We start from the raw sequence: 72089 nt of genomic DNA on the forward strand, positions 1-72089 counted from the left end.
TACATAAAGTTGCAAACTTTACGTGCATGCAATGTGCTAATGACTTAAATCAAGCTAAGGAAAAGATTCTAGACAACAGAATTACACTAGCATGCTAAAGACGGAGACTTTATGATTGTAACGGCCAAGATGAGCCTCGATCTGAAGTTGTAACTTCAGATCTTGGTTCATCACTTGAAATGAAATACCATTATGCCGAAATGGTCCCAAAACTCAAATATAGAAAGATCTAGCTAGAAGGAGATCAAGGTAATGACTTGATACCTTCAAATGATGTTGAACTGGGGTAGACTTCAGATCCATACACGTTCCTTGCCTCAAACTTCTTGATCTTCAAGTTCCTCTTACCAAGATCCACCTTCCAAAGCTTAAAACACACAAGTATGGAGAGGAAATGGCGGTTTAGGGTTTCTGGACTCACAATGGGATGTAAGGTAGATGTTAGGTCACTTGCAGTTAGGATTGGATAATCTCATAGTAGATGATTTGATCCTGTTTTGTAGCTCTCGTTTGAGTCTAACCGTTGCAGGGATAAGTCTCCTACTCGAAGAATTATCTGAGCCTTTGTCGAGTATAAGTGCCCTGCAGGGATAATCGGTTTGTGGCTATGTTTTCTAATGGGAATCTCAGGTATCAGAAGTCTAGTAGTGGGTTAGGAAAAATTAAGTGGATAGATTCAGCAATGGTTCGACATGAGTTGTTTGACAGGGTGTTAGACCATCTCGAGACTCTAGGTTCCAGGTTGAGTAGTTGTGGTTAATTCGCAAGGGATTATTGTCGAATGGTGAAAAGGATTCGTTTATTTACGTGTTGGAGATCCATGAGAGGGTTCGTTTTAGTTGCCTTGGGAAGGCTGTGTTATGCTTAGGGTGGTGTCCATGTTGCTCAGTTTGTTTAGCTTGTCGGGATTGTCAAGGAATGATTTCGAGGACGAAATCTAATTTAAGTGGGAGAGAACTAGAACATCCTTTTTGGATCTTTTTTGATTTAAGGCTCATAGGCCGTAATTTGGGTATAAGAAGGTTTTTAATTTTTAAAGAAAAAATCTTAGAACATTTTGGATTCGGGCAAGGTATGTAGTGTGATAAAAGAGTTCGACTTGTGCTTTAGAGCCCAAGGGCATCGGTATAGGCGTTGGCTCGGTCCTTTATGAATTTTGGGTTTTGTCTGGGAAGACTTAAGGCTATGTTATGTTATTAGGAGTGTAGGGCTTCTCGCCACCTTTCCGTGGATATAAGGTTCGTTGGAAACGGACCTAAGATGAGGAAGTTATGGTAGTTTGAAATAATGGCAGAAATGGTCATAAGTTGAAAAGATTGGCATATTGGTCTCGTGCATGCTAGGAGGGAAGGCGCGAGTTTGGCCGAGTACGCCCAACATAATTGGAAGAGATCCAATTAATATTTTTTAGGGTTTGGTGTCACAACTAGCAAATTTAGGGTCGAGATTATGATTCATGTACAAACAATCCCTCTATGTAACCTTGTTGCGTGAGATTATTTAAATTCAAAATGACAATACTATATGAAGTTATATACATGCATATACATAATAAACATTTAGAAGACTAAAATTAGATCAAATGCATCATACATAAATCGAAAATGAAGCCTGACCTTAAGATTTCGGCCCAAACAACCCTTGACCGAAAACCCTCCTTATTGGGCCATCTTAGAAACGAGAACCCACATCTTCAAGACAAAAAAACCCTAAAGAAAGATGTTTTCGGCCACCGTAAAACCGTAAAACCCCTCCCTTGAATTAAAGAAATCGGTTTTAATTAAAACAATCCAAGGTTTGATCTTACTCACGCCACCTCAATGCTTAACTTCCCTTTAACCACCAAATAACCATACAATGTACACTTTTGTACACCATACCTCCATGAATGGCACTTTACATTTCATTATCCTACTTGCATCCACACTAAACACCCTTAAACCCTCTATAAAACCATGAATCAACTTTCTTTTCCTCCATAAATATCATGGCCGGGAGGCCATTGTGCTACATTCAAAGGCACAAAATTCTTCCATTTCTCTATCTCTCTCTCGAAAAAAAGTCAAAGGCTCCACGGATTCTTCATCATCATCAAATTTTCGAGCTTTAGGTAAGTTATCTCATGAACTTCAAGTTTTTCTATGTAATTTTATGTATATTTCACCTTGTTTACACACATTTTTCGTGTGAATAATCCCTAGAACACCAACCATTCCAAGAAGCTCTTCAAAGTTCATCCACTTCATCCTAAGCTTGACATTTTTTCCATCTACCTTCCTACAACTCACAAAAACAACCAAGGTGAGCTTCACAACCCAAGTTTTCGTGTTTTCCATGCTTTTAGGGGCGGGGGGGGGGGGGGGGGGAGGGATACAAGTCAAATTTCGTTTACCCAATGGATATTTGTATGCATCAACTTGTTAATCCAACTATATGTGCATAAAATGTTGAAATCACCATATATTTATACCATAAAACCGTACTTTATAAGGTGTTACATGACCAAGTTGTGTTTGTCCCTTAGACACAAACATGCTCCGTGTTTGTTGTTGAATAAGGAGGAAATTTCTTGTATAGAAAGTAAATAATACTAGCTTAGTACATAAAAATCGTGATGTTTGCGGTTATCAGCATTTTTATGGGGCCTATGGGTCGATATACACAATTGTAACAAAAACATATGTTCATTTTAGTCCAAAATATGTTTGGCTCTTGGACACTTGCATGTCTCCCTTTTGTCAGATCGAAAATTGCACAAATATTTTTTAAGGATATCATTTGATTTTGTTATAAAAATCATGATCCTTTGTATTTGAATGGTAAAGAATTTACATACATAAACCATTTTGCGTAATGAATTTCCAACTGGTAAAATATAAAAAGTGCAAAATACAATTTTTTGGAGGTTTTTACTAAAAATAGATTTTCTAGTAAAAATATTCATATTTTAGTCATCGCCATTATGGTGGGATAAACTCAAGAATATTGTGTTTTAACAACCTTAGTTATATAACAAATTATATAAACTGTTTACACGAAAACATAAAAAAAAGAGAAAACTATTATTGGCATAGTTTATATGTCATAAAACATGTGTTGTAAAACGTATGTCAAGAGATTTACAAAACACGTTTCATAAAACACATGTCATGAAACGCATAAAACACATGTATAAAACATACGTGTCATAAATTTTCAATAGTGTAACTATTTCATGATACAAGAAAAAGGGAGTTATAGTTCACGTAAATCCGTTAATGCTCTAGTGAGACATTCTCTTCACCGTATCCACCTAGCGTACACTTTAAGTCATGCATTATAACCAGAGTCTCTTGGAGGGAGAGCGATATAGTTGTGTATAGATCTATACGGGGATTGACAACCCCACATCCGAGCTGTTCGCTATAGCTAGATGGGCCAGTCTAGGATGACAAATATCTTACCTATTCTGACACCTAAAGAACGTCGTACGGACATAACAATCATATCGAACATGGTTATTATAACTCACATATGGATTAACAATACTATCTTAGTTTACGGGGAGCTTACACTCCACCGGTTTTATTTAAAATTTAAAACCTGCTTACTACCTTTCAATACACTATGGTTTACATTCTGGTCTTAAGGTTTAAGGCTACCGTTTTCATACATCATAAAATATTGGATTTTCTGGGAACTTACATTTTCAATTACAAGGAAAAAGAAACAAAGTGCGTGCATACATACATTTTTTTTATCATTGGTGTAAGACTTATAAACTAACTTCTATAGAAAATATCGGATTTTCTTAATATATACAAACCATTTTTTTAACAAAGCAGATATAAATCTTTTCATACAAAATATGCTTATGAACTCACCAACATTCAATGTTGACGCTTTTCAAATTCACTTGTATTCTCAGGGAACCAGTAACAGGTAATTAACTTATTCGAGAATAAGTGATACTGCAATATGGAATTTTACTTTTTGACACTTCTGTGTAACTAATAAATACCATATGTAAACTATGTAAGTTTGTATTCTTAATGTATGATGTTTGGTTGCTATGTTTCATTTATATTCAACTGTTATGATATTATACGATGACATCATCCACCCCCGAACGTTTCCGTCGTCCTGGTTCGGGGGTGTGACATTTAGATACTATATAAATGCATTTATGGCTCTTTTAATCTTCATATCCCAGCCTACACTAACCGTGAGACCCATTTTCGAAACCTTAACCCTCCCAAGAGTGTTGTGAGCTTATTTTGTACCTTTGGTGTATTTTTGGTGCATGTTCTTGAAGAAGGTGTTTGGTGCAAGTTTGGAGTTCAAAGGAAGGCTTGTAGATCCAGACTCACTGCTCCATTTCTAGCTCATTTGAGGTATAAAGTTCTTAACTTGCTCTTTAGAAGTCTAGCTATGGTTATGTAAGATTTGTGTTCTTTTTTGATCTCATGGATGAGATCTAGTGGTTGTTACCACTTCAAGAGCTTTGAGTTGCCACTCTTAGAATTTATGAGGTTCTAGACCCTTAAAGTCAGCACCTTTAGGGTTAAGGGTTATCCAAGCATGTGTTAAGGTGCTTAATATGAGTCTCAATGGTTATTTTTGGAAGTTGGGTCCCATTAAGGCATGCAAACTCATAAAGTTGCTAACTTTATTAGTTAAGGGCTTGTAATGAAGTTTCCCTAAGAGCTGGATGCATTAAGCTTAAGTGATTAAGACAATATTCAAGTTTTGGACCTGAGCAGTTACGCCCTGCATAATGCTTAAATACATCCTACATACTAATTAAGTCTCGCATCCCGAATCACGAGTACGCTGAACGTACCAAGAGGGTACGCCACGTGTAAGCTCGCTGTGAGCTTTTAGGCTCATTTTTTATTTTGGACCTTAAGGCTTTGGGGTATTGGTCTTGGGCTTTTGTGTTGGGATTTTAGACAGAGAAATATTACAGTTTTGGACCCTTTTTGTTGGGTTTGCCCTTTTGGTCCTAGGTTTGGGTTTAAGCCTTGGTAAGCCCATTTGGTATTGGGCCTTAGTAGGCCCAATGGGCTTGGGCCATTTGTGGGAAGGATTAGTGGGCCATCTTTAGACTTAATGTTTGGACTTAGTCTTAGATCCTAATCGAGTTTAGTTGTGGGTTTGGCTCAGTGTTTGGGCCAGTGTGCAGCAGCAACATATGTAGGATCTGTTTATCATCCGAAGTGAGTCTTCTCACTATACTTACATGTATGGTAATTTATGTGTGATAAAAGGGTCTTATTCGTGTTATTGACTGGAGGATCTTATTTGTAGTATTGAACCTGAGGGTCTTATTTGTAGTACATGACCGGAGGGTCTTATTTGCTTATACTGAGATATGTGTTATTATGCATTATGTCTTTGTGACTTATGCTATGATATTATTATGTGTATATATATTGAGTTATAACCGTAGGGTCCATACCGAGACGTGAGGCCCGAGGGCCTTCATTGGGACACATGACCAGAGGGTCCTTATCGAGATATAGCCATGAGAGGCTAACTATTTGTGTATATGGTATCTTGGAAACTCATTAATCTTCGTGCTTACAATGTTGATTTAAATGTGTTTCAGGTACTTTTGTAGATTTCGAGATGGCAAATGCATGATTGTACACATTTGCCAGGTTATGATGTCTTGTGGATTTTGAGATACTCTGATATTATTTTGATAATGATTTATAATTCTGTAATGACTTGGATTTATGAATAATGTTTGGTGAAATAAAAATGAAAATTTTGTTTTGAAAATCGAGATGTTACACTCACCCTCCTGACGTGGCTTTCAAGGTTATATTTTTATATTGACTTCAATGTATACCTACTTGGTCTATTTCTTTCTCTTTACATGTTCCCCCCCCCCCCCCCCCCCCCCTTTTTTTTTTTCTCATTAAGTAGATTTTTTCCAAGTAAGTTATATATTCTATTACTTTCATAAGATATATACAATTATCTAAAAGAATGACTATCCAATGATTTTTTTTACATTAAAGTATAATAGAAGGCCAACATATAGGAAAAATGGTGACAATCATGTAAAATAATTTATGTACACATTAATTTGTTACCTTAATCCACAAAGATAAATTATGAATTAATCCCATTTTCTATGTTTGGGAAAATTTATCCAGGTATGTTGTATTATTATGTCGTCTTAACGTTTAGAAGAATTATGTTATTATCATCTTCAATTCAAATTCCTTTACTGAAATATGTCTTTCTACGAAGTGCAAACGGAAGATATAAAGGAGCTTTCTTAAAATATGATGATGAATTACTAATATTTTTTTATTAACATATGTCCCCAAATGACGGTCTACTTTGAATATTGAATGAACTTAAACAAGTGTGCACTCCGTACCTTTCTTACTTGTTTAATATTCATCAAGATTGATTTTTGGTCAACAAGTCATTCCATTGCACTTAAATACACATTGATGATATAAAATCACCAACAAATAAGGCTTGCAAATTCAGAGAACATATAATGAACAATATATCAGATACTTTACAGGTAAATGAATTTATATCTTCAGGTATTTATTAACAAATAATAAGTCAAAAGATAAAACTTGTGCGTTTTATATTTATTTAACATGACACAATGAACCACCTTTTGTTAAAATATATTCAATGCATGAATGGTGGAGAGACATTAGCATGGATAAAGTATTAACCAGAAAAACGATGTATGTGTGGATGAGTAATGTTTCTTTTATGGACCATATGAACCGTTTGAACCATTTTATCTTTGTGAATGCTAACATGTCTATGTAGTTTTACAGATTAATTTTACTAGTTAAACGGTTAAAGGAATACATGTTCTGAAATACTAGTGAATGATATTCTAAGTTGATATTGTAATATTTTCAAACGAGATTATTGGCTTATTGGTTGTAATGTGTAGCCAAATAAGAGGGAAAACTTTGGCAATGATATAAATCAGTAATCACAAACCACCTCCATCCACATAGGAAGCATGAGCAATTTTTTTTCCTGTAAAAAATAATTGCTAATCGATAAACATAACTATTAAAAGGATTGGGCCTAAATTAGCTAAACCCAAATTGAATCCATACTCTTTAATCATAAAATTAGGCCCAAGTACAAGCCCAATATGAAGCACAAAAACACATAACTCCTCCATTTGTATAATTGTATGTAACCCTCACCTTTGGCCGCCGTTCTGCCTCCAGAAGCTCCGATTTCCATTCTTCTTACTGTCACACACAGTTGCTTTTTCGATCTCTACAATCTTCAACTTCAATGGCAAGCAACGATCCAGAGCACAAGGAGGAAGAAACCGTCGCAGCCGAAGACGAAGACACCGGAGCACAGGTCGCCCCGATTGTCAAACTTGAAGAAGTCGCTGTCACCACTGGGGAAGAAGACGAAGACGCTATTCTCGATCTGTAATATTTTCTTCTCGATCTGATCTTACTTTGTTTTGCTGTTTATGCTACTAGTTTTGAAATTTAACTTTTATTATTTTCAATTTTTAGTAAAGCCAAGTTATATCGGTTTGATAAGGATGGAAACCAGTGGAAAGAACGAGGTGCTGGTTCAGTTAAGTTCTTAAAGCACAAACAAACTGGAAAAGTCCGTCTCGTTATGCGTCAATCTAAAACCTTAAAGATCTGCGCCAATCATCTAGGTATGGATAAATAAAAACCTGAATCTGTTAGATCGTATTATCGATTTGATTATACCAAATCCTGGATACCTTGCTGATTCACATCTGTTATGTTATGTAGTTATCCCTACCATGACTGTTCAAGAACACGCTGGAAACGAAAAGTCATGTGTGTGGCATGCTGCTGATTTTTCTGACGGCGAACTCAAGGATGAGCTTTTCTGCATTAGATTCGGATCAATTGACAGTAAGTTTACTTCTGTTCGATTATATTTTCTCGTTTATTTCTAGTGAAATTTGAGTTTAAATTCCAATCTATGATATGTCTTGAAATCTGGGATTGATATGATGTCTCAAGTAAAAGGTCTGAGCATGATATGGTAGTGAAAGTGAAGGTAGACGTTGGTAATCTCCAGAAGAGGGCCCCTGTCCTTGTTTAAGTTATAACATTGCGACATTCGCAACCTCTTCAACATCATACAAAACACCATTTGCATATTCTTTAGTATATGCTTTTGGTCAAGGGTTGTAACAAAAGGCGTGGGTTGCATTCTAGTATTGAATGCCAACTTAGACTTCTCCCTACATTCTTGTCTCCCATCCTTCCACTCCATTTCATGCACATGATCACAACTTTCATACTGATCTTTCCTTCTTCCCACTTTCCATTCCAGTTGCTATTAAACAAAATTTTGGGTTTGTTTTGTTAATTTCATCTTGTAATGTGTATGATAGATTGCAAGAAGTTTATGGAAACATTTCAAGAAGTGGCAGAGTCCCAACAAGGAAAAGAAGAGAACAAAGATGCTTCAAATGCTGCTGGATTGCTTGAGAAGTTGAGTGTTGGAGATGAAAAGAAAGAGGAAGTGAAGGAGAAAGAGGAAGTGAAGGAGACTGAAAAAGCAACTGAATCAGAAGAGAAGAAAGAAGTTGAAGCAGCTTCATCTACATAAATCATCATCATGTATCTCACATATATACCAGGTATTGTAACATCACCTAATGAGAGGTCTTGTTGAGTCAGCATCTGTAAGAGATGATGTTGCAGGAATGGAGTCATTTTGGGTCAGTTGGGTCAGTCGGGTTTGGGTCTTGAATTTGTGTGATGGGTCAGTTTGGTGGGTCAATTGAGTCTGGTTGAGTTTATTATGAGTATAGATATAAATTAATAGGGTTGGGTGGGTGAGGGGAATGGATTTTTATGTTACAGATGTTATGGTACGTTTGTTGGGTTAATGCATATGCATACGTCTGTTATTTGTTTCTACAAAACTCTGGTTTGAGTCATTTTGGATTTTATTTTATATCATTTTCTTATTTAATGCCTTCTCATTTCTTTTATTTAATGTTTTTCACAAGAAAATTGAATCCAAGAACTTGTTTTTTAAATAGCACTACGTAATTGTTGTACAAGTTTGGACGAGTAATAATCTGAGTCAATGATGGTCAAAATGGTCAAATGTGAAATTTATGGTTTTCCTTCGTTTAGATAAAATTACACAATTGGTCCCTATGGTTTGGTAGAACTTACATGATGATTGCAAATACCAGAAAGTAGGCATACATATCTTTCTATCAATGTTTGACAAACAATATTTGGCTTTAGATTTTTTGTGAGGATTTTTTTTGGTGATGTTGACTTTTTAATTCTGTGAAAATTTGCAATTACTTTCCTTAAGTTTTGGTTATTGTGGTCGTAATCATGGTATTAAGCATCTAGCATTCTTTAGCGATTCTTAGACCCAATTCTCACATATAAGAATTATTCTTGCTAATTATTCATAGCAATTTCACTTGATTCATTTCTTTGTTTATGACACTTCATATAGCTACCAAGTAATAACTCAAGTTCAAAGTGGAAATATGGTGTAGTTGAAATGAATCATATAGTTCTAGTCTTTTCTATATACATACACATACACCTAATCATTGGCATTCTTCACCTTACATCTCTTTTGTATCACATTTTAAGCATTTAGCAAGACAATTCCGTGATAATGAGAAAAAAAGTTTTAAGTTTGGCCGAAAATGTTGGATTTACCCTCTCTTGAATATTTTGTTTGTTCATACATCAAAGTTTGTCATTGTTTTGTCAATTTTGCCCTTTATACTTGTAATAGTAGGTTACCATGAAATATATTTGCCAAAAAAATCCTAAAGTTACAAATGCTTTGCAATGAAACCCTTAAAGATTATAAATCTTAATAATGGTTTGGAATATGTTAGTAAGGATTTTCTAAGTGACTTCACTTCCTATAAAAACCAAATAGAATAAAATCTTTCTTAGGGTTTGTTTGATTTGATGTTGATCGGGTTACATCATACGTTTAGAGTGTTTACCTGATTACCTCTTACTCAGTCCACAAAATTACCGAACTCAATTTGGTAGAAATATAATGCCATCATTTTCCCCTGATTTGCCCTCTCCTTCCCACGCGTTCTTTTTTCCCACCTCCTACGTCGGTACTACCACTAGATGACCACCTCCATCTGTCACTACCTCCATTTGGGTCCTCCTCTCTCTTTTGACTGACACTATCGTCCATGTGTGTGCTAGGGTTAAACAAAAAAAGGTGCCACCATCTTCCTCATTCCCCTCCATCTGCGTCGCTCCAATTGCTAAATCGAGATATCGAGAACAATTTTGATCATGTTGTATGCTCTAATATTCAAATCTTGTTATTTTTATTGACAACTTGTAAAAGTCATTAGGATCAAATTTAACTGTTTACATATTTTCCCTCGTAAATGTTGCCCCTGTTCATCGATGTGGATGTTGATCATTGGTGATATATATATATATATATATAATGGTGGAGTTAAATTCGAAGCCTTGTCCATGTTTCATATGTTGATATTTTTAATTTTGGAATTGATTTCCAATGGTTGGAATTCGAGTGATTCTACTTCAAACTCTATACACTTTTGACTACAATCTAGTTCATGGAACCCCATTCAATCAAATTATCATTTCTTCCTCATGAGGCATTTGGATCTATGTTGATTTGAGAGGAACTTTCAATTCAATCTTACGAGACTAAGATTGAAATACTTGAACTGTGATTGTAAAATATATTTACGATTTGTATCTGTCAATCTCTCTTTAACCAATAATGTTAAGCAGATAAAGTTGGTTTTAAGCCATGAACCCTCATATGTTCAAGCACTTGAATTGCATCTTGGGTCATCTTTGAATTTGCGTAGAAGATTACTATCCAACTCAAAACATGTGAATTCACATTTTGGTCACAGGCAATGGACAACACATTCACAATCGTGGGTGAAGATAAACAAATCTCTTTCAGAACAATTTTGTCTTGTAGTTGGAGTGAACTTTTAAAGTGTATATTTTTTTTAAATGTGAATCATGGTCTAAGAAAGAACATCTTCACATTGGTATTTTTGGTCAGTTTTTGTTATTAATTTTCTATTGGTTATTGTTGATGACACGATGCCGATGGGTTTTAATTGTATGTTGTACTTTGAAGTTTGTATTTTATAATATTTTATATGAAAATTCTATTTATTGTCTTTAAAAGGGTATTGTAGTATGTAAATTTTAATGAACTTATGAGTGTATACGTGTGTATGCGAAAAATATGTGTATATTTGTGTAAAAAAAGAAAACATAAATGGAGAAGAATGATTTAAAAACATAAAAAATGTTGTTTAAGGGTAATATAGTCATTTTACACAGGCAGTCAGACGCAAAATCAAACAAGTTTCAGTCAGAAGTTAACTCAGTTAGAACTTCTAACTCAGTCGGCTTCTAACCCATTTAGCTATAACTTAGTTCGCAAATATTAAACGACCCATTAGTAAGGTTAATATGCTTTCCTACCAAAACAAACTTAGCTAGTTGTGATATTGACATTCATTATTCTTTATGTTCGATTTGCAACAACTCTACAAAAAGATATTCGACATCTGCTCATTAAGTGTTAAGTGTCATCCCAAATTCTTTTCAAATAAGTCGTTATGTGATATATGTTTGTCTAATCTTATTCTTATATGTGATTTACGTGGATTCGTTGTATATATCTAAAGTAGTTTTAGAGTTAATCATGGTCACCATGTGGTGACATTATTTCCATGCAATTAATTTTTTTTTAAAGAAAATAAAATTATTTTATATGTCTGAAAAGTTTGTAATTCAGAAATAATATAATATTATATTTTTTTTATAAATATAAATATAGGTATATAAGTTATTATTTCTAAAACACAAAGATAAATATTTTATATGTTTAAAATGTCTAACTATTTTAGCGTAGTTAATTATTAGCTAATAAATGTTTTTTAATTTTGTTTTGAAAAGTTTAAGTATTAATTAAGAAATATATTTAAAACTGGATAAAACTAAATATTTTATAAAATTTAAATATCAAAAGTTTATATCGAACCAATATAAAATTTACAATAGTTAAAGTTAAAAATATGTTTTGGTTTTAATTTCATAATATAAGTACGGTAAAATTAATATATGTTTATAATCTTAGGGTTTTTTTTTTTTTTTTTTTTTTTTTTTTTTTTTTGCAAAATAAACTTAAGAGTTTTTCACAAATAATATTTTATGGTAACTTTGAAATATGCTATTATAGGTAAAAATGGTAAAACCAACAAAAAGTTACAGATTTGCTGCATAAACGAACCAAAAATCTGTCGGAAGGCAAAATCGACATTTTCGGTCAAACTTAAGAGTATTTATGACATTATCTCGACATTTCCTTAAGCGTGCAATTCAAATAACTTCAAATAACACATAAAATTCCAAACATGTAACGCCCATGTTTCTGGGCTTGTCATTAATAGCGATGTAATAGTTTAGGCTAACCTCTGTGACCCATCTTGAAATAATAAAGATGTATTATTTGAATATTATGTGTTTTGTGCTTAATTGTGTGACTTAAATGAAATAAGGATAAAAATATGAGTTAAAATGAAATATTAGATAAGCCCGATATCGATACAGGAAGACATAGTGGTCATAACGAGCTTTCTGAATATATAAAGAATGCCGAAATCCGAGTTATAACGAAGAAGTTATGACTTGTCGAAGTTTCGCGACAAAACCGGCACGACACTGAATGACGTAAAATACGAATTTAAGATAGACCGATATCTAGCCTTAGTAATTTAAACGAAATTCGTAGAATACATTAAACCGAGAGGGTACATAAAAAGAACGCCCAAATCTGACTTCGTATGAGGAAGTTATGATTTTTCGAAGTTTCAGCTTAGCAGTAGACAGTCCGAAGTTCGAATATGAGATCGAGCGATATTTATCCAAAACTTTCTAAATGACAATTGAAGATCTCATCAATAGTAGTGCAACGACGGAAAGACAGACGAAAACGGACGTCCGACGAAGGAGTTATGATTTTCTAACGGATTTTTCCTGTTCCGGCCTACTAAAAATAATATAACAAATATATAATAAGAATAAAGTCAAAATTAGCTGACGGAGTCTAAATGAAAGTTGTAGATCTTGTTTTTACCTACGCGTGCAAATATAGAACGTCGAAAACGGAGCTCATATGCGAAAGATATGAATTTCTGAAGTTCGGGGCACGAAACCCGGTATTGTGTCAGAGTTCACGACATGAGCATTGTGTTCACGACGTGAACTCATAGATTTAACCTTCCAGAGCTAGCAGACCCAAGTGGACGAGTGATGCAAGCAGTGACGATCAAGCCCCACGACGTGAGCATTAGAAACTCACGACGTGAACCCAGAAAATTCACCCTATAAATAGAAATCAAGGGTCAACCGATTTAGGTTGCTCCTCTCTTACTCTCCCACTCCTGATACCCTCTCTAAGCCCTATTCTAACCCTCTGAAGCTCCGTTATCATCCCGAGACCCGATGCGAGTCCCGAAGCCCGAAGATCCGCAGAAGAAAAGAGTTTCCGAGCCGAAGCTCTGCCTATGAGAAGCCCGGTGTGTGAAGATCTTCAAGATTTACCGAAGATACTACTGTTAAAGCTATAGTGTTGTCTAATCATCTTCTGATCAAGTGAGTGTATATTCCTTTTCTTCTAACACATAGATATAAAGTATCTCCGAGTGAATACGTGTTATGTGTATATTGTTATCTACAAAATGCTGCATATGTATATTGTTATCTACAAAATATTGGGTAAAACTTGGGTTGATAGTTGATGTGTGATAAATTGATGAGAGGCCTCGATGTTGTTGTTGTTGACCTAGTCATCTAGCGGAGTATGGATGACGACCATAGACTCTTTCTAGACAGTCCTGTGGAACGTTAGCAGGTTCATAACCTGTAGGAGTTGTGAACGATGTGTTCACCGGTGTACTCTATCCCCCCTTATGGTTGCCTTTAGGACATCTATTGTTGAGGAAACCCCTTGCAGTAATGTCTGTCTCGATGAAAATCCTAGATTAGGTCCCTGTAATAGATGTTGTTTTAGGGACATAAAGTGAGGATAATGGGAATGAGTAATCAGGTTATTGTTGGTTGATGAAATTAAATATAATTATTTATTGTGGGTTGAAAACCCTATATGCTCACCAGGCTCCCAAGTCTGACCCACTAAGTTTTGTTGTATAACAGGTAGTGGCACGAGAGCATAAGTTGGATGACTTATCAAGATCTTTTGATATTAGACCAGTTATATGTAACTGTTGTATCATCTATCTTTTGTTGTTTATGCTTTTGGTCTGTTTATTGGAACATGACATTTCAATTATTGTTATATAATGAAAATGCATCTCTTGATGAAATGCTTTGATAAACTTTATTTTATCATATTTTGTTTTGGGAACAAATTTTGCAACTCTTTTAAATCAAAAGGATTTACTCTGAAATTATTTTAAAAGCATAAATGAAACCGATCTTTTCTGGTCGTGATTTTGGGGATGTCTCAAAACACATAGGCATATGAATGTTATGAGTTTCAAACATTTCTGATTTTCAAAGTTTAAGCTTAGGAGTGGGTAATCCAATCTTAATTTGTTTAAACAACTTGTAATATGCAATATTTTTTTAATGTTTATAGTGTTATGGTTGTAAAAATAATTATGACAACAAGGTATGTTTTTCAAAAGTGGTCAAAAAAAATTGTACATGGCATTAAAGAGATACGTAAGGCGAAAAAAATCCAGGCACAAAAATATTTTCAAAAGCTTTTACCAAAACTTTTACTATACTTTCCAAAAGTTTATATAAAACTCTTTACTTTACTTCTGAAGAAAACTTTACCAAAACTCTTTTCTTTACTTTTAGAGTCTTTGACTAGTTCTTTATTTTTTTCTCTCTTGAAATCATGCAATGCATGATCTACAACTAGTGCTTTTCTTGCTACTACTGTTAATTATGTTTATTGGTTAATTATTGATTTTAGATTTTTATATTGTCTAATCACCTTTAGTGATACCCCAAGCCTAGGCCAAAACGAGAAGAACAGATCAACTTATCTTGCCTTTTTTTCCATAAGACATCTACCTCACGAAGGAGGTACCATCCCGATAAAATCTTCTCGTACTGCTACTGAGACACGTACAGGTCTTACTTGACGCTTATGTAACTACATTTAGTGTACACATGATCATCACCTTTCTTTTATGCAATCCATTCACACAATATGCCATCATATGTATATGCTAAGTATAAGCTTAAAACAATTTGGAAATATTAATAACCTTGTATAAAACCATAACATAAAAGCTTTAACATTACCAATTTGTAATTCATTTAGTATTCTTTGTAAACATTTACACTCGCTTTGTAGGAAAGCCTTTTAAAACCTTTAAACTAGTGCTTTATAAGAAAACCTTTCAAGCATTTCAACTAGTGATTTTATAAGAACGTTATCCATACATTTAAATTAGTCCTTTATAAGAAATCCTTTCAAACATATAAATATTTTATATAAGTCATGTTCCTACATCCTTGCTTTTCTTTTTAACTTTATTACCTTAATTTCCTATAGAATCAACTATTCCATAGTTATTTTAATAACTCATAGTCCTATGTTGTATTTATTAGCCAAGCTTGTTATGGCTTATAACACTTTATATTTAGCACTGACAATGGTACCCATCTTTAAATTCATGCTATATATCATTAGCTTGCTAATTTCTATTAATGATATATTACTCGTTCCATAAACAAGTTTCAAAACTCCATATTACCAATTTACACAACTTGTACTTTTCATGTTATGCATTAAACACTTCTACCCTTTCAAATTTCATGTTATTGTTGGAAATAATGTACAATATCATTAACTATTGGTTATTTATAAATAATAACATGATCATTTTGGATTGCCTAATGACATAAATGAGAAATAAAAAGAAATTAGTCATAATCTATTTTTGGAATTAACTGAGAATTAATTAATTCAAATGGTTGAATATTAATTAGATAAAAGATTGACTAATTGGAATGTTCCAGAACCCTTAGGGAATAAGGAAAATTCGAATTCACTCCATCCCACATGGGATGAAAGATAAAACTTGACAAAAGCTTTAAGGCTATAAATTTGACCCTCTCATAGTTTTCTTTTTGTTCTCTTTTTGGAGTCTTGGGTGTGATTTCATTAGAGGGCTTTGTTGTTGGGCCCTCTTATCCAGGCAACATTGTTGGATCAAGAAGGTTCAAGAATATCAATATCAAGCTACAAAGAGGTTATTAATTATGTATTTCTTTAGTAGATTTACAGTTCTAAAGTAGGTTGCTATAATTAGTAAAACTTTGATCATATCGTGTATGTACACATAAAAATTATTTGTTTAGTTCATTGTGGTAATCTAATGTGAATAGATGTATTAAAATCCCAACAGTGATATCAGAGCCTTTAGGTTTTAATTATATGCATTACTTTATAAAATCGACATTATTTTTCTAGATCTGCAAAGTTGGCAATGTATCCCTTACGTTTTCTTAATTTCTAGAATTTTGGGATTTTTTGAATTTTTAAGATAAAGCCTCTTATTTTAAATATCATTTTAAAATGTTTAGATCTAAATACTAAATGGATAAATCTAATTATTATTTAAATATATATATTCAACCCAAGATTAATTTTAAATATTATTTAGATAAAAAATATGATATGAATATACCACATCAATTCGTTATGTATGGATGATGAGATTAAATATGAACATTTAATTAATTAATTTTGAATATTGTTTAAATTAGAATATTATCTAATTAGAGAATTAAATTAGAATATTTAAAAGATAAGATACAAATTTAAAAGATTAAAACTTATAGTAATACTATATGTATAATGGATTATTACAAACATGTCCCTTTATATGTTTTGCAGAAACATCATTATCAAACCATGACTAGGCTCACTCATTCTGATGATATAAGAGAGATTTAAGAAAGTTTCATCAATTCTGAATGATGTTAGTTTTTAAAGGCTCCTAGGCTTATCACCTTTGTCGCCTCTTTGCATTTTGAAATTGGAGTTACCGAAAGGGTTTGATAAAATAAATGTTTAAAGTTAAAAAGTATCAGCTAAAGTATTAAAATGGAATGAAAGGTTAGTAAATCAAAATCCCGATTTATTAAATGTCAATCATAAGCTACCGATGAAAATGCACATTTTCTGTATATTATGTGAAGGAATATTTCCTTATCAAAACAACAAGATGATAATACCACTCATCCAATTTTTCCTATTGAAATAGATTATCTTAGTGCAAACTATAATACACCCATTCCAACCTTGTTTGAAACACATGAATATGACTTAATAGCTTCATACAATTATGATCCAAATCATGTTGACCTTAATGAAGATGAATAGATTCATAACAGTCAAGACAACTCACAAACAGTTTCAATTCCTACAACAAATTCTCCTTATCTTTTAATCCCTAATACTAGAAATAGTACACGTACAAGAACTCAACTCGTTTGGAATAAATATACTTTTCTCCACACTTTCCACCTACTTTTCTATATACTTAATATGTCTTACTTATTGAACGTCACAAGTAGGGATGAGCATATGGATCGGGGAACCGACCAGAACTGGCACCGGAACCAGAACTAGGACCAAAACCGGAACCCGATGGAACTGATCGGGCCAGGACCGGGACGATATTCTTGTGGATTTTTGGAACCGGGAACCGGTAGGAACCGAAACCGGCAAAAACCAGAACTGTTTGTTGCTATTTATCGAGGACCAGTTCCAACATTAAAGACACGGAAAAAACCGGTAGAACCAACGGTCCGGTTCTGTTCATAATTTCGGCCGACTTCAGTTCCCGGACCTTGTCCATAGGGGAATATAATTACTTTATGGCGCTAGTAATGTATGTTGACGATATCTTAATAACAGGTCCAAACGAAAGTAAATTTGAAAAAGTCAAGTACTTTCTTTACAAAGAAATTACCATTAAAGATCTAGGTGAAGCAAGTTATTTTTTGAGAGTTGATCTCAAAACAGAAAATGGTTTAGATGTTAATCAAAGGGAATACATTTTGGGTATTCTTGTTGAAGCTGGTCTAAGTGGGGTAAAACCACCCTGCACCCAAACTATTAAAAACATGCAACTTTGTTCAGATAAATGAGTAATACTTGTAGATCCTGAAAGATATAAAAGATTAGTGGGAAGGCTTCTTTATCTCAGTTTACTAGGCCGGATATTAGCTATGTTGTACTACAATTAAGCTAATACTTATATGCAATAATATATTTACATTGGAAGGTTGTTCTGCACGTGTTAAAATGCTTAAAATGAAATCCTTTAAAAGGTTTATTTTTTTTAAGGAATCATCTTCACCAGTGATAATTAATGCATACAATTATTCAAATTGGGCTAGTCGTGCAGACATAAGAAGATCTTTAATTTAATATTGTATATTTTTGGGATCATCTTTGATCTCCTGGAAAACTAAAATGCAAAAGACTATCAAAATCTTCATGCGAAGCTGAATACAGGATTTTGGCTTCAACTGTATGCAAGCTATTTTGGATAAGCTACATTCTTAAAGATTTATATATCACATTGAAAATTCATGTTTCCTTATGGTATGATAATAATGCAACTATACACATTACCGAAAATCTTATTTTTCATGAACGAACAAAACATCTTGATATTGTTTGACACATAGTGAAAGACCAATACAAATTAGGATTTGTCTCTCCCATGCATATTCTAACAAAGCAAGAGTTAGCGGATGTTTTCACAAAAGGATTGTGCAACCCTCAATTCCAAAATCTCATTTCCAAGCCAAGTTGTACATTACTGATATTTATCAAGGTCCAACTGGATTTTGATATTTAATAGGTGTTAAAGATCTTGTTAAGAGTTCGTTACATCTAATTCCTCAACATCAACACATATTTAAACATTTACTCTTTATGTTGTAATTCTAAACCTCTTTTTCCATAGTAGGTTTGGATTCTCAACATCAACACATGCTTCAATTACTATTTTAATTATATAGTTACTTACATGTCATCAATGCTATGTATAATCAGTTTGCACTTTGGTCCACCAAGTTTGCTTCTTAACAAAAGGAATCAGGTACCCTTTCAAATTTACTTACTCAAAGTAGCATCCAACTATGAAGTCTTTACTTGTTTTCCAATTATTAGTATTTGTTTCTACAAGTTCATCTTTCCTTAGTATTCTTGCATCTTACTTGACTATTCAATTAGTCATTCCCTGTTAGCAATCTACCTTATTGTAAGTTCCATCACTATTTTCTTATTTCTTTAAATGTTAAAAAGGATCATGATTCTCTGGGCATTTCATTTGATTATCATATTTTTGTTCCTCATTATCAATGATATCATTACACTCGGGTTTGATAATAGAAAATATGAATATGCATAAACAAACTTTAGAAAATCTGAATTAAAAAACAAAAAGTTTTTGAACTTTTTTTTGAGTTCTATTACTGTTGCCAAACATACATAAATCAACAAATTAAATGATATTATGCAAATAAAGATCATGCCTTTAACAACTCTCAGTGGCGGAGCTAGATGAGGCGTTAGAGGTACTACAGTACCCCCAAAAAATTATTATTATTATTATTATTATTATTATATATATATATATATATATATATATATATATATATTATTTATAAACATTCTTCATGTTATTGTACCCCCAACTAAAGAGATTATAACATGTTTTTAATACCCGATATTAGATAACTACATATAATATATATTGACAATGTTTGGACCTCATATCAAGATTTCTGGTTCCGCCACTGACAACTCTAATCTTGACTTGCGGTACAATGGTTTTCAGGTTTTCAAGAAACTATGAATTTTCCTATACATTTGATTCTCTATCTTACAATCTCTTTCTTATAACATAAAATATATATATATAGGGGGGTTCATGCGAAAATGCAAATAATTTGCGAAAACGCGAAAACCATATGATATTATGTCACCTCAACATTATATTTTGGAAAATAATTCATCCAAACTTTGAAATACATGATGATAATCGATGATAGATGATAGACTATTTCATATTAGCAAAGTATGATTTTTAACATTTTTATTATGAAAACATGAATTTAAAAATGATTAAGGACGTGAAAAAAATATAATTATAAAAACCGTCTTTAAATCTATATTATCATAACACCATCTTATGTAAACTTACTATCTTTAATTTATTGCTAATAAAATTATTTTTTTATAGTACATGTATCTAATTTTCATAAGATAAAAGCTGTTTTCGCAGGATATTTATATTTTCGAATGAACTTACTTCTATATATATATATATATATATATATATATATATATATATACACATGAAAAAATCACACATTCAAGAAATCAATATCAATATTAGTATGTAAAAATGAGTCATATAAAGTGCAAACACGGCATTTTAAAATTTCATGTAATTAACAAGATTGAAACTCAAAACACGTCACATAAATGAGAAAGTGAAAAAAGTTTGCAAATTTCTTGAACAATAATAATTAAAACAAGTTATAGGCAAGAAAACGCAAAATCTAGATTTTTGTCCAACATCCAAATAATCTAGATTTTTACAATTCAGATAGTGATTTGTAGGCATTTGAATTAATGAAAATCACATTTCATAAATAATTAATGCTCAACATTAGTGTTAATCAGTACTTAATGTGGGTCATGGCCCTTCGTGCTCGGAACAACGATAGTTGTAGGATTAACTAAGTATAACTAATGATCTTTGCTTACCAAGCACAGGCTAAAAAAACACTTCATTTTATCATTTATGCACCCAATATAAATTTTAAGATGTTTTTATTTGTTAAAATGACATTGTTTTCTGAAAAAAAAAATAATTATAATATATAGTTTTTAAAATATTTTTATTGGTTAAAACTGTATTGTTTTTAAAAAAAATAATTATAAGTAATTATGAAAATGTTTGAGGTTTCTTAATTTCATCACCCGCTTGCCAATGAAATGCAATAAATTCTCTCTTTTTCCCTAAAAGTTATCGTCATGTATTTTTACAACCACCTAACAATCCGAAACTTTATATGCTACAAATTTGTAGTTTTCGTATAACCAAAACTCACAAGGGACTATTAATTTCCAATTATTTGGATCTCTATTGAATACTAGACACTCATGGCATCTCAACAACAAAAAAAACTTCACTCAATCTTAGGTAATAATGATCAAGACTACTATTCCATTTAAAACTCAATTTTTTGTTCTAAACAATGTTTCTATGGTGTGTTTGGACTTAACTGATTGAAAATACAAGGGACACATTGATTTTGTTCCTTGATTTAGTTCTTGCCTAGGAAAATTTACTGAATTTCACAATTAAATTTGTTTTGTAAAATCCGAATTTTCCAAAGCTTCTTCCGTTAAATCTAAATCTATTAAGGAGTTTGAAGAATAAAAGTGTGATAACGTCAAGAACACAAGTTTATGTTGAACAAGAGGAATCATCACCAGCGTAGGAAAGAAGACTAACATATGTCCAACATAAGAAGATAGAGTATAAAGAAATAAATATGTTTATTAATTTCTTGTAAATCAAAAACATACTAAGCAACTTGTTTGATCAAAGTTTGAAACGAATATTTAGTCAAAATCTATGATCGATTTTAGGGTAATGTAAGAACATCTAATTTGTCAAAGTTTGAAACGAATGGGAAAAAGATGGACCTTTGCTATTGATAAAAAAAAACTTGGAAAGCCATGTATAAGATTGGTGTTATCAATGGAAGAAATTTGAGGCTTAGATCTAATTGTCCAAAATGTTACTAATCATATTATTGGCAATCTGCCATTAGCATAGATAACTCTTTAAAGAAATGTAATCGAGAAATAGTTCATGCTATTAAAACAATCGATAACTCTAATGCAAAACGTTTGAATTCGATAATAGAACTGAATTGGAAAACGCATGACGAAATATTGTAATAGCAACAGAAATTAAAAATGACGAAGGTTCAAATAAAACCTAGATAACAAAATCCTAGCAGGATGGGATCAAGAGGCGCGAGATAGACGATTCGCTGCAAAATCTTTCGATTTACTTGGATCTCTGTCTCATCTTTCGTCGCTTCCTCTTCAATCTCCTCATTCTCTTCTTCTTCCACTGAAAAACAACAGTAATAAATTCAAAAATCTGAGAAAGTGAATTGCTTGATTCATATTGTTAATTCGTGAAGTGATTTTGTCCAAATCGATCGCTTACCTTAGCTCTCATGGCGACAGCGGCAGGTTTTCACAGTACCGAAGACGGAAGGCGACGGAATGTTGGTGAGGCTTGCAAACGCCGATTGTAAGCTGTAACCAGCGTTTATAGTGAAACCCTAATCTGATTGCAAGTTGGGTCGATTTGGGCTTGGTCCAATATAGCCCGACGAAAAACTTTATCAGAACATTTTTTTTATTATTATTATTATTATAAGATATATTTAGAATTATAATAAGTTAGACTTGTTTAATATATTCAATTTTTATTTATATTTTTTCAAAGTGATCGCATTGAAAAAATATAAATACAAATTGAATATATTAAATAAACTAGATGTAAACTCATGTATTATATAAGTTAATTTATAATATATATATATATATATATATATATATATATATATATATATATATATATATATAGGTTTAAATATTTAAAAACTTTGAATTTATAAGAAAATAAAAAAAATAATAAATTATTATAAAGAAAATGTTTTTTATCTTTTAAACTTAAGCAAATAATTTTAATTAATTAATTAATTAATTAATGAGCTTTAATTTTAAGGATTTTGAAATTAAAAGTTAAGTTTATTAATGACAATTATATTTATTTATTAGTATATTTATTGTTATTATTAAATTAAAATATTATATGGATTTTTTAAAAAATAGAAAAACTTATAAAATGACATATAAACAAAAATTAATTCAAAATAATATGTGGAAAAAATTAATTCAAAATAACCATAAAATAACATTTGACAAATTAAATAAGAATATAACAAGTGGCACAAAACAACTTTCATTTATTGTAGTAGATAAATTTGATTTTAAATAAAAAATGTAGATTGAAATTTCAAATAAACTACAAAATATCTAAATATATATATTTTTAAATAATTAAAAGAATCTTCATCTTTATAAATCTTATTAAGAATGTCTTTCAAATCAATATGGTTCAACATACATATTTATTTGAAACTCTCATAATTTTTCATCTTATGGTATTTAAATGATTGGTCGATTAAAATATTTCATTACATAACTTCTATACTTTTTCAACTTATGCTAATTAATTAATTGGTTAATCAAAAAAAATTCCTATATAAAAATATTATTTTTATAGTTGGTTATTTATATTTGTCTTTTTTTGTTATCTAAAGTCAGTTAAAATGAAAAACCAAATAAACAAAAAAGGAATTACAAAGTATAATATGACTACAAGTGGTTTAACTTATTATATATGTACGTATATATTTTATTTGTATGTAACCTTCTATTGCTAAATTTTTATGATTGTACAAGCCAACAAAAAGGATGTTACATTTTTGTTACAATTTATTTGATGTAGAATTATGATATTTTTTTGTTGTATACATCATTTCTGTTATTTGTCATAATTTTTAATTATATTAATAACTTTTGTGTATAGATATATAACTCTATTACCGTCTCGACATTTCTTTAAATTATGATAATCTATACATAAAATATATTATGCTCATTTTCTAGCATCTGATTTTTCTCGTCTTTTCGTCTACTATATTTTAGTATATCATGACATAATTTAAGAAATAATGTTTATATCTATTTCTATTCTATACTATAAAAGAGATTATTCAAACTCATATGGTTAGAAATAACTTTTTGGATTCCTACTTATGTATATGTTTTACTACTATAAAAAATAAGAATCATTTTAGCAAATACATCCACACATAAATCACATACAAATTCTAGAAAGAATATGAACATAAAAGTAATAGATCAACACTCTAAAAGGTTTTTTAATTGTTGATTTCTAAAAGAAAATACTGAAACATATTAGGGAGAACTCAAAGCGGTATCGTAATCAAGATTTTGAAATACTAAAAAATATATGGTGTTATTTTCTCATTTTTTAAATTTATTTACATTTAATGTTCCTTCTACTTTACATTTCAAGAAAAAAATTATGGTTGTATATTTAGAGAAATAAGAAAAAGATGATCACCTTTGAGTTTAATTCTTACAATTTCTTAAAAATGTATGTTTTTAGTTTGCAATGTCTTCTTATATGGATGTTTAATTGAGTTTCGTCATTAAATATGCAACTAATATAATTACAAAAGTAAAATTACATTATTAATGAATATATTACTAGAATATATATGAGTTAAAAATACGACAACATGACAAAATGTCTAATCTATATCTATATTTCCCTGAAACATATTCTTTTAGAGCTATCATTACGACTTAAAAGTCAATTTAACTAATAACTTATTAGTAACTACAATTCAAGAGTTTTGTAATTTATGTGTATGTATACGATTGGTTATGTGTACTTACTATTTCACTTTAAAAATAATTAATAACTACAAATGAAGAGTGTTGTTAACTTATGGTTAGTAAGTGATAATTATTATATTTATTTGGTTAATATAAAAAAATAGTTCATATATGTAAATGAAATTGCTAGAGTTTGGTGTATAATATGAAGAAGAAAAAAATATAATTTGAGAACCCTCAAAACTCTACATTGTGGTGCATGTATTCATATTGAACGAGGAAGACGAATATACAAATTTACATAAATGAAATATTCAAAATTTTGTTTATATTGTCTGAAAATATTTTTAAAATTTCCGGTTATTTTTTTCTATTCTACCGCGTGAAATCCTATATATTGTATTTTTCTATACCGAATGATATTCACTAAAAAATGATCCATAATAATATGATATTCAAATAATAATTACCACAATGCATATTATTTAACAACAGTAATATTTCCATCATAAACTCGAACAAAAAAACATAATCGCATATTCAATACGATAATACCAACATCAAAAACACATTTAATAATATCCATGAAATACTATAGTGAATATATATATATATATATATATATATATATATATATATATATATATATATATATATATTACTGTTGTTAAATAATATGCATTGTGGTAATTATGTTATAATTAATTTCGTATTATAATTATATCTAAAATTTATTGATTCATGTATAATATATAGTATTTTTAATCATATTATTTTAATCATACGCAATATACAGGTATACGGCTAGTTTGAATATAACAGTAAATGTAAAAAAATCGACAAAAACTTGTCCATAACTAATATTTTAAACAATTGAAAAAAATTCTAAATGATTTAGTATTCTTCTTTTATTCAAGTTGCTATCATCAGTCAAAATGGATAATCTGGTCTATACCTGTATTTTATAAATAACTAGAAAAGATTCCTCCGCATTGCGGGGGTCGTCTTAATTCATATAAGAACACAATGATATTACTGGTGATGGTTGAGCAATCAAGTTATTAGATGAAGATTTTACTTGCATAAAATGGGGACATGCTATATTCACAGCAAAGTATGCATTGTATACAAGATAGGGAAGGACCAACTTTCTTAAGAAACATTATGTTGCATGAAACTATAAGCCCACAAAATTAAAAAAATCAAGATTTATCATCCTCGACTTCATTAATAAGATACTTGATTAGGTAATAACAAACTGAAATTCGTCAATTCTACTCCAGACCATGAATAAAATTTGATTAAAGATACAATTTTACATACGTTGAATAGAAAGTTTTTTTTCAATGATAAGAAAAACAATAAACTTGATGTGGACAACCTTCAGGGATGCAAAAAACTTCACAAAGGTATTATTCAAATGTCTATGACTCAACACCTGAAAGTTATAACCAAGAATCATATCAGTTTTAGCACCACTATATTCAATATTACAACCACCATCATAATTTTTTCATGGATCCACATATTATTGAAACCAAACTAAGCAAGAAAATATAGAGTTGGTTGTGACATTTTAGCAAATACCTAGTGGGTACTAAAGTAAAGAAACTTAAGAACTCCATTGGTCTGTTATTATTAGTGGATGCTGCTTTATTAGAATATTCATCTATTCTCTTCTGTGGATATACCAACCACAAACACAAAATGAAGGTGAGACAAGAAATGCAACAACTTTCTAAAAACCAAAAAAAGAGATAGTTAATTTGATGTTAGTTTATCTTAAGGCATCATTCCATGTAATATAAAGCTATGTAATGATCTCAATATACATGTGCATTGATTTTATGTAGGCATAGCACCCAATTTATGCCATACATTCTTGGCATATTCACAACAATATTTATAATTTCACTAAGATTTCAAGAACTGAAATTGGACGTATTTTGATAAAATCTATATATTCAATCTCACTAAGTTGTTCTTTTCTTCATTTGGATTTAATTTTTTTTGACATGTGGACAACAAAAGGAATTTGGATTGTTAATTTCTTTTTCCTTATATAGAGGATAATACCTAAGAAACAAGGGATGATACTATGATAGTTACTTTTTCATATCTAACTGGATTATTAATTATTAAATTCTTTGTTTCAAAATAAAGAAAAAAAACACTTAACTTCTATAAATGCCTAAATTACTATTTTTACCGAATACAGTTATCAAAAGTGATTTACATATTAACTTTTTCACCATCACTGAAAAGACAATTTTTTTTGTATGCAAAGGTTACATTTAAAGTTGAAATCTCTATTTGCACACATGTTATTAACTGTATTTCATAAGGTGTTAAATCTCAAAATAGCAACATTAGAAATAGGAAATGTGGCAAAAAAAATAATCTATGCATAAACAAGAATGGTGTTCCATTTCACTAATTTAAATTACATTATAAATTAATGTGAGTATGGAACCATCATGCTATATTTTAATTGCAAAAAATCTTTGTAGTCTTCTTCGTTGGAATTTTTATATGTAACAACAATTTTTTTGTGAATTTCCATGATAATCAAAAAAAGGAAGGGAAGATAAAAAATTGAACCAATTTCAGTCTATTTGGGTGTAAAGAACAATTTACCAAAAAAGCCCTAAATCCCACCGTTGTTGAAGTTGCTTAGTTGTTTATTCTTCTCGAGTCGAAGAAAACACCGTCATGAAACAAAGGAAGTGGAAGAAAAGCAACTCCATTGAAGGACTTTGAAGATCAGTGGCTAAAGATTGCTGCCATAAAACCATAACATAATAGATTCAAATGACAACTCAGACGATTAAAAAAATAATATAAAAACTTCAAATCCACTATAAAAGTTACATATATTATACATACACATTTTTCCTGATAGTTAATCCTCAACACGTCCAACAACAGATAGTTTTCCTAATCTCTTATTTGATTTTTTTTAAAGATCAATTAGTTCATGTGTAAATACTTCAAAATAAGATTAACATCACCAGGTTTGTCGGCTTACATGTAGCTTTTAGGTTTGGGCCGTTTTGAGAAAACATTGAAGGGCTTCAAGTTGAGGTGAAAATTGATGTCCAACTTTGGAATAACACCGATGACTGCACCAGAACTGAAGAGCATGAAAATCATATGAAATTGGAGGAAAAAAATTACATAAAATACAAAGAGCAGACACCATATGTTTTTCAGCCAATATCCTTACATTCAATCAAAATAACAAAAACCTCTAAGTATCAACGAAGAAATTAAAGATTGGGGTTTCTTCGACATTTGTTGTAGATACGAGAAGAGTCGTTGTTGTAAGTGAATGAAAGGGAAAAACCCGAGATACATGATTATCTAACAAACGTAAATTGGTCACGTACCTTACTCGATTGCCTTTCGTTGCCTTCTATGTCCGATATCTGATAGTGGTGGTGAGAAGGTGTCTGCCCTGCGACCTGCTTTCCATCGATTCAAGGTGGCAACGACGGTTATTCGAGAAAGGAGGCAAAAGAGTGAAGAAGTAGGGGTAGGGTTTAGGTTGAAATAACAATGAAGGCGGTAGATTCGAGTAATCGGAGGAAAGGATTAGAAGTTGTGACGGGCTTTCCCTTTCGATTCCTAGTTTGAATGTGATGAGAACGCAAGGAAGCATTTGGAGAACAAAGGAGCAGTGGAAGGAAGAAAGAGAATATAGGGTTTGGATAAGGAGCGGTAGAAGGAAGAAATGGAAGGTCTGATTAACCTACGTGTATGGTCAATTAAGAGAAATGCGGTGGGAAGCAGAGAAAGACGGTAGGAAGCATCTAGAGTCGGTGATTAACAGACGAATACATCATTTTAAAAAATAAAAAAAATAAAATAAAAAAGAAAAATTAATCCAATAGAAAGGAAGTATTGTTAGTAAATGAACTCAAAATTAGTCTAATTATAAATTAATTGGAAAATTAAATATTTTTGTTGAATATTAGACATTATTTTCCATTGTTTGTTTAATATCTAAGTTGATTTAACCACGCCAAACTCATTTTGACGTTGCACTCTATATTTTGAGATATATAGAAATTAATGCTTCTCAAAGGACTTGTCTTAAAAACAATATAATTTTTACACTTCAAGCTTATTGTGATTCATATATGGTAACATGTGCTATTACTTGAAAAAAAAATTATACTTCTTGGAAGTCAAAGAAATAAGTTATTGTCCAATCATCTTATGCAAAAATTGAATATTGCTCCATAAGATGAGTATGTTCTTAATTGGAATAACTAAGTTTGATTACTAACAAAACTCCAAGTGATGAATGTCGCCTTAATCCTCTATAATGCGACAATCAAGCTATCATCTACATTGCCAATTGATGTGTGTGGACTCAACTAGTTTTAAACATACTTTTAATTATAAAATAAACACACAAAGGCAGTGGACCTATCAATTGTGATAAAGCTAAGTAAGTAGGGTATCGAACACATGGAACGGTAAATTAAAACCAAAAACTAATTTTATCTAAATTTAAATAATAAGAAATGTTTTTTCTCTAGTTTTACAAGATTAAAAACTTATTAACTATTACTTAGACTAAAAACTAGAAAATCAAAGATTCAACTAAATTCAATGACGAAGGGGACTTCTGTTTAGTTCAACTCAATTGATCCTATGGTTGATATTATGGTAATAGTGCATTCATACCTTGTCTAAGAATCAACTTATGGTAGAGAATGAAATGTTTGAAGCTGCTGCTAAGGCGTTCACCAACATGATTGGCACAATCACTGATAAAAAGTTTTAGGCAGGCGCGTTAGCTGATTTTGATGTTCATATTGTAGAGAAGCCGTAAAAATATCCAACAATAAATCAAGGGGGAGATTGTTGGGTCATATTTATGGTTTATGATGGGCTACAATTGTTCTTGGGATTAAGGATTTATATTGTTAATGGGCTAAATTTGTTCTCGGTTTAGGGGACCGAAATCACTTTGGTGAGGTGATTTCGGTCAGGTGGTTTTGGGTCGTGATAAGACTTTGTATTTGGTTTAAATAGTTTCAGTCGAATATTTTTGTTCTAGTTGTTCATTCATATTATTTTCGGCTGTGAGAAGGTTCATATGTACCAGACGATTATTGATAATAGAATCGTGTGCATTTGAAATTGTTTATGTGCGTTCTTGAATTATTGTTTGATTAATATTCCGCATTCTTTAAGCAATTAAGATTGATATCTTAAAGATTCATAGTTTTGGGACTTACAAAGGTAGTTCATGGCATGCATTTAAACCATGTCTAACATTTATGACCTTACTTAAGCGGTTACAAAAAGCTTAAAGGCAAAAATGTTTTAGGTTGTTTAATTTGGATACTATTACCATATACTAACTTCATACCAATGTTTTTAGATTTTGGCAGGTTTTACCAACTGGTTTAAACCAGTTTGAGACAAGAAACTTGGCAGAGTCTTATATGGTGGATTTAGACAAGAAGACATGTCCCTGTAAAGTGTAACCATTGAATGGCTATGGGTGTGTGCATTTAGTTGCAGTTATTTCCTTTCTTAATAGGGATGTTGGAAGTTATGTGGATCCAATGTACTATGGAGCATTTTACAGGAACACTTACAAGTTTCCAATGCATGGGACAAATGGAAACAATATGTGGCTATGTACTGACTTTACTCCATCACTACCACCCTTGAGGAGAAAAATGTCAGGCAGATCAAAAGTGAATAGAAGACATAACCCAAATGAAAAGACTACAAAGCACACGGTGTTAAAGTTTGGGAAGAAAATTTTATGCAGTGTGTGTAAACAAGTTTAACATAACAATGTTACATTTCCTAAAGTTAAAAAGCCCAAAAACTTAAGGTTAAGATGAGAAATAAAGCAATTAGTGAAGATGGTAATGGAGGGGAAGGAAGTAGTGGAGCAAAAGCAAATGGAGGTAGTAATGAAGGGGAAGGAGGTAGTGGAACAAAACCAAAAGGAAAAGATAATACATGTAAAAAGAAACATTCTAAAAGGATTATAATTTTTTTTTTTGGCTAAAAGGGCTGAAAAAAAATGGAGAAGACAATACAGGTGCTAATCTAGTGGAGATTGAATAAGGAAAAAATGTTATTTGCTATATAAGTTGTTGGATTTAAGTAGGGATGTTTGTTGTATGTTATGTACTACATTTGGTTGTTAGACTTATATGTGTGTTGTTATTTGAAGTTGAATGTTTACAAACTATGATTTTATGTAATGTAATGGACGTGCATGATTATATTAAGAATCTTTTGTATTATTGTATATGTATGTGGTCCCTTGATTATATTAAGAATCTTTTGTATTATTGTATATGTATGTGGTCCCTTGTGTGGTCCAATTATAATATGTCAAATTATAATATGTGCATGCAAATTAGTGATAATGTGTGTGTATTGGATTACAATCTTACAAACCCAACCATAAATTGTTTTTCTACTTAAAATGGCATTTTTATTAATTTGGAAGACGATTACAACCACATTGGTTACGTATTACACATCACTAGAAAATACTATTAACAACCCATTACAACTTGTACACTATTATCACAAAGAAAATAGCCCAACTAAGAAATAACCAAATTTTCACATTCCCAACATCCTACTGAAGCTTTTTATTCAAGCTAGGCAAAGTTGCAATCATGATTGCCTCACCACTTGTGTTTGTAGTCTCAACTTCGTTTGCCCAACAAATAAACCCATTTCGGGGGTCCTGAATTTAAAGATTTGTGAGTAAGAAACGTTGTGCAAAAAACCCTTTTCAAATCTAGGGCCACAGTAGAAGGAAAGTTGCAATCAATTGTTACCTTTTTAGGGCAAGCATAAAAGGTTCGTCCTAGGTTGGTCTGAGTGGTTGAAGTTTGCATTATAACATCAAATCCACATTAACATTCAACCGATTTTATCGACCCCTTTCATCTTCATACCGTAAATTCCAACGAAATAAGGGCAAGCAAGGAAAACAAGATAAAAAATGGTCACATATCTGTCTCTGTTGTATATGCTCGAGGCTAAAAGGTAAAAGGATGAAAATATCCCCGAACTTCGTCACTAACTAACGGGACTATACTAGGGTTAGTGTTATTAAAAATGTTTATTTAAATTTTAAACTAATATTTAGCTTAGCCATTACATCGTTTAACATTAAACATATCCTAATTAACAAAGGTCATCATTTCCATTACATTAAACACAGATACATAATCATTTATACAAAATTGTTTGTGCTTACACATGTCTTCAACATTCACTTCACAACACTTAGACCAAAAGACGATAACAGGTAGTAGACTACAAACCACATAAACCCTAATAGTTAACACAACAAACAACATTAACCCTAACAACTACATTAACCCTAACACACATATAACCTATCACAACCACATTGATGACAAACACCACTGGATTCACTACTAGATTAGAGAGTGCAGTTTGTCCACGAGAAAACCAAATATCACCACCACGAGTCCCACCACTAAAACAATTAGAGCTTGCACCTTATTCTAATTACAGTCTAATCGGCGCTGCACAGAGAGCATATCGACCCTTGATATCACAAAATCACGTCCTATTTTCTCTTTAATGCGATCCACCTTCACATACCGTTCAACTATTTTTCTCACCAAAATCGTAGAATATTATGTGTAAGTCACTGAAGTGGATCCTATCTCGGAATGTATCGAAATCGATTCTAGTGAGGGTGTGGGGTAGACGTCTTGTGAATCCCATGAAAACGATTGTTGTCTCCTTGTTGGTAAATATTTGGCTGAAAAAGGTATAAAATTTTAGGATTTGATTTATTAAACCATCCATTTTATAAACATTGGGTCCACATTAACCCTTAGGGTCCAAACAAATGATTCAACTCAGCTAAGTGACGTGTATGGCGAATTAACTTATTAGATGACTTGGCTTTGAAACCTCTTAAAGTAGGTCAATGAACCATTTTAGCTGGTAAAACTGCACTTCATACGCCTTAAATACAAAAAAAGAGACAATTTAAACCAAAAGGTAAAACTTCGTAGATCTACAGTGACATTTACCCAATATAATTACATACCATATATGATTACAACATTCTTTTATTTTTTTTATTAATATTATTGGTTTGGTTCGGTTTCTAATTAGGTTTTAGATGTAAACCAACAACCAAACCATATGTATTAACCAAAATTAAAAACATATTTTTTAATAATGGATTGATTAATTTTATTTTAGTTCGGTTTTTCGGATTAATACATATTAAATGGTCGACATAGTTTAAATAAAGTGTAGATTTTGAACCACAAAAAAACGATGTGCAGCTAAAAAGAAAATCTTTCTACAAGGACTTTTTTTTTGCCGATTGTCCTAATCTAGCTTTTCTATAAATATTCTTATTTTTTCATTTTTTTTTGGTCTCTATTATATATCTATAGTAGTATAATCTATCGTCTCGGGAAAGTAGATATGGCGAATTTATGATGCGAAGGCCCAAGGAAAACGGCAAAACGCACGCCATCTGGAATCACCAGACCCCACCACTACCACCCTTCTTCCAAAACACCCACACTGCATCGAGTCTCGACTATCCCCTGCTCCCCCTTTTCTTTTCTATCAAACCACAAATTCAGTCTCTACATATGTTATACCTAATTTTTACTGCTTAAATTGAGTGTAACCCTTCTGGGTTCCCTTAAAATCACTAATTCAAGATTGATAATCAGTTGTCAGTACCAAGTGAATCACAATGGGAACTGGTTCATCAATTAACCTTGATACCAGCGACGATCATGCCGGTGGTCAACTCTATGTATCTCTCAAGATGGAGAGTTACAGTCCCAAAGGAGACCTTGTTCCTCACGTCTTCGGTTCTGCCCCTCTCGTCGGCTCATGGGACCCCTCCAAAGCTGTAAGTTTATCCATTTCTTACACTACTTAACTCCATCTTCAAAACGGGTTATCTCAATGATTTTTATCACTCGTTTGACTTGTATTTAGCTTCAACTTGAACTACGCGTAATCTACTTCAATACCCATGTTTTTCATTTCGTTGATTTTCATTGTATTAGCTTCCAATGGAGCGAGAGTCATCCTCAATGTGGCAATTAAGCTTCGTTGCTTCTCCCAATCATGGTATTCTTTGATTCCCTGCTTTTTTTGTTTATGTTATTACTTTTCAATCAGAACCCCAATTCGATTTCTTAATTTTCATGTTTAAACCGATGAATTTAAGTTCCCTAATCGACCGATTGAGTGATTGATTGATCGATACTTGATACCCCCTGTTTCACAAACAGAGATCCAACACTTTCCCAATCTCTATCGCTATTATGATTTCTGCTTTGAGGAGCAAAAATACGTAACCACATTGACCTTTGTTATGTGTTTAGATACATTGGACTTTAAGTTCTTATTGAAGTCAAAGGATACCAACGAACTATGCATAGTAGAAGAAGGTCCAAACAGGCAATTCATGGGTGGGACCTTGCAAGGGGTTACAAGATTGGCTCTATTCAGGCTAACCACTGATGAAGTTCTTGAGTACAGGGTTTGTATTAAAGCAGATAGGGTTTCACCCTTTGATCTTGCTGCTAGTTGGAGAGCTTATCAAGAAAATCTTGAACCCTCAACTGTGCGTGGGATTCCTGATGTTAGTATAAACGCATTACCCGAAGATAGTGAGGTATGTATGAATGCTTACAGCTTTCAGTTAAGTGTAAAATTACTTACATACCCTTATATTATCTTCTACTACTACTACTCAGAATGGCATTTCATCAAGTTTGGATCTTGATCTTGAACAATATGTAGTCCCAACTCCATCGAGTCCTGTGGTGTATGCTGCAAATTTGACAGAGAATCCAAGATGTTTGAAGCATAAGAAGGAGTCTACTAAAGGTGATGTGGATGTTTCTAATGATCTGCAAACAACCATAAAGGTTACTTTTTTGGTCATATATGGATCGTATAAAGATCTGAATATGAAATCTTACAAAGTGATTATGGCATTTTGAATAGGAAAGGGAAATTGCTAGTAAAGCTCATGGTATGGTTGAGTCAAAATCTGTGGGAACGTTTTCACCATTGGAGAAGGAAAATAGTGAAGAAGGAGTTTTTGTGGATAGAGGTGTGGGATCTTCTCGGTTAGTGAAATCCGCAAGTGCAACCCATTTGCCTGCTTCAGAAGCCAAGGTTTATAGTTTATGCAAAAAAAAAAAAAAAAAATTTTTTTTTTTTTTTTTTTTGGGGGTTTTAGGGTGTTTTTCGTCTTTTTAACTTTGTGGAATATGAAACTTTTAGAACTCAATGCCTGCTGCTGCTGGAGCTGTTGCAGCTGCAGCTGTTGCTGATCAAATGCTTGGACCCAAAGAAGATATGCATCTCGCCATTGTCTTGGTAGGCCCCTTATAATGACTATGACTGTGACTGTGACTGACTGTTACTTTGACTATGATTGTGACTGACTGTTACTTTGACTATGACTGTGACTGACTGTTACTTTGACTATGAATGACTGTTACTTTGACTATGACTATGACTGCGACTGACTGTTACTTTTACTGTGACTGAATGTTACTTTTACTGTGATTGCGGCTGACTGTTACTTTGACTGTGACTGTGACCGACTGATACTTTTACTGTGACTGTGACCGATTGTTACTTTTACTGTGACTGACTGTTATTTTGACTGTGACCGTTACTTTTACTGTGACTGTGATTGTGACATACTGTTACTTTTACTGTGACTTACTGTTACTGACTTGACTGCTACTTTTACTGTGATTGTGATTGTGACTGTTACTTTGACTGACTGTTACTTTTACTGTGATTGTGACTGAACGTTACTTTTACTTTGACTGTGACTGTGACCGACTGTTATTTTGACTGTGATTGTTACTTTTACTTTTATGGTGACGGTGACTGTGACTGTCTGTTACTTTGACTGTGACTGTGACTAACTGTTACTTTGACTAATTGTGGACAAAAATGCAACTTTTGCCCAAAGGGTAAAAGAAGATGGATGGGCCAGGGGCACACTCTCGATCTCTCATATATTAAAAAGACATGAATGCCCTTCCCATCTTTATTAGTAGCTTTTCTTGAATCTTGGAATAAATATTTGAATTTTTTTGGTGAATGTGGTAGGTGGGGTTGCCAGCTCGTGGTAAAACTTTTACAGCTGCTAAACTTACAAGGTATCTCCGTTGGTTAGGTCACGACACTAAACATTTCAATGTTGGAAAGGTGATTTTTAATTTTTTTCCCCCTAACATTATATTCTTTAATCATCAATTGGAAACTACAGAAAAGCATAGAAAATAATTTTAATATATTTTTTTTTTCTTGATGCAACAGTATCGACGCCTTAAGCATGGAGCTAACCAGGTATTCAATGATTTTAAACATATCATTTTTTTTTTATTACTTTTCACTCTTGAATCCCAATCATTGTTTACTTTTAAATCTCAAATGATTATATTAGTCATATTATGAATAACGTTTGATGCAGAGTGCTGATTTTTTTCGAGGTGACAATCCAGAAGGCATGGAGGCTAGAAATGAGGTGCTAATTCATTTACTTTTATTTAATATTTAATTTTATGGTAAAATAACATGTTTTTTTTGACAAATAGTTTTAATACATCACATGCTACTACTAGGTAGCTGCTTTGGCAATGGATGACATGATAGCCTGGATGCAAGAAGGTGGCCAAGTAAGTCCTATGTATGTATGTATGCATGCATGTATGTATGTATGTTTATGATTTAAACATATGGTTGCATGTAGGTGGGAATATTTGATGCTACAAACAGCACTAGTGAAAGAAGGAATATGCTTATGAAGATGGCTGAAGGAAAATGCAAGGTATGTTTGGTATTTGTTTTATTATCTTGGGTGTTATTATTTTAAAATTTTCATGTAATGAACAAGATTATAATACCAAATGATTTTGGATTTTGGATTCAGATCATCTTTCTGGAAACAATATGTACTGATCCACAGATTATTGAAAGAAACATACGCCTCAAGATTCAACAGAGTCCAGATTATGCAGAAGAGTAAAAAAAAAAAAAACTCTCAATAGACTTACTTATAATGCTGTTTTGATTAAGAACTTATGTGTTTGATTAGGGCTAAAATGATTGTGTATTTACAGGCCTGATTTTGAAGCTGGATATCAGGACTTCAAAAGGCGACTTGATAATTATGAAAAGGTAATCTTTTTAATCACAAAAAAAGAAAGAATATATAGGTTTCCAGATTAAGTAAAAAAGAAATTGCATCTAAATCTTTTAGTGTTTTGTTTGTAGATGTATGAGCCAGTGAATGAAGGATCATATATTAAAATGATTGATATGGCAAGTGGTCAAGGTGGACAGATACAAGTAAGTTGTTTTCATGTTTTTATTTCTATAAATCTTTTCAAGATAAATTAATCATCTTTTCTTTTTAATTTTTTTTTTCAGGTGAATAATCTCGGTGGTTATCTTCCTGGGAGGATTGTGTTTTTCTTGGTATGTCACACAAGTTATCCTCATCATTTTCCTCTTTCTAACAAATAAATGTTTATTTTTTTTTTATTTATAATTTTGGCTTGAGTAAATTTTGTCTTAATTACTTTAAAAATAATTTTCAGGTGAATACGCATTTGACACCACGTCCGATTTTGCTTACGAGGCATGGTGAAAGTCGTGATAATGTCAGAGGAAGAATAGGTGGTGACACGGTTTTGAGGTTTGTTTTTTTATAATTATAAAACACAAGGATTTTTCATAATATGTTATATTTAACATCTGATGTAATAAAATATATTTGACTTGTTTAATAGTGAGAAAGGTGAGGTTTATGCTAAGAAACTTTCCAACTTTGTGGAAAAGCGACTCAAAAATGAACGTGCTGCTTCTGTAAGAAATAAATAGCAACATACTTTTATTATAGCATATGAAAAATAAATTATAAATGCTATAATATAAATGTAAAGTTTTTAAAGTACATAATATGTGTTTTTGGTGTTGTTTAGATATGGACAAGTACATTGCAAAGAACAATATTGACAGCAAATCAAATTGGGGGGTTCCCAAAGGTTAGTGTCAATGTGAAATTAAGTGTTTTTTTTAATAGTTTATGAAATAATAATAATGTTTATTTTTGGTGTTTTGTAGATACAATGGCGTGCACTTGATGAGATAAATGCGGGTGTATGCGATGGAATGACATATGAAGAGATAAAAAAGAACATGCCCGATGAATACGAGTATGTTTTATTTCATTCATCTAAAATCTACATATTTCTTTATATTCTTGAATCTTGATTGTTTTTTCATTTTTTTTTTTTTTAAATTTGTGTATTGAAGATCACGCAAGAAGGATAAATTGAGGTATCGATACCCTCGTGGCGAGTCTTATTTGGATGTTATACAAAGGTGTGCAATTCCCTACCTTTTATTTATTAATATTCAAGGTTTATTATTATTATTATTATTTTATTATTTTTTATAATTATAATTGGATTATTAATCCAGGTTGGAGCCCGTGATCATCGAGCTTGAACGCCAACGGGCTCCCGTTGTGGTCGTATCTCACCAGGTCAAAGCTTACTACACCTTTTTTTATTTATATAAATAAAACCAAGCAAAGAAATGAAATTGGATTCCATTCTATTTTTTACAGGCTGTTTTGAGAGCTTTATATGCATATTTTGCTGATAGACCATTGAAAGAAATTCCACACATTGAGGTAACCAAACACACACACACACACACATACATACACATGTACAAATAACAAACCCTAACTTGGATATGGATGATATGTGATTATGTATATTTTTTCTCTTTCAGATGCCATTGCATACAATAATCGAGATACAAATGGGAGTCACTGGTGTTCAAGAGAAACGATACAAGCTCATGGATTGATCCATTTTACAAACATTAATGTTTTCTTGAACTTGCTAACACTTAAACTACACAATTCATTCAACTTTTATAACTCCTCAAACATCATTACACACAACATTCAATAATATCGTCATCAATGAAAAATACTCTTTTTTACCATACCATACCCCTTATATCTGGTTACTCTAACAAGACACAAAATGTCTCTGATACATATAGTTTTTGTATATAACTAGAATCGATTTAGGCATCAAAGTTAAGTAATTAGGCCCAAAGAGCAAGAATAGACATGGAAGTGGAGCCAAGAACAAGTGCTAAAAAAGATGCCTTTTTTAACCATGTTTCAGAGCTCATTAGCTTATTATGAAAGAAATCAAGAGCAATGAGGTCCACTAAACCCATGTATATTAAAATCCCTGAAGACAATGAACCCAAAAGTCCTTCAAGAATTAATGCATTTGGGTTGCTATCATCATACCCTGTAATTGAGAACAGAATCATACCCAACATGATCCCCATTGGTGTTGTCACTGAAAACATCAAACACATGTATGCAGTTGTCCCAAATTTGAATCCCGCCTGTATCAATCAAATAAAAAAAAATATTGAGTCTGATTCAATTAGACTGAGATTATGATTAGTCAAATTATGATCCTATCTTGAAAATAATAAAAAAAGTTGGCGATTTTGTTATATATATCAAACACGGACTGAAACGGTTTTGGACCTCAGAAATCAATACAGATGGACGGCTAAGATTAAAACAATTCAATCAAACTGGTGGCGGTGGACGGTGGTTTACCTGAGCGATGCAACCGCCGAGGCCCATCCCTTCGAAGATCTGATGGAACGCCAACGCCGCCACCAACGGCTTAATCGTGCACTGGTTCTGTGACATCCCCATCGTTACTCCGATAATCACCGAATGGAAGATAATCCCTATTTCCAGTACTTGCGATACCATTCTCTGTTTCATCTTCACCATCTCCTCCTCATCCTTCAACCGCCGTCTCTCCTCCCCCGCTTCCACAACCTCAATCTCCACCACCGATTTTCTCACGTCCTCGCTGTCTCCTATCCGTGTGTAAGCGGTAACCTCCTTGCTTCCATGTACGTGTCCGTGACTGTATCCATCAACGTGCGAAGTCGCCGTTAAATCCACTAACAGCGCCGTCAATACTCCGATCAATGTAATCAGACCGGAGAACGGGAAATCCTTCCATGGATGATGCGATGATACCTGACAATCCGCAAGTGCGTCGTACGCATCCGGAAGCACGTGAACAAGTGAGGTAGATAAAATGACTCCCGCTGCGAAACATTTAATGATCAAAATTGCTTTATCGTATAGAGGCTTGCCGTGAAACACACGAGCAAGCATCACCGGCGCCGATATTCCGACGACGCTTGTGAAAAATATAACGAACATTGAGATCAGCTTGAGCGTCGCCGCCGCATGGCCGTCGCGACATGCAAGTGCTCTGGCGGAGTCTACGGCGCACAAAGTCATGATGATTGTTGATGAAATTGTCTGTGGGGGTATTGAAGATGGAACTTCCACAGTCAATTTGGATTCTAAGTCATGATTCCATTAACGATTTCTTGGTAGAAATTATGGCCAAGTTTTATTGGTTTAATGTGTTGGAAAAATGTTTGAGCAACCAGACAATTACAAAACAGTGTAGTCTTACACTGAATTCCACCAGTTTGTTTTGATATTCCACAATGAGTCCTTTCTCTTTTCTTAATTACACTTCACCACCTTGTACTTTCGGAAAAAGACTCGAATGTAATCTTTAACCACGAAAAAGACTGAGATTGTGAGAACTAGAAACAATATGGACATTAAACAATTTTAAACTTTCATAACTTCCAAATCAGAAAGAGTAATACATCTAATAAACAAACCAATACCAAATGATTTATACAGTGTCTCCAAAATCATTTTTTCAAATAGTTGAATATGATATTATTTATAATCTTTATTAAGATAAGTCAAATGAAATTAATGATTTATATACAAGCGTAAGGACAAGGATATTAAATTTGTTTTATGTATAAATTTTACATATTTCATATAATTGGTGGTATGATTGGTCATTACAATGAACCTTAGGGATTGTTATTGTAAGCTTTGCAATTAATAAAGGTGGGGTTGGAGTGCCTGATGACTAGCTCTTTTCACTGGTCCGTTTTTTAGCTTCTTTTTTTCCCTTTACGTACTTTATATTATTTAATGTTTTATAAATTATAAAAATAAAACACACCTAAAAAAAAAATCATATTTTCAGTTTTTGTTTTTTATATAGTTTCAGTTATTTTTATTTTATAAATATTATTTTTTGTTTTTTTGTTTTTTTTTTTTTGTATATTTATGTATACAATAAATTTATCAAAAATAAAAGATCTAATTATAGTATATATTAAATTTGATTAAGTACATACTTTATGTGATTTAGATTTAGATGTGTAATATAATTATATGTTCCATATGTTCGTGATTTGTCCTCTTTAATTATTAAACTTACTTTTTATTTTTATTTTTATTTGATGTTACTTGAAAATATGATATTTTCCTAAAATGATTATGATTCGTTTATAAAGTATGAATCATTGTTCGAGAAATTAATAAAAGATATTTGAGTAAAAAAGAGTTTGTATGAACAAATAATATTCTTAAATAAATAGTAAACGGTTAGTTAATAGATGTTAAATGGGTTTGAATGAAATGTTTTAGAAGTCAATAACATCAAACTCTTTGTATTAAATATATTCCAAACAAACAACATTATATACCATTTTGTTTATAAAAACTCACAACGGCTTTATCAAATGAAAATACGGCTTTACCAAACAAATTAACAGCAAAAATACAATATTATACCACAATAACTTAAAAGCAACACTTAAGATTTACTGTAGTGCATGAATATCATTGGTTTTAATAATTATAAAACATTTCTATAAGTAAAATTATTGTAGTCTCTAAACTTTAAAGCATAAAAACCCCACACCCAATATCGCCTTCTTGGTGCACATGCACTTAGACATGTGACGTGTATGAATCCCATTTTCTTAATTTTCAAAAGCTAAAATCTTAAAGCAAAAGATATATCAAGACATTAGCGGTCGAACAGGAAGCTCAACTCTAGAAGTATATATACTTACGGAAAGATAATGTTTTATTGATCGTCTTTAAATATTATATAATTTACATAATAAGATATCATTTATTGATGTTTTATGATGTCGATCATAAAATATTTAAATGAAAAACAAAACACCTTTTGTTGTACGTACATCTTTCGTTACCCACAGTCCCACACACGTAACACACATGCAATGCAAGACAATAACACACATGTAGTGATGTACACATGGCACATGCATGTACACTGGCAAACGCACACAAACAACACACATACGAGGATAGCGTTTTTGTAGAATTATGTTTAGATAGCTTAATTAATTTCCAATTGGCTTGTAACATATTCCAATTAAGCTCATATATATAATAGTACATGTCGAGATATTAACTGAATGATTTACTTACGTTACGTAGACCTATATATGAATATGATGATTTTATGTTGAACGAGAGACTTTGCATGTATGGTTAGATATTGAAGGTATTCCTTTGCGACCTCGGTGCACAAACTCTTTCATTAAGATAATGAATTCGATCCAACAGCTGTTGCCACCTATGCTATCACTACCACCTACCACCACAGTTTTCTAGGTCCAACCTACATAAATTTCTTCTTTGGATCAATTGTTACCTTGATTAGCATGACCAACTCATTAAGAATCGGGTGCGTGTTGGTTATTTCTTTAATGGAAGGTCATCAATAAATAATTGCGGAAAGGGTTCCCGTGTGGTCATTTGCATGGATCTTTATGTTCTCAGTGGGAGGGTTAATTGTGTTGAGATGCAAACCCAATCCCACATCGGTAAAAAGAGAAATTATATGCTAACATATAATGCAATTGATAATCCCTTCCATCACCAATTGGTTTTAGAAAATGAAATCTCATTGTTCTTCTATGTTGACATGGTTGGGCTAGTAGTGATCCTAACAAATGGTATCAAAGCTACAGTCGTAGCCCGAATGATGTGGTCGACGTAGGTACGGTCTAATGAAGTTGATCCTCAAGCCTTCCTTTTATCGAAAGTCTCCTGATGGCCTTTGTTGGCTGCAACACGAAGCAGTACAATCTCAACCTAATAGAATATGTCGACATATAATAAATAAAACAATAATATACCCTTAAGCCCAACCGAGTTAACCCAAAGTGAGTACGTGGGGCGTACTCGAATGTTGACCGCCATGAGGGTGGTTGACCTCGTACGCGATGCGTACTCCAGGTATGCGAGGGGTACTCCCAGAAGCCCAAAATCTCAATAAGTGCTTAATGGCTTAAGCATTCACGTTTATCTTTCAGATCCATGGCTAAAATACCCTCAAGATTCATAAAGTTTCCAACTTTATGACTTTGTATGTCCATTAAGTGCTTCTTAATCTATTAAGACCTTCTAAGTGATGCATGGAGCGCAAAACCAACCACTTGGAACCTATTTTTATGACTCAAAACCCTTCCAAAGGTCTGAAAGGACAACATAATGGGTCAAGAACATGCTATGTTCACGAATCTCCACATTTGGGACAAAAAGGACCAAAAATCATTCCAACATAAGCTTTAAATGAAACTTCACCAAGTTCAGAACTTTATACCTCAAAATGGTGCCAAAAGGTGGTGTGATCCTGAATCTAAAGAGCTTCACTCCTACAAGGTGGTCTTTCCTTCCTCCATTCTTATTCAAAAGCACAAAACACACACTCAAGCTTAGAAATGCTTCACAAGAGGGATTAATGATGTGTATTATGAACATTGGTTTGACATGCGGAATTAAAGAACACACAAAGAACACGGTGATTTTAGTTTTTAAGAGATGCATTTGATTATGAAAGGTGTTACAAAAAGGTATCTAGATCTAAATCTACATAATTAACACACACTAACACTTTCAATGTTACATCTCTCAAGCACACTTCTACATGTGGAATGAACCCACCTTATATAGAAGTGTTTACATCTCTTTCTTTCTCTCTCTCTCTCTCTATATATATATATATATATATATATATATATATATCATGTCACAAGGCTAATTTACCACAACAAGTAGGTAGGGGTGGCAAATCGTGCTATCGTTTCGTGTTTCTGTCTGACACGACACGACACGATAATGTTTTTTGTAACACGAACACGACACGATGTCGTGTTTTTTAACTAACACGAAAACTAACAAATTAAAAAACGACAAACAAGACACGACACGACAAATATAACATATACTAAAAATGAGTTTATTTAAGGAATATTTTATCACATATAACACGACAAACACGAAAAACACGATAAAAAACTAATAAATCGTGTCAATTTCGTGTCGAATTTTGAACATAAACACGACATGACACGACATCGTGTTTTTTACAGCTAACACGAACACGAACACAAAACGAACACAAAACGAACACAAATTTAAATTTTAGTTTCGTGCCAATTTCGTTTCGTGTCGTATATTTTTGTCGTGTCGTGTCATAAATGTTGGGTTTTGAGCAATCTAACACTTCCTAAGTGTGCATGCAACCCTAATAAATCTTGGATCTATGTTTGTCTAAATACATGCAAAATAATAATTTTTCCAAGGTTCATAACCTATCTAACATGGCATGGGGTACTTTTAAACATAAAAGAATTAGATGAGATTACATACCTTTTGATGATGAGTTTGATTCCTAAGGAGTTTGAGGGCCAAGCACCAATAGTGTGAATGCCTCAAATGGAATCACAAATCACCACAAACTCTTGGAAAACTTTGAGAGAGTGTATTCACACTTATAAAATCGGCCACACACAAACACACATAAGCTAGCTACACTAGTAGCTATTTCATGCAACATAAGCATGCTTATATAGTGTACATGATTAAGGTGAAACCCTAATAACCCATGACCTTTCCTTTCCCAAGGATCCATGGGTTAAAAGCTCCATGGATCATCCATGGACTTCCATATAAGCCTAGCCCATTACCTAATGAGTATTAGCCCACACCATATAAAACAAATAGCCCACAATCTAATTAGTTTTCCCTTTAATCTCTAAATTAATTCATAATTAATTTAAGACTAAGACTAATTAAATAACATGACTTCATATTAATATATTATAACTTATAATATATTAATAATCATATGTGTATAACTCTCATAAAATTATCCATAAATAGTTTGGATGAAATGCAACCCAAATGGACCATGCCGGGTCGGGTCAAATATATACCAAATAAGTTATGGACTTAGACACCTTATCCAACAGACTCCCACTTGGATAAGTCTAATAACTGTATTTGCGTATGTTACTTCAGGAACCAACCAACAATCGTAGCTCTCGAAAACTCTGTTGAACTAAGAAGCGCCATTTTAGATAAGTGATCATATAATCCTCTGTTCTCATGATATCAGCCGGAAAAATACATGGAACAACATCGTACTTATTGTCCAACAGTTTGTTTCCCGATTTTCGATTTGTTTGACAAAGAACTTAATCGAATACATTAATTTAGTTCTGACCGGCTGGTACATAGGTCACAACAAAATCATCGAGGGGCCCAGATATCGCTTCTATTTCTAGAAGGAACAGATAAAATTCGACTCATATGCTTGTTCTACTACTTGTTGAATTGTACATAAAGGCACGTTTTATAACATTAAGTTACTGATGCGTTTACGTGCAATCAATGCACAACCAACTCATACGTAACAACTCATATCTCTAGGTTTGAAGATTTATATGATATTACCGTCTCACGATCACTCGAGATAAATTCCATGAAGTGATACAAGTGAGCGTGAGTTTATTCCAATACTCATAACTTATGAGCACTCATGAATGTTGTAGCAACCATTGCTATGACTAAATCCATTTAGCCATCTACAAACTTGATTCATGACAGTCTTGATTCATACCTACTTCCAACATATGAACGACTGTGGAGTGTTTAAATAACTTAGTCATTCGGAAAGAATAACCTAGCTATTTTGGAAGTCAAAACATGCAAAGTGAAACACAATAATAATCGAATCCAATATGGTCTCAGAACCCTTTTGAATATAAATAGAACCACCTTTTATTTATCACCATATTGATTACACATTATTCATTTATAATGTTTCAAACAATCACTTAAGACTTGAATAAAAAAACAATCGTCCCATGCTCCTAGCATGTACACTTTGTTTTTCTAAACAAAAGTTATGCCATACTCCAGGTATGCACACTATGTTTGTTTACGATCCTTACATTGTGATGTAGATCAATTGAACATGATTCCAATGATACTCATTTCACAATCCCAAATCCTTATTGTAAATGCGAGAATCCCTGATTCCTATCATTTACCAAAAAACTGTTAGATTTTAAACTTTTATGCAATGTTCCTCTTGTAATGATTATTCACAAAGTCACCAAAACCTTGTCACCAGTCATTACAGAGTATTCCAAAGAAGGTCAACTCTATGGAAATGAAGTCTCATATTCAAAGTACATTGCTTTGAACATCCTTCTTGCATTAAGGTTTTCTAATCTTACACAGATTGAATAACTTCCACCTATGGAGACATTTCCATAGTCACATTTTGACTATCACTTCTGAATAAGAGTTATCTCTTTTCAGAAAATGTCAAAATGGTCCTGAAAAAAATTAACACTATACTTCCAAATGTCCCTAAGCAACCAATCTTTGACAAAACTCAGATTGTCCTCGACAATTGCTTAATCACTTTAGTCATATCCAGTTCTAGGCTTTTCCCTTCTAAATGCCCTGAGCATTTGGAAAATTTAGATAGGATGAATATTATAGCACATGAAATCGATCCTATATCTGAAGCATATGGGACACGATTCATGATGTCTCACATAAAGACATGATACTAGACCAGTCTTTTGCTACAATATTTTTTATTTGCCATGTTTTCAAAATTTAACTATGAAGAGGGATGCCGTAGTCATAATTGAATTTTGAGAACGCAATATATATAGAATTTCCTTAAGTCGAACCATTCAGACATAAAATTCATATATATGTCCTTGACTAAAGATGATTAAAATCTCAATCTAAGCTTCTAGAATTGAAATGAAGTATAATTTCCTCTCCCTTAATTATAGCAAAACAACTTTTAACCCCTGCAAGTTCACGAATCGAAACTTTGTTTTCTATAATTAACATTGCTAACTTGCAACACTAAACATAATAATCATGCTCCCACTAACATGATGATTATCAGCATAACACTTATGCTCCCACTAGCTCTGACATATTTCCAGAAATCTGCTGAACTTCTGAAATTTAGATTCATACACCCTTTCTTAGATAGCTTACATGTGTATCTAAACAATTTTCAGAACTATGAAAAGGGATGCCGTAATCATAGTCTTAATTCCTTAGGCATTTGCCATTTCTCACAAGTCCATGTTAGTGTGCCGGTTAACCACACACGCTCCACTAACGACTTTTGAAAATGCAAATAACACAATTGCTGTCTACTTAAAATCTACTTAGTGAAAGCGTTTCCTCACCATCATTCTCATGAATCAGAGAGAAACCTTATGACACTTAGATTTTATAGTGTATGAGTTCCTATCCATGTGAATTTGTTAGAACCATGATCATAATCTTAGTTTGTTGTCACCTTGGTAGCACAAGGCCCACCAATGCTTCCAAGTTGAACTCTGATAACTCACATGCAAATTCAACTTATTTGAAGTAGGTATAGAAATAAGAATTATGTCAACACGATAGGTTGCAAACCTTAAGTCGTGTGCTAGTGATAAATTATAGGTTTTACTCTTGATTAAATCTTGAAACTCTTTCAGGATCTTTAAGGCTCCCACTGTCCCATTGACATATAAGTTTCCCCAGTCAAGAACCATTCCTTGTCAAAACAAATATTCAAGGTATAGTGCAGATTCTTATCAAGACTAACACTTCACACAATTGGTCTTAGTTGGTCTTTGTCTCATCCAAGACATCACAACTTACCAATTTCAAATATACAAGAGTAGAAAACATTTTACTCTTACATTTGACTAGTGTTAATAAATCTTCCTTTATGTCACTCAAGGTTACAATCTTGGAGTATGACTCTAAGAATTGTTTTGAAACGAAGTATGACTCATCTTCTTGATTTTAACCAATCCAACAATTCATGACCTCTCTTCTTAGCCATAACAATGCACTAAGATGTCCTTAGAGTATGAATTTGTGATATGGTTTCATAATCATTAAGATGATCATGAAATATGATACTAAAGTCTTCCATCCTTTCAGATTTGAGAAACTTTTATCTTTCTGCCTAATTTGATTCTTCTCATATGTTTTGTCATACATTGTATCCTTTCCAATGTTACAGAATTATACTTAACCTTATAAGTATAATCATATTTACTAATCTTTAGTAAATCATGAAAAATCAATCTTTGTGGTGGACCTTGACCAGCGCACACCCAGTGTACCTAATTCCTTAGTCCTTCAATTAACTCACATATACATGTGATCAGAGAATTAGTCTTAATTTTCAAAGATAAAAATTCTCATTCATCATACAATACAACTTGTATGATTCCAAGTTTTTGTCCAATTGAAACTTGGGTGATGAAAAACTTTCTTCATTTGGTAAATTCAGACACTACCAAAATGAAAGAATCAAATCCACTTTCCAATATTGCTATTATTGGAAACATATAAGCAACAATTTTCCACAGATGCCATTGTAAGGATATTTTTAAAATAAATAAAACTAAAACCCTTTTTTCTTTTATTTTAAAACTTTGCGGAAAAACTTATCCTTACAATCCACATGAAAACCTTGTTGTTATCTATTCATAAGCAATATATTATAACTCTTAAGCAACAACTCAAAATTCTGATTACCGAACCATGCTATCGAAACCCACCTTCGCAATCAGAATCAACATATACTTACTTTAAGCTTCCTATCTTTTCTTTGATTCTTAAAAACATCAACATGTGACCCATTCACATTATGTAATAAGAATCTCCAAATAGGAACTTAATAGAGTTAGACAGTGGACTTTACTCGAAGTAGAGTCAAACCTCTTGACTTGATCAATCTTATGACCTTTCAGGTGAATAGGGCAGCTTCGCAACCAATGCCCCTTCCTTTGGCAACAAAAGACATGGACCCTTTGGTAATGGCACATGACACTATCTCAGACTTAGCCTTTCTCTTTACCATTTGGTCAACCGAGTTGACTATGGCCGATCCCTTTCCATTGGGAAGAGAAATGCTTTTCTAGATATCCAATGCTACCATTGCCAATGTCCATTTAAGGTTTGGGAAGTTGATCTTCTAATAAAATTTGCTTTACTAGTGTTCCAAATCATTGCTGATTTCGCAGCACAAAGCAAATAGATAAGATCATTAAGGGTCATGTCATAGTCTGTCTCATAGTAGTCCCAAAGGGACTCACTATATCACTTAAGAAAGTGATTGAACATCCAACTTTCACGAGACTTTGACAACCAACTCTCCCGGCTTGTCAATATGTGACTTTATCTCCAAGATTTGAGCACACATAGACTATGCTTGCCAATAGGGATTGAGTGACTTTAAACTTTTCAAGAACTTGTGGGTGAGGGAGAATAATTAGAGGAGGTGGAGGAAGTGAAGCATGATGTTGAGGGACACCATCTTAAAGAGATTTGGGAAGATCATAGTTGTCTGAACCAGACATCTATAATGGGAGAAAATCAAGTTAGTTGATTCAAAGTCCTTAATATAACACCCAATATGAAATATTAAGGCTAGGACCCAACACAATATTTTATAATTTGGAAGAGGGATGCCGTAATCCAAGCTATAAAATATTTGAAGGTAGGCGAATGACGATTCACCAACTTCCACCATGAAAAACGAAATAATTTATTAGGTTTTAATTGGATTTGAAATTCCTAGATCTTTTGAGATTCATTGAACTTTTCAATGGCATGTTTCAATCTCGAGTGTGCCCTCTCAAATTTTGTGACTGGGATGCCGAGGATCACAAAACAAGGTGTGAATAACCATACCAATTCACTTGGTACCCTTAATATTATCACCTAATCAATGTGCCGGTTAACCACACACGCTCCATTGATCTATGACAAACATTAAGTCACCCTTCGTGATCCTTACTAGTCCAAGTTAGTGTGCCGGTTAACCACACACGCTCCACCAACGACTTGGTAAGGGACAAAGTGTGAATTCCATGGGCTAGCACCAAATTCACATTTTTCCTAAAGTAACTAAGATTGGGAATTAAATAAAAAATATTTAGTTACTTTATAATATTCATTATACTTTTAATGAGAATTTAAAGTCATTGTCCTACCTGTTCGGCTAACGACCCTCCACCGATCAAGCAAGCAGTGGGTGAGAGTATACACCCATTAAGTCGCCATTTTATAGGCAATGATATGTGCATATTTAGTGTGTGTTAAGTGTAGTTTATTATTCATATATTAGCTAAATTTTTGCATATTATGGACAAAAGGTACTTAAAAGTGTTAAATTATGTTTTTCAGTCCAAAGATAAAGCTCGGAAGCGAAAGGAAGCAAGAGAAGCGGTTAGGAGCTCAAGAGTGGAAAGAAGAAAGAAAACACCCATAAAAGGCTTTTACTCGTCGAGTTGCCTCTTGACTCGACGAGTCCGGTCGCGGATTCAGGAAGATAAGCATTCGGAAGTCAAGATAGTTATCGTATTACGACTATTGTGAGAGGGACTCGACGAGTCACCATATGACTCGACGAGTCGGAACGCATATATAAAGATAACTCTACAATGCGAGAAGGGAGAATTCTGGAAAGTTTCAGAAGTGTTTAGCTGCGAATAAGAAGCCAGAAGAACCCTAGAAGTCGACCAAGGAAGCTAGAATCCAATCCCGGGAGTAATTAAGGCGTAATTTCACCATTCTACTTAATTCTTTTGTTTTGTCAACATGATTAAGCAACTTGAACTTATTTGTTTGTTGTTATTTACCTTAGTTATGAACTAATTTCTTTATACTTCTGTTTGGGGATACAAAGTTGACAATATGGTTTGATTGATTGGTAGGATTAATTCCAAGTTGGTGATTAATTGTTATTTTAGCTTGCTAAAGAACCTTGTGTATGAATGATAATTTATTTCCTGTTAATAGGAAGATAATTGATTAGCATGAACATCTATTGATTATCAACCTCATATGATATGTGACCACTATATCATATGTCTAGGATTAATGAATATGAAACTAGGATTAATAAGGAAATTGAGTAAACTCATGTGCAAGCTTGTAAGATGACCATCGAACAAGAGGTTAATTAAGAATAACGAATTAATTAGCTATTGCAAGTCTAACTTAACCCGAATAATTAATCTAGTAAATATAATTAAATTAAGCAATTGGCCACTGTTTGAATTAGTTTATTTGCTAAGGATTAGGGTAGTGAACACAACTTAATCACTTGAATCGGTAACCAACGAAAGAATTAATCCATTGCACTATTACCTTAAAATCAACCATAAAGTTAACCGAGTTGAACTAAACAGAAGTTTCTTTCCCATTATTGAATCTAGTTAATTTGTTCTTTTCTAGTCTTGCATTAGTTTTAGTTAGTAAGTTTCTAGTCTTGTAAAACTAGAGAAAAACCCTTATTTGCTAAAGTAACTTAGATAGAATTAGTTTTTTAATTTAATTTGCCGTTCCCTGTGTTCGATACCCTGCTTATTTAGCTATACCACAATTGATAGGTTCACTGCCTTTTGTGTGTTATTTGATAATCAGAGTAGGATTAAAACTAAGTGAGTTTTACACACATCAAGTTTTTGGCGCCGTTGCCGGGGAACGGTTCTAAAATTAGCATTAAAATTCTAATTCAATCGATCCTTTGTGTAAGATTCATCTTACACAAAGTTAATTTCTGTTCATTTTTTTTGTTTAAGTTTTAGTAAAAAAAAAAAAAAAAAAAAACGTTGATTTTAACTTGAACTCGCCGAGTGCATTCGCCCCGACTCGGCGAGTCTGACGCTGAATCAGATTTAATTTTTGTTCCTTTTTACGCGTTTTGTTTTATTTTAGTTTGCAGTTGGTTCATGACCCGAGGATCTGCTACGCCTCTAGTTCCCCCTCTTGAAGATCCGGAAACCGCATTAAGAAGAAACAAGGGCAAAACCGTTGGAGAAACCGCTTCTTCAAGGAACTCACCACTCAAAAACCTCAAATCCGTTTTTAGCAAGAAAAGGAGCAGCAAAGAAGGAGCATCCAGTGCGTCGTTGACAACCGAAGATCCGACCCCAAAAGACACCGATTACGATACCGAAGAAGAAAGCGAGCACACATCCGAGTTTGAAGATGACTTAGCCACCGCTATGGCTAATATTGACGAAATCCCCATGGGGGAGTGGAAGAAAAGGATGCGTGATGACACCGGCCCGGGAGTTGTGCAACCCGCAATCCCCGCTACCACTACGTTTGAACTAAAGGGCCATATTCTCGCTCAACTCAAGGAGATACCATTTCACGGGAGAGATCATGAAGACGCCTATAAGCACTTAGATGAAGTAAATGACGTGGCGGATTACTTCAATGTACCTAATGTGCCCCGCGAGGTCCAGCTACTACGCATGCTTCCTGTCACATTTAAAGGAGCTGCAAAGGATTGGTTGAAGTCACTCCCTCCCGGATCGGTTACCACATGGGCCAAAATGAAAGAAGAATTCATAGATCACTTCTGCCCACCTTCCAAGATAGCCAAGCTAAAGAAAGCCATTGCCAACTTCGAGCAACAACCCGACGAATCCCTTTATGAAGCTTGGGAAAGATACAAGAGCCTACTTCGAAATTTCCCCCACCACGATCTCAATAGCCAACAAGAGGTCTCTATCTTTTATGATGGAGTAAATGTCACCACGAGGCAACTACTCGATTCACAAGGCCCACTCACCCGAAAGCCACCTCCGGAAATAAAGGAGTTAATTGAAGAATTCTCCAGGCACTCTAGAGAATATCACAACCCGAGGAATGAAGTGAGTCGCGGAGCAGTAAATTAGGTAAACGATGGTATGGCGGCGGTGATTGCTAAACTCGATAGCCTAGACCGAAGAATGACAAAAATGGATCAAACGATCCATGCTATTAGAGTTGGATGTGAAAATTGTGGCGGTCCCCATCTTACCAAGGAATGTGATCGAGACGAGAATGGAAATAAAAAGGCTCAAGTATTTTACTCCAGCGGTGATAGATACGATGAAGACTGGAGGAAACCGAAGAGGGAATGGCTCCCATACGAAGAGTACAGAAAGGCTAAGGAAGAGAAATATAAACAGAGGGAGAGAGGGTATTATCAAAAGGAAGAACCGGTGACGGACAAGAAGACGAATTTAGAAGAAATACTTACAAAATTCATAACCGCGTCCGAGAAAAGACATAATGATCATGATGTGGCAATGCAAGAAACCAGAAACATGCTGAGGAATCAGCAAGCTTCTATTCTCAACATTGAGAAACAGCTGGGCCAACTTGCACATCAAGTAAACGAAAGAAGACCGGGCCAACTTCCAAGCGACACCCAACCCAATCCAAGAAACGAGAACGTGAGCGTAATAACCTCCAGCGGTGAAGAAGAATTGGCAGAAACACTAAGAGTTTCCAAGGAGAAGGCAGAAAAGGAAGAAAAATCAGAACAAGAAAAACTCGATCCGACTCGCCGAGTCACCAAAATGGACTCGACGAGTCCAGTCGGGAATGAAGAAAATTCCAGTTTTCTGAAGCCATACAATCCTCCTTTGCCTTACCCATCCAGAGCCATGCCTTCAGAAAAAGTTCAAGCCTATAGAACCTTCATGGAGCATGTTAAAGCTTTACAAGTCAATATGCCATTCTTGGACACAATGCTCCAAACTCCTAAATATTTTAACTTGCTTAAAGGCTTGTTTGCTGCTAGGAAAGATCTTGCTGAAGTCGCGGAGATATTGATGAGTGAGCTGCCTGAGAAGAAGGGTGATCCGGGTAACATAGTAATTCCGTGCCAATTTGGTAATGAAGTTTCTACACAAGCATTGGCTGATTCAGGGGCAAGCATTAATTTGATGCCCTATTCATTCTTTAAGAAGCTGAACTTACCAGCACCAAAGCCGGTAAATATGAGAATCCATTTGGCAAATAAAACAATAATTCACCCACAAGGCATATGTGAAAATCTCCTTATCAAGGTGGACAAATTCATTTTTCCAGTAGACTTCGTGGTGGTGGAGATGAAAGAAGACCCAGAAATACCAATTGTTTTGGGAAGAACATTCTTAAACACCGCAGGTGCCCTAATTGACATATGTGAGTCTACTTTGACATTAAGAGTGGGTGATGAGTCGGTGATGTTTAAAGCTAATCCAGAGGTCAAGCACGAAGAAGTAAAAGCAATGGAGGTCCAACACGCCGATGTAGCATGCCTTGATACGATACCATTTGGAGAAGAGTCGAGCACAAAAGAGGATGAGGACATAAATAGAAGCAGAGCGGAAGCTGATCACCAATTCAATACTAAACCTAGAGCACGGACCGCCATGAAATATGAAGTTATCAAATTTAAAGAAAAGGAGGTTCAAAAGTTGGTGAAAAAGCATGGGTTGAAAAAGAAGAAGAGGAAAAGAGAGGCCCAGCCAGCTGAGGATGATACAGCGAAAAAGAGAAGAGACGAATTAAAGAGGGCTTACAAGAAGAAGATTCACGCCTACAAGACTAAGTATAAACCACAAAAAGTGAGGCGTACATTCCCGATGCTTGAAGATGACAAAACGTAAATGGGAAGGAGTCTAGCTAATGACTCCGCAAAAAGAAGCGCTTGGCGGGAGGCAACCCGTCATTAAAGTTTGCTTTCTTATACTCTTTAGTTTTTTTTTTGTTTTGTGTTTCAATTTTTGGATGTTTTTGCGTGTGCGAACGAGTCAAGGAAGCGAGTTTTTTAACGTCAAAGTGTCAAGTCCGGTCTGAGAGGCTAAAACAGTTGCCACATACCAAGATTTTTCATTCAGTGGCCAACTCGTCGAGTGCACTTAGCTGACTCGACGAGTCGCTTTGTATTTCAAGAAATTTTTAGAAGGCACGCTGCTACTCGACGAGTCCATCATCAGACTCGACGAGTCAGTCATCTTTTTGGGCCGAACGACTGCTGATTTGATGCCAATACTTATACCACTTGCATCCTTCTAATTCCATATCCATTCTTGAAGATCTTATGCCGATTTTCGCATATTAGAGCGACCCACACGATACATGGATGAGATTGTTCCCATGTATGAAGTTTATTGAAGATGGAGCTTAAATGAGAGTGATCAACCTATCCACTGCTATCCCAGGGGAGTTTGTTCCAATACCCTCTTTATTTTTCTGTTTTTATGCATAATATGCAATGAGGGCATTGCATCACATAAGTGTGGGGTAGGGGGTTGGTTACATATTAGTTAATTTTTAAAAAAATTTTGCATACCAAAAGGATTATTTAGGATTTAATTTAGACAATTTTGGTAAAGAATTAGGATTCCATGTTAGAATTGTGTTAATAATTGTATGAAGACCCAAATGTTTAGTTGAGCCTATATACGTTCTAGTGCATTTGTGGCTTCCTTATTTCAGTGAAATCATGAGACAAAAACACGATCTTGCTCAGCCTGAGGGATGCAATATGTTTAGCAGCCTAAACCTGAAATGTATCCAGGAAGATTTTTATCATTAGCCAATAAAGGTTGAGATTGAGCGCCCCTGCTTAAGCATGTAGGGATTTGAGTGAAAAAAAAGTGAGGTATACATGTAAAAAAAAAGAGAGAATTACAAGAAAAAGTTTGAAGAATTTTTGGAGCATCAAAGTCAAGTATGAAATATGAAGATCGAAAATTCTGAAGAATTAAATATGCAACAAGTTTTTGGCGCCGTTGCCGGGGAACGGTTCTAAAATTAGCATTAAAATTCTAATTCAATCGATCCTTTGTGTAAGATTCATCTTACACAAAGTTAATTTCTGTTCATTTTTTTGTTTAAGTTTTAGTAAAAAAAAAAAAAAAAAAAAAAAAATCGCTGATTTTAACTTGAACTCGCCGAGTGCATTCGCCCCGACTCGGCGAGTCTGACGCTGAATCAGATTTAATTTTTGTTCCTTTTTACGCGTTTTGTTTTATTTTAGTTTGCAGTTGGTTCATGACCCGAGGATCTGCTACGCCTCTAGTTCCCCCTCTTGAAGATCCGGAAACCGCATTAAGAAGAAACAAGGGCAAAACCGTTGGAGAAACTGCTTCTTCAAGGAACTCACCACTCAAAAACCTCAAATCCGTTTTTAGCAAGAAAAGGAGCAGCAAAGAAGGAGCATCCAGTGCGTCGTTGACAACCGAAGATCCGACCCCAAAAGACACCGATTACGATACCGAAGAAGAAAGCGAGCACACATCCGAGTTTGAAGACGACTTAGCCACCGCTATGGCTAATATTGACGAAATCCCCATGGGGGAGTGGAAGAAAAGGATGCGTGATGACACCGGCCCGGGAGTTGTGCAACCCGCAATCCCCGCTACCACTACGTTTGAACTAAAGGGCCATATTCTCGCTTAAATCAAGGAGATACCATTTCACGGGAGAGATCATGAAGACGCCTATAAGCACTTAGATGAAGTAAATGACGTGGCGGATTACTTCAATGTACCTAATGTGCCCCGCGAGGTCCAGCTACTACGCATGCTTCCTGTCACATTTAAAGGAGCTGCAAAGGATTGGTTGAAGTCACTCCCTCCCGGATCGGTTACCACATGGGCCAAAATGAAAGAAGAATTCATAGATCACTTCTGCCCACCTTCCAAGATAGCCAAGCTAAAGAAAGCCATTACCAACTTCGAGCAACAACCCGACGAATCCCTTTATGAAGCTTGGGAAAGATACAAGAGCCTACTTCGAAATTTCCCCCACCACGATCTCAATAGCCAACAAGAGGTCTCTATCTTTTATGATGGAGTAAATGTCACCACGAGGCAACTACTCGATTCACAAGGCCCACTCACCCGAAAGCCACCTCCTGAAATAAAGGAGTTAATTGAAGAATTCTCCAGGCACTCTAGAGAATATCACAACCCGAGGAATGAAGTGAGTCGCGGAGCAGTAAATTCGGTAAAGTGAGGTATACATGTAAAAAAAAGAGAGAATTACAAGAAAAAGTTTGAAGAATTTTTGGAGCATCAAAGTCAAGTATGAAATATGAAGATCGAAAATTCCGAAGAATTAAATATGCAACAAGTTTTTGGCGCCGTTGCCGGGGAACGGTTCTAAAATTAGCATTAAAATTCTAATTCAATCGATCCTTTGTGTAAGATTCATCTTACACAAAGTTAATTTCTGTTCATTTTTTTGTTTAAGTTTTAGTAAAAAAAAAAAAAAAAAAAAAAAAAAAATCGCTGATTTTAACTTGAACTCGCCGAGTGCATTCGCCCCGACTCGGCGAGTCTGACGCTGAATCAGATTTAATTTTTGTTCCTTTTTACGCGTTTTGTTTTATTTTAGTTTGCAGTTGGTTCATGACCCGAGGATCTGCTACGCCTCTAGTTCCCCCTCTTGAAGATCCGGAAACCGCATTAAGAAGAAACAAGGGCAAAACCGTTGGAGAAACTGCTTCTTCAAGGAACTCACCACTCAAAAACCTCAAATCCGTTTTTAGCAAGAAAAGGAGCAGCAAAGAAGGAGCATCCAGTGCGTCGTTGACAACCGAAGATCCAACCCCAAAAGACACCGATTACGATACCGAAGAAGAAAGCGAGCACACATCCGAGTTTGAAGACGACTTAGCCACCGCTATGGCTAATATTGACGAAATCAAGTTTTACACACATCAAGTTTTTGGCTAATGATATGTGCATATTTAGTGTGTGTTAAGTGTAGTTTATTATTCATATATTAGCTAAATTGTTGCATATTATGGACAAAAGGTACTTAAAAGTGTTAAATTATGTTTTTCAGTCCAAAGATAATGCTCGGAAGCGAAAGGAAGCAAGAGAAGCGGTTAGGAGCTCAAGAGTGGAAAGAAGAAAGAAAACACCCATAAAAGGCTTTTACTCGTCGAGTTGCCTCTTGACTCGATGAGTCCGGTCGCGGATTCAGGAAGATAAGCATTCGGAAGTCAAGATAGTTATCGTATTACGACTATTGTGAGAGGGACTCGACGAGTCACCATATGACTCGACGAGTCGGAACGCATATATAAAGATAACTCTACAATGCGAGAAGGGAGAATTCTGGAAAGTTTCAGAAGTGTTTAGCTGCGAATAAGAAGCCAAAAGAACCCTAGAAGTCGACCAAGGAAGCTAGAATCCAATCCCGGGAGTAATTAAGGCGTAATTTCACCATTCTACTTAATTCTTTTATTTTGTCAACATGATTAAGCAACTCGAACTTATTTGTTTGTTGTTATTTACCTTAGTTATGAACTAATTTCTTTATACTTCTGTTTGGGGATACAAAGTTGACAATATGGTTTGATTGATTGGTAGGATTAATTCCAAGTTGGTGATTAATTGTTATTTTAGCTTGCTAAAGAACCTTGTGTATGAATGATAATTTATTTCCTGTTAATAGGAAGATAATTGATTAGCATGAACATCTATTGATTATCAACCTCATATGATATGTGACCACTATATCATATGTCTAGGATTAATGAATATGAAACTAGGATTAATAAGGAAATTGAGTAAACTCATGTGCAAGCTTGTAAGATGACCATCGAACAAGAGGTTAATTAAGAATAACGAATTAATTAGCTATTGCAAGTCTAACTTAACCCGAATAATTAATCTAGTAAATATAATTAAATTAAGCAATTGGCCACTGTTTGAATTAGTTTATTTGCTAAGGATTAGGGTAGTGAACACAACTTAATCACTTGAATCGGTAACCAACGAAAGAATTAATCCATTGCACTATTACCTTAAAATCAACCATAAAGTTAACCGAGTTGAACTAAACAGAAGTTTCTTTCCCATTATTGAATCTAGTTAATTTGTTCTTTTCTAGTCTTGCATTAGTTTTAGTTAGTAAGTTTCTAGTCTTGTAAAACTAGAGAAAAACCCTTATTTGCTAAAGTAACTTAGATAGAATTAGTTTTTTAATTTAATTTGCCGTTCCCTGTGTTCGATACCCTGCTTATTTAGCTATACCACAATTGATAGGTTCATTGCCTTTTGTGTGTTATTTGATAATTAGAGTAGGATTAAAACTAAGTGAGTTTTACACACATTAGGCAACAACCTTATACCCACCTTATAGACCGGCTTCGTGAATGAGGCCTACTAACGGTAAAACGACTTGTTCTTATACATATATATATATATATATATATATATATATATATATATATATATATATATATATAATTAACCATTAATGTTATGAATAGTATAAGTGTTGAATTTGAACTTTTAAATTTCTAAGTGTTGGAATTAAAGTTTATTAAAGTGTGTGAAACTTTTCCAAATTCCAAAACTTGAGGGCAAGTTTTGTAACTCTTCAAAACTTTTCATTTCATAACTTATGAATTAAAGGTTCATAAAATGAAGACTCTTCATTTTATGTAACTTATGTGTTTTTAATGTGTGTTAAAGAAAAGTGACCTTTGGATATCCATAACTTGAGGACAAATTATGGACTCCATTAAAACACATAAATGATCAAGAATTAATCCTAAACAATTCAGCAAATAATTCCTATCAGCTTCTAAATTCATAAGAACATGAACATGATTATCAAAGTTTCAAAAATTATATGAACACATACAAAACATGAAATTTTGATATATGCTATTGTAAATGGATTAGAACAACCATTACACCAACTAAAATAAGTTTTAAAACATCAAAACAGTTTATGGTAAAGTTTCTAGTCCATTTCCAGCAGGAAAAGTCGAAAATCTGCGTTCTAAACCTTCTACTCGCCGAGTGCACGAACCTACTCGGCGAGTAGGATGAATTTTGCCTTGGACTCGACGAGTCCCCCCATGGACTCGGCGAGTCCATCATGCAGACAACAAAAATTTCGACTTTTTTCACTATTTTGCATCAAGTATCAAACAAGCAAACCTAGGCTCTGATACCACTGTTGGGTTTTGAGCAATCTAACACTTCCTAAGTGTGAATGCAACCCTAATAAACCTTGGATCTATTTTTGTCTAAATACATGCAAAATAATAATTTTTCCAAGGTTCATAATCTATCTAACATGGCATGGGGTACTTTTAAACATAAAAGAATTAGATGAGATTACATACCTTTTGATGATGAGTTTGATTCCTAAGGAGTTTGAGGGCCAAGCACCAATAGTGTGAATGCCTCAAATGGAATCACAAATCACCACAAACTCTTGGAAAACTTTGAGAGAGTGTATTCACACTTATAAAATCTGCCACACACAAACACACATAAGCTAGCTACACTAGTAGCTATTTCATGCAACATAAGCATGCTTATATAGTGTACATGATTAAGGTGAAACCCTAATAACCCATGACCTTTCCTTTCCCAAGGATCCATGGGTTAAAAGCTCCATGGATCATCCATGGACTTCCATATAAGCCTAGCCCATTAACTAATGAGTATTACCCCACACCATATAAAACAAATAGCCCACAATCTAATTAGTCTTCCTTTTAATCTCTAAATTAATTCATAATTAATTTAAGACTAACACTAATTAAATAACATGACTTCATATTAATATATTATAACTTATAATATATTAATAATCATATGTGTATAACTCTCATAAAATTATCCATAAATAGTTTGGATGAAATGCAACCCAAATGGACCATGTCGGGTCGGGTCAAGTATATACCAAATAAGTTATGGACTTAGACACCTTATCCAACAATAAATTGCTACCTCTACAAGTGGGTCTATAAAAGTCAAACCATTTAAAAAGTCATACATGGATAACTTTGTACCCAACATTCCCCCCTTAAAGTTAGGAATAGATGACCCGCTTCAAATCTTCCAAACTCGAGCAACTTCACGAACCGAGCCTTAAACGTGACACATGTAGAGATGGACATCAAATCTTCAATTTTTCCATGATTCTTCAATTTGGGTTCTAGAATGTGAGACCATAAAAATCAAGCATCAAAAGGTAATTATGAGTTTCTCAATCTCCAAAAAATTACCCAAAATTTGAGCATAAAAGCACACTCCAAAAATCTTCAATAAGTCCAAACCTATCATGAGCCCAAACCATCTCCGAATATCCAATCGAATCATCTCATGATCTTCAAATACTCGAGGTCATTTCGGTCATCAAGTCTGCGTAATATGAAAAATTCATCTTTTGAATTTCCATATCTAAATCTCTCCTCCTTTTTTATAATAAAAAATGATTATAAAACCAAAAAGGGAATGAGAAAGCACTCAATTCGACAATTTTCTATCCAAAACTCCCCCATAACACATGGCATAAAATTTTTGCTTCAATACGGAAAATCCAAAAAATCTTCAATTTTTAGCTTCGTTCATGGATCGCCTTTGACACAATTTCTCAAAATTGGGTAGAAATTGTCAATTTCAAAATTCTGCAGTGATCCGGTGCGCCAAAAACAGCCAAAATGCGAAACACTCCCCATTTGCAAAACTGGGTAGAAAGCGTCAATTTCTATTAACTGCAAGGGCCTGTTTCGAAAATCATCCAATTTCTCAGAATTTTGAGTTTAATATCGAAGTTGGGCGAATTTTGCCAAAATTTCAAAACTTCAGGGACCATCTTCGAAAAATTCCAGTTTCTTCCAAAATGTCGAAAATTAATCCTCATTTTGAAGGTGGGTACAAACTGTCAACATTTTGACACATAAAAGATCAATCTCGAAACTTTTCTGTTTTATTCCAAAATATCTAATATTTATCCTCATTTCGAAAGTGGATAAAAGCTGTCAAACTTTTGAAAATTAAAGGACTAAATTCGAAACTTTTCCATTATCTTCTCCATTCGTTACCTAGTGAACCATCCACTAAAAATCTTCGACTATCCCGATCAAAAATCTTCGTTAGTCGACATCTATGCCCAAATATTCGACACTACGTCCCTGTTCCAAAATTCGTTCTCAGCCCACAATCCCAAATGTCGATTCTTTGCAAAAAATTTGTTCGGCATCTCTGCTCCAAACAAGACCACAAATAGCGAACTTATTCCAAAACGATTGTTTGACTCCATTTAATTTGTCCGACCTCTATACTCCAATTCAACTCAATCATAGCCCCAATCTTCACTTATTAAGCTGGATATAATCGTTCGACATCAACATCCACCAACTAAGCTAGGACCGATTTTGAAACAAATAGCAATTCAGAATCGACACCAAAAATCGATTCTGAGTCAAAATTGACCATGAACACGTATTTTCGTTCCAAAGCATTGTCAGCCCATAATGTTCGACATCAAGAAGCTATTTCCAAACATTTTTCGAAATTGAACCCCAAATCAATCATGATTTGACATTCATAGCCCATGTTCAACTTATATCAAACAATATCAACTTCCAATTCAACGAATCAACCTATAGAAGTCGAGTTTGACTTTTTTTGGGATTGACTTTTCGAAGTCAAACATCAATAAACACGAAACTAGTGAATCTAATGTGTAATTTTGGATAAAAAAAGTGTTCAAACAACTGTTCTAACGATGTTCTTCACAAATATTTTAAAGTTCCTGATCAATTTCATCAAACTCAAAAACTTAATTTTCGAATTCTTAGTTTTAACTTGATCACAATCGATTTTTAGGATTAAACTCAATGTAAAGAATCGATTCACAAGTACATCTCCACAAAAAAACTAATCGATCGACAAGAGTGATGAAAGAAGAACGAGATTCCAGAACTAAGAATAGAAGAAAACATTGAATACAACGTACACCGAATACATATATATCGACTTAATTAGACGATGGACCCAATTAAACTCAACTGTTCTAACAAGGTTCTTCATATATATATATATATATATATATATATATATATATATATATATATATATATATATATATCTATATATATATCGTCCAAGGTCTTCTAGAAGGAGCGTTCATGAATTTCTTGAAGCCTAAGTAGTGAATTAGGGTTTCCACCTGAAAACCCTAACAACCACGGTTATTTAAGGACCCCCTGACCTCCAATTTTTGGCCACTGCTTCTAAGAAGAAACCCTAGCTGAATTTTTCCTTCTCTCTCACTCATCCTTTGCTTTTGGTGTTTGTGACACCATTAGAGGTACAAAACTTGGGGCACTAAAGCTTTCAAGAGTCAAGATCATCCGTGGAATCCTTGTTATTACGATATAACAAGCAAGGTAATATTCTAACCCTATTTTCATATAGAATTTCGAAATTGTATGCTCATATTAGGGTTCTTGCTTTGGAAGATCTATTTGTATGTATAACTAGAGAAAAAATTAGATCCAAAGCAATTAATTTGCATGATCACATAGGATGTTGTTATCCTCAAAACCCATAAGTGGTATCGGAGCCTAGGATGTTTTTTCTATTTTATTTGATGGAATAGTGATTTGTCCAAACCAGAAATCAAAGCAGATTCACAATCTGCTTGATGTCTCGACGAGTCCATGCCCTGACTCGACGAGTTGACTCGTCTGTTAGCTGATTTTCCAAAATTTTGATCTATTTTGGATTAGGATAATTACCATAACTCATTTTTATCTCCATACATTGATTAGACTGAATGGTAATCTAATTTCCTTATCAAAATAGATGAATTTGGTCAAATTTTAAGATAATGTCGAATTATATGATTGATTAATTAATTATTTAAAATTTGAATTAGTAATTTTGAAAAGTTTCAAATTGCACCCTTGAAGTTTTGGAATTTAAAATTTAATTAAAAGGTTAATTTTGAAATATTAAACTCTAAAACCCTAGTATTTTAAAAGTCTAAAATACACCCTTATACTATTATAACATTAAAAGTTTAATTTATATATATGTATAAGATGAGTTAGTCTTACCGTTAGTAGACCTCATTCACGAAGCCGATCTATAATGGGGGTATAAGGAAACTGCCTGTAAAATAGCGGTTAAATGGGTGTCCAGTCTCACCCACCGCTTCCTTGATTGGTGGAGGGTCGTTAGCCGAACGGGTAGGATAAGACATTAATTCTCTCATTAATAAGTATAATGATATATATATAAAGTAACTAAATGTTTTCTTAAATTCCCAATCTTAGTTACTTTAAGAAAATGTGAATTTGATACTAATCCATGAAATTGCATGTTGTACTTTGCCAAGTCGTTAGTGGAGCGTGTGTGGTTAACCGACACAATAACTTGGACTCGCGAAGATGGCAATGGGTAGCTCGTAAATTATCATTGATCAATAGAGCGTGTGTGGTTAACCGACACATTGATTATGTGGTAAATGACATCGAGAGTACTAAGCTAATTTGCATGGTTATTCACACCTTGTTTGTGATCATCGGTATCCCAGTCACAAACTTGAAGGGCATAATCGAGATTAAGCATACCATTGAAAAGTTCAATGAATCTCAAAAGGTCTAGGAATTTCATATAATAAAACCTAATTTATTTAAATTTTGTTTTTCGTGGTGGAATTGGTAAATCGTCATTTACCTACCTTCTAATAATTTACAATTAGATTACAACATCCTTCTTCTGAATTGTGAATTATTGTGTTGGTTCCTAGCCTTAATATTTCATTTGAGTGTTATATCGAGGATTTCCTTATCTAATCAAAACTTTTCCTTCTTCTTTTTCAGATGTCTTCTTCAAACAACGTTTCCGGCTCCTCAAATAACAACAACTCCTCCAACACTTTCTCGCTCTTGAGCATCTGCGCAAAGGTGACATTCGATGGGTCCAATTTCAATGATTTGATCCACAACATCTGAATGGCCTCGCGATTCGAAGAAAAAGTGTATGTCCTCGAAAAGGATCTGAACGAGATTGATGAATCCAAAACTCCCGAATAAATTGTTGAGCATAAGGCACATGTCAAAGACACGACCAAAGTGTCGTGCATCATGGTTGCCACTATGACTCCTGAGTTGTAGCGGTTCTATGAAGACTAATAGACTTACGAGATGTGCTAGGACTTGATGGAAAAGTACCGTCAAATAGCACGTCAAGAGAGGCACGGGATAGTCACGTAATTCATCATGACCAAGATGAAGGATGGAGAGTCTATCACGACCCACCTGCAACGTATGCATAGATACGTGGATCGTAAGCTGAACATGAATTTGATGAAGAGTTGGCTATTGACTTAGTCCTACACTCTTTGCCTCCCTACTATGATCAGTTCAAGATGACTTATCATTTGAGCAAGGACAAAGTCACCTTGAGCAAAGTTCAAGGTCTGCTAAGAGCTGCTAAAAGTGGTTTGAAAAGGAAAAATGTCGTTCCCACTCCTACTGCTGCCACTCATGTCATGGCTATTGGACAAGGAAAAGGGAAGAAGAGAAAAACCCCCTCTAAGTTGAGCTGGAAGGGAAAGTCCAATGAAGGGTCCACTAGTGGATCCAAAGCAAAGTCCAGTTCTGCTCCTCCCTCTTCCGATCCGAAGGAAGCAACGTGCTTCTATTGCCAAGACAAGGGGCGTTGGAAGAGAAGCTGCCCAAAGTACTTGCAAGACATCAAGGATTGGAAGATAAAGTGCACCTTCACATGTATTTATACTATTCTATCTAAAAACTCATCACGTGCTATTTCTTGGGTTCTTGATATAGGATGTGGTTTTCACATTTGTTCTGATTTGCAGGGACTACGAAGAAGTAGGGATGTGGAGCATGAGAAGATGAAACTGATAATGGGAAATAGGAAATCGTCGCCTGTTACCAAGATTTGAGTTTATTCTTTAGTGCTTAGTGGTAGGTTAGGTTTAGATTTGAATGACTGTTGCTACTCGTCAGAAGTGACGAGGAATATTATTTTCTTTCATGGTTTGTAGAGACAAGGTTTTAGATTTTTGTTTAATAATGAAATTGGTTCTATTAATGCTTATTATAATGGTTTATTTTACTTTGAAGCATTGACTTGTAATAGTGTATATGAAACTGTGATGGTTGTAGATAACTTAAGAAATAATTATTGCATATTGATTTGTCTAATGGTTTAAGACAAGGCATGCTTGTGGCATTGTCGTCTTAGACATGTCAATAAGAAGTGGATAGCCCAACTCCAAAAGGATGGAGTGTTGGAGTCATTTGACCTTCGGTTAGATGACACATGCGAGTATTGTTTGGTTGGAAAGATGACTAAATCACCTTTCACTAGTTCTTGTGAAAGAGGCGAGGGATTGTTGGATCTCATACACACAGATGTGTGTGGGCCCTTCAGATCCACCACAAGGGATGCTAATCTATGTGAATTTTACCAATGATTATAGCAGATATGGATATATCTACTTAATCAAGCATAAGTCAGAAACCTTTAAAAAGTTCAAAGAGTTTAAGCCAGAAGTAGAGAATCAATTGGGCGGGAAGATAAAGATGCTTAGATCCGATAGGGGTGGTAAGTATCTTAGTATCGAGTTCCACAACTATATTAAGGAATGTGGAATTGTTTCACAACTGACACCTCCTAGGACACCGCTGCCAAATGGTGTAGCTAAGAGGTGTAATCAAACATTGTTGGACATGGTTCGTTCCATGATGAGACGAGCTTTGCTTCCGATATTTTTCTGGGTGTATGCTTTAAAGACTTCCGCCCATATCCTTAATCTAGTCCCGACAAATAAGGTTGCCAAAATACCTCACGAGATGTGGACGGGGAAAGTTCCCTCGTTGGCACATATCAAGATTTGGGGTTGTGAATCTTTCGTAAGACGAGAAACTCATAGCAAGCTTGAGCCTCGAAGTGAGCGGTGTATTTTCATCGACTACCCATAGAAGTCCTTTGGATATATTTTCTATAGACCTAGTGAAAACATGGTCTTTGTAGCAAGGAGAGGGGTTTTCCGCGAAAGAGAACTTATATGCCAAGAGGACAGTGGGAGGACAATTGATCTTGAAGAGCTTCAAGATTCAAGCGATGAAGGATCTTCTAACACTAGCACTTAACCAGAGGGAGAGATTCTTGTTGAACCGATTGATGAGTCATTACCTCTTCAACGTTTCGCTCGAGTTAGAATGACACCAGAGTTTTATGGTTTTCATATTACTATGGAAGGTGATACATTTATTAGTGATAGTACACTGGTAAATTTAGATGAGCCTACTAACTACAAGGAAGCCATGACGGGCCCTGAGTCTGCAAAATGGAAAGATGCAATGGACAACGAGATATAGACCATGTATGACAATCAAGTTTGGAACTTGGTTGACAATGTACCCGATCGAAAGACAGTTGGTTGCAAATGGATCTTCAAGAAGAAGACTGACATGGATGGAAAGGTGCACGCGTTCAAGGCATGACTGGTTGCGAAGGTCTTTACTCATACCCCAGGGGTTGACTATGATGAGACCTTCTCACCAGTGGCCAAGATCAAGTATATTAGGGTTATGTTAGCAATCGTTGTGTTTCATGATTATGAAATTTGGCAGATGGATGTCAAAAAACCACTTTCCTTAATGGGAAGTTAGCTGAAGATGTTTACATGTGTCATCCAGAAGGTTTTGTGGATGCTAAATAACCCAATAGAGTGTGAAAGCTTGAGAAATCCATCTATGGATTGAAGCAATCATCTCGCAGATGCAATCTTTGCTTCGATAAGAAAATCAAATAGTTTGGTTTCTCTAGGAGTAAGGATGAGTCTTGTGTTTATGTCAAATCTTGTGAGAGTATAGTTAGCTTTCTAGTTCTGTGTGTCGATGACATATTGTTCATAGGAAGCGACATTACAGCCTTGCAGGAAGTTAAGTCCTGGATTGGAAAGTGTTTCGCTATGAAGGATTTAGGAAAAGCTGCTTATATTCTAGGGATAAGGATTTTGAGAAATAAAAGTAAAAGACTAATTAGACTTAGTCAAAGTACTTACTTGGACAAGGTGTTAAAACGTTTTAGCATGGAGAATTCCAAGAAAGGGGAGTTCCCAATCTAGAGCAATGCCAAGTTGAGTAAAACTCAAAGTCCGAGTACCGATGCCGAGATAGCGGAAATGAGTTGAGTGCCATATGCTTCCGCCGTTGGCTCGATCATGTACACTATGACATGTACTCACCCTGATGTAGCTTTTGTGTTGAGCATAGTAAGTCGATATCAAGGGAACCCAGGTAGAGCTCACCGGACATTTGTTAAGAACATTCTTAAGTATCTACGAAGGACTAAGGAATGGGTCCTTGTACTTGGTGGAAGTGAACACTTGAGAGTGATAGGGTATAGTGACGCCAACTTTCAAACCGATCGAGACAACTTTCGTTCTCAGTTAGGCTGGATGTTTACCCTTAATGGAGGAGAAGATACTTGGAAAAGTTCCAAGTGGGAGACTATTGTTGATTCAACGTGTGAATTAGAGTATATAGCTGTGAGCGAAGCGTCAAAGGAGGCTATATGGTTGAAGAACTTCATTGGAGAGCCTATGGAAATTTTCTGTGATAATGAAGGAACGGTTGCCTTAACCAAGGAACCAAGGGATCATGGTAGATCTTGACATATCGACATAAAATATCATTTCATCATACATTCTGTAGAAGAAGGACTCCTTGTGGTCAAGAGGGCATCGTCAGAAGAAAATCCAGCTGATCCCCTCACAAAGGGTTTGAGTAGGATTAAGCACGTTCAGCATGCAAAGAGCATTGTTCTAAAGGACGATATTAGTTTTAGTGATTAGATAGATAGTTAGAAACTTGTAACAATTTAAATGTAATTGACATTTGATAATTAACTAATGGAAGATTTATTTATGAGTAAAGTTTACTATCTTTTGTCAATTGTTTATTTTGTGTTTCACTTTTGCATGTTTTACTTCCTGAATAATTGGATTGTTCAAATTATCCACAGTCGTTCATACTTTGGAAGTAAGTTATGAAGTAAGGCTTTCATGAATTGGCTTGTAGATTGTCTAAGTGCTTATACATAGCAAAAGTTTGTTGCAACGTTCATGACTACTCTTGAAATAGGATTTGAGTATTGGATTAAACCCACGCTCATTTGAATCACTTCATAGAATTTATCACGAGTGATTGTGAAACGATAATATCGTATAATCTTTAAACTGAGATATATGAGTTGTTGTTTACGAGTTGGTTGTGCATTGATAATGCGTAAATGCATCAGTAACTTGATGTTATAAAATGTATTGTTGTGTACGATTTGATGAGTATGTAGTACAAGTATATAAGTCAAATTTCATATGTTCCTTTTATCCTAAAGGGTAAAAGAGATATCTTGGGCCCCTCAATGATTTTGTGTTGACTTATGTGCCGGGTCCGGTCAGGACTGAATTGATGTGTTCAATTAAGTTCTATGTTAGACGAATCAGAACTCGGGAAACAAACTGTTGGACATTGAGAATGATTCTGTTCCATGTCTTTGTCCACATGATATCTTCTAGAATGGAGGATTATATAATCCCTTATCTAAAGGATGCGTCATTGACTAGGTCAAAGTTTGACAACGACTTTTGAGAGCTAGGATTGCTAATCAGATTCTGAAGTCATACTTGCAGTTATAAGCTTTTTGTGATTTGGGTCGTATTTGTACTATTAGGGTTTTAGGCCTTGTTGGGCCACTATTATTTTTAACTTTGGGATATTGTTAGGCTTTATTCCTTCTTGAATTTGGGCCCATAATGGGTTTTGGATGTCATCTAGGAATTTGGGCCATATTGGGCTTTTGGAGCCATTGGGTTGGGCCTTGGTTATTGGGCCAAGTGAGGAAATGGTAAAATGGTCTTTTACCCTGGGTGTTGGACAAGTGAACTAGATTCCTAGTTATGGTTGATGACCTGATTATTAATTGTGATCTTTATTTGATTGATTAGCATTGGTATTTTCCGGTTCAACAACCTAATCATGTGTTTGAATGACATCAAACTGAGGTGAGTTTACTCATTGTATTGTAGGACACTAGGATATGTTATGTGCTTGTAGTCTTTGTGAATCCTATTGTATGTGTTATATTCCAACATGCTTGCTTTCTATATGTATGTGGGGTGAAATAGACCCGGTACGACCTTGTGCTGACATATGAGTTGGAATAGACTAGGGGTGAAATAGACCCGAGGGTGAAATAGTCCTGGTATGGCTTTGGGACGACACTTGAGTTGAAATAGACTCAGGGTTGAAATAGACCTGGGGATGAAATAGACCAAGCACAACCTTGAGCCGGCAGATATGTATGACATGTAGTATTTTGGGGAACTCACTAAGCTTCGTGCTTATGGTTTTCAGTTTATGTTTCAGGTACTTCCGGATCGCAGGGGAAGAGCTCGGGATGATCGTATCGCACGCACACCATGATTTGCGTCTTACTTGAATCTGATGTATTTGGGATGTTTGGTTGACATATTATGTTTTCCTTTATGGTTTTATAAACATGTTTGATTGGCGAGTTTACTATTATGAAAACGAAATTTTTGGTCTTCAATTTTGGGACGTTACACCACCTACCGTAATTCATCTAGATCAAGATACAAATATGGATTGAGAAGTTCTCCACCTCTCTTTTCTCTATCTTATGTTTTTACCACCACCAGACTTGTGCATAAAGAAAGTTAGGGGAGGCGAACATCGATGGTGTAGAAAGGAGACTACTAACATTAACTGCCACCACCTACATTGCTATGAAAAACCACCATCGCTCATCTAGTTCTCCATTCGAAAACTGTGTTCATCCAAATGTTGATTGACCCACCTACAGTCCCTCCATACTTCTCCATTCCTCTGATTTGAGAGGTCATATGATTTCTATAACAATTTTTGATTTCTAGTTCTTGGAAAGGAGCGATTATGGACTTGGAAACATTTCTAGATTGCCGATTCACCCTTGCATTCGCCAAAGCTACGGTACACAAACCTAGCCACCATATGCCTGAATAAATTGTCATCCTTACATTAGGGTTCATCTCGGTGGTGATGATACAAATGGATGGAATAAAATGTTCGAGATAAGTGGAGGTTGTAGGGGGTTGTTCGGCAGGTGTGGTGTAGGTGGGTTGTTGGTAGTAGTATAAGGGTGGTTTATAGAGGTTCCTCTAAAGGAAATATAGTGGGTGTGAAAGGAGAACGATGGTGTTCCGGTGAGGCGCCAATCTGTCGATGGTGGTGGTGGTTGCAAATATTAAAAAAATTTAGGAGGGGTGGGGTGGGTGGGTGGGATTTTTTCTTGGTTCTTTTATTGAAGTAATAAGAAGTTAATAAAAAGAAATTAAAAACAAATTAATAATGAACATTTTCTTCATTTCAGATAGGGTATCGACCAAAATCACACAATAATGCCAACCACAGGGCCCAAAAACACACGAAGTATCCAAAATTGGACCACGATACACCATCTAATTTTTTTAGATCAAAATCACATAAACATTTTTTCAAATTTGTCTTATGGAAAGATTTTATAAAATAAATAACCGTTAGAAATCGAAAGGGTTGGGTCGGTGTTGGCGCATAATATATTCGTGTTTCAATTATCCCACTCTTAACAGATGAGCACACCCAAACACCGCCGATCTCTGTAACTCTGCCCCTGGATACCCAAACACCCCCATCCTTCGCAGCAGACACACTACCATGTCTCCAATCCAAGAATCATCAAGATTGCTGTAAGTTTAAGGGGTTTTCTGTAGTATTTCCTCTGTAAGTTTAAAATTAATGTATGAATGAGAAAAAATCGAAGATTAATTCCTGGTTTCTTTCTTCTCTATTCTAGTTAGGGTTTCTCGTATTATTCTATCTTCTTCTTATTGATTATTTCATTGGCAGTTTTTTTACCTGTAAAATCTGATCTTCTGGGTTTAAGTACAACACCAGTTTCATTGCAACTTAAAATGTAAGGAAGCTACAAACTGTTTCTATAGTTTTTCTTGATCTTTTCGTTGAGGGTTTTCTTCTTTATCTTTTCATTGGGTTTTTTTGCTGTAAAATCTAATATAGCGTGTCTGGTATGTTTAGATGGTTTTGTTGATCGTTTGAGAATGTATATCAGATTCTATCAATTTTATCAGATCACGATCTATATCAGATTCTGGGTATATTCATCTTGAAAAAGATATTAACAAGTTTCAAGAACTTAATGAGCCAACTATGGAGAAACTATGCATCTCTAACAAGGATCTTGAAAAGCATTTTGAAAACCAAATGCAAGGGTACTATATTACTTTAAAAATCTAAAATTCTTCGAATTTGGCTACCACTTATAGTTATATACTTTCATGATTTTCTTGGTAAGACATTGTATTCTAATAATCTAACAAATCATAGATTAAACTTTGTGTTAAGGAGGAGGGAGTCCTTCCCTCCCAACCCACTGCCACATCAGCTTTTTTGATTTTTACTCTC

General features: G+C 34.0%; 3 protein-coding genes and 1 long non-coding RNA gene across 4 annotated transcripts; 2 read left to right on the forward strand and 2 right to left on the reverse strand.

Annotated features, from left to right (window-relative positions):
- The first annotated feature begins 7174 nt into the window (after window positions 1–7174).
- Window positions 7175–8748, forward strand: LOC145048305 (ran-binding protein 1 homolog a-like). The gene is made up of 4 exons (XM_078996766.1): window positions 7175–7427; window positions 7518–7669; window positions 7770–7895; window positions 8384–8748. The coding sequence occupies exons 1-4, from the start codon at window positions 7282–7284 to the stop codon at window positions 8599–8601; spliced, it is 642 nt and encodes a 213-aa protein (XP_078852892.1). The 5' UTR covers window positions 7175–7281; the 3' UTR covers window positions 8602–8748.
- A 13199-nt stretch (window positions 8749–21947) lies between these two features.
- On the reverse strand, window positions 21948–22468 carry LOC144998380 (uncharacterized). The gene is made up of 2 exons (XR_013660292.1): window positions 22331–22468; window positions 21948–22231 (listed from the first exon to the last, which is right to left on the reverse strand). It is a non-coding gene; the product is annotated as an uncharacterized LOC144998380 (long non-coding RNA).
- A 10569-nt stretch (window positions 22469–33037) lies between these two features.
- LOC145048306 (6-phosphofructo-2-kinase/fructose-2,6-bisphosphatase-like) lies at window positions 33038–38676 on the forward strand. Its single transcript, XM_078996767.1, has 23 exons — window positions 33038–33523; window positions 33684–33747; window positions 34005–34297; window positions 34380–34553; window positions 34633–34806; window positions 34915–35010; window positions 35761–35859; window positions 35971–36000; window positions 36125–36178; window positions 36276–36329; window positions 36404–36481; window positions 36584–36675; window positions 36774–36831; window positions 36928–37002; window positions 37084–37131; window positions 37254–37351; window positions 37446–37521; window positions 37638–37700; window positions 37780–37871; window positions 37972–38040; window positions 38140–38203; window positions 38288–38353; window positions 38458–38676. Exons 1-23 carry the CDS (start codon window positions 33362–33364, stop codon window positions 38533–38535), a joined length of 2157 nt encoding a protein of 718 aa, XP_078852893.1. The 5' UTR covers window positions 33038–33361; the 3' UTR covers window positions 38536–38676.
- On the reverse strand, window positions 38572–40178 carry ZIP6 (ZIP metal ion transporter family). The gene is made up of 2 exons (XM_078996768.1): window positions 39320–40178; window positions 38572–39096 (listed from the first exon to the last, which is right to left on the reverse strand). The coding sequence occupies exons 1-2, from the start codon at window positions 40025–40027 to the stop codon at window positions 38782–38784; spliced, it is 1023 nt and encodes a 340-aa protein (XP_078852894.1). The 5' UTR covers window positions 40028–40178; the 3' UTR covers window positions 38572–38781.
- Between the last annotated feature and the right edge of the window lie 31911 nt (window positions 40179–72089).

Source organism: Lactuca saligna, chromosome 5, assembly GCF_052625555.1.
Source record: "Lactuca saligna cultivar CGN05327 chromosome 5, ASM5262555v1, whole genome shotgun sequence".
In the NCBI taxonomy this organism is placed as follows: domain Eukaryota; kingdom Viridiplantae; phylum Streptophyta; class Magnoliopsida; order Asterales; family Asteraceae; genus Lactuca; species Lactuca saligna.

What these genes read in the sequence shown, in the direction of transcription:
- LOC145048305 (XM_078996766.1), top strand. Translation starts at nt 7,282, where the DNA reads ATGGCAAGCAACGATCCAGAGCACAAGGAGGAAGAAACCGTCGCAGCC. An exon ending in GAAGACGCTATTCTCGATCT is followed by an intron (nt 7,428 to 7,517) that starts GTAATATTTTCT and finishes TTCAATTTTTAG; the next exon opens with TAAAGCCAAGTTATATCGGT. An exon ending in GATCTGCGCCAATCATCTAG is followed by an intron (nt 7,670 to 7,769) that starts GTATGGATAAAT and finishes TATGTTATGTAG; the next exon opens with TTATCCCTACCATGACTGTT.
- LOC145048306 (XM_078996767.1), top strand. Translation starts at nt 33,362, where the DNA reads ATGGGAACTGGTTCATCAATTAACCTTGATACCAGCGACGATCATGCC. An exon ending in GGATGCAAGAAGGTGGCCAA is followed by an intron (nt 36,330 to 36,403) that starts GTAAGTCCTATG and finishes GGTTGCATGTAG; the next exon opens with GTGGGAATATTTGATGCTAC. An exon ending in GGAGGATTGTGTTTTTCTTG is followed by an intron (nt 37,132 to 37,253) that starts GTATGTCACACA and finishes AATAATTTTCAG; the next exon opens with GTGAATACGCATTTGACACC.
- ZIP6 (XM_078996768.1), bottom strand. Translation starts at nt 40,027, where the DNA reads ATGACTTTGTGCGCCGTAGACTCCGCCAGAGCACTTGCATGTCGCGAC. An exon ending in TCGGCGGTTGCATCGCTCAG is followed by an intron (nt 39,097 to 39,319) that starts GTAAACCACCGT and finishes TGATTGATACAG; the next exon opens with GCGGGATTCAAATTTGGGAC.